Consider the following 60948-nt stretch of genomic DNA (forward strand, 5'->3'; position numbering starts at 1 on the left):
TGGGTGGGAAGGGATGAGTTAACCAGGGAGTTGCAGAAGGAATGGTCTCTGCAGAAGTCGGAAAGGGGTGGAGATGGGAAAATGTGGCTAGTGCTGGGATCCTGTTGTAGATGGCGGAAATTTCAGAGGATTATGTGTTGTATGCGAATGTTGATGGGTTGGAAGGTAAGGACTAGGGGTACTCTGTCTCTGTTGTCACTAGGAGAGGGGGAGCAAGGGGTACTGAGGAGACAGGAATGAGGGCCTCGTTTATGATGGGAGAGGGGAACCCCCATTCCCTAAAGAATGAGGACATCTCAGATGTTCTAGTATGGAACACCTCATCTTGAGCACAAATGTGGTGTAGACGGATGAATTGAGAGTAAAGGATAGAGTCTTTGCAGGAAGCAGGGTGGGAAGAAGAATAGTCAATATAGTTGTGGGAGTCAGTGGGTTTGTAATAGATGTTAGTCAATAGTCTATTTCTTGTGATGGAGTCTGTGAGATCAAGAAAGGGGAGGGAGATGTCTGAGATGATCCAAGTGAATTTGAGTGCAGGATAAAAATTGGTGGTGAAGTTGATGAAGTCCATGAGTTCTGCCTGGATGCAGGGGATAGCACCGATGCAGTCATCAATGCAACGGAGACAGAGTTCGAGGACAGGGCCAGTGCACGCCTTGAGCAAGGATTGTTCAACGTACCCTACAAAGAGACAGGCATAGCTGGGGCCCATGCGGGTGCCCAGAGCTATGTCTTGGACTTGGATTCTTCAGTGAAATTGTCTCTCATTTCGTGACAGGCGCGGCCGCAGCCCGGGGGGAGGGGCAGAGAGAGCTGTCCATCAGAGGCACAGGCACGGGCAGTCACTGCGCACAGGGAAATCACAGAGACATTTCGCTGTAAAATCTGCAACTGGAGAAATGAACTAGAAACTGTAGCTGCGATAGAAAAGTGAACAAAATATAATATGTTTTCCGAGCCAGAAGCAATGAAAAAGATCAACAAAAATTCATGATAGAGATAAAGAACAATGAAAGAGGTGAGAGATGCAGCCAGTCAGAATTGTGTAAACAGTAAACGTGAGATAAAATAAAACTGATCTGATTATGGGGCAGAGTTAATGTAGATGCAAGATGGCGGCGCGTTCAGACGCAGCGGCTTTGCGCTCCCAAGTCCGAGTCAATTCGGAGCAGCTCGGTACCGAATGCGGCTGTGAAAATAAGGTATTTAAAAACCTCAGAACCCCTAGAAACCCCAGTACCCCCAGAAACCATAGTAAGAAACTCACCTCCAGGACGAGAAAATCCAGGACCCAAATTGCAATCCCGACGGGTCGCACATGGAGCCGCACGGAACTGCTCAATATCGGACGTGGCTGCGAGAAACTGGCTTGTGAGTACTACAGCACCCTCACCAAAATCCCGATGGAGCTGGGCAGAACAGCCCTCTGGATCACCACCCCGGAGGGCAGGAGACGGAGCAAGCGCCGGGAGCGAAAGCAGAAACGTGGAAGGCGAGAGGGGGTGCAGGACAGGCTATGGAGGGCTCCACAAAGACCATCGCTCCCAAGCGTCTTTCTCGCAAATGTCCGATCACTCACCAACAAGCTGGATGAGGTAAGGCTCTGGGTCAACACCCAGCGATCCTGCTGTGTGCTGATCTTCACAGAGACCTGGCTCAGCGCGCTGGTTCCCGATGGGGCTGTGGACCTAACCAAACGGTCACTACATCGTGCTGATAGAACAAAGACTCCGATAAGGGCAAGGTCGGCAGGTTCTGTATCTATATCAACAATGACTGGTGCACCAACCACACTACAGTAGCGAGCTACTGTTCCCCAGACCTGGAATACCTAGTGATTAAATGTAGGCCTTTTTACCTGCCTCGGGGGTTTACTGTGGTTATCATCATGGCCATATACATCCCACCACAGGCTAATGCTAACCTAGCACGAGCACAGCTGCACTCGGCCATCAGTAAGCAGCAGGATGCTCACCCCGACGGTGCCTTCTTGTTGCAGGGGACTTTAATCAGGTCGACCTACGAGCCGCACTCCGCAAATTCCACTAGCATGTGCAGTGCCCTGCCAGGGGCTCAAACACGCTGGATAAAGTGTACACCAACATCAAGGACGCTTACAGAGCTCTCCCCTGCCCATCCCTGGGGCAATCCGATCACCTCTCACTGTTTCTTCTGCCTGCATACAAACCCCTCATCCGCAAGACCAAACCTGCAATAAGGACGGTCAAAATATGGCCCAAGGATGCCACCCTACAACTCCAGGTTTGCACAACAGGCAACCAGTAGTACAGAGGTAGACTTGGAGGAGTACACATCCACTGTGCTCTCCTACATCAACTGCTGTGTGGAGACTGTCACAGTGGACAAGCAAATAAAGATGTTCCCAAACCGGAAACCCTGGATGAACAAGGAGGTTCAGAAACTGCTAAGGGCACGCAACAATGCTTTTAAATCCAGGGACACTTCTGCCTAAAGTGCTGCCAGGTCAAACCTGAACAAAGGCATAAAAAAGGCCAAAGACATCCACAGGCAAAGGGTGGAAGACCACTTCAATACCGCGGACACCAGAAGCATGTGGCAGGGTGTCAGGGACATCACTGACTACAAGAGCAGCCCCGCCTGCCTCCACGGTGATATCACACTGGCCAACGAACTAAACACTTTCTTTGCCCGCTTCGAAACTGGCAACACCACCAGGAGTGGAATAACCCCGGCCATGGCGGAGGGACAGGCCTTAACACTGAGCACTCAGGAGGTACAGTGCGCTCTGCGTAGGATCAATCCACGCAAGGCTGCAGGCCCGGATGGAGTCCAGGGAAGGGTACTAAAGGACTATGCTGTACAGCTGGCGGAGGTATTCACGAGAATCTTTAATCTGTCTCTATCTCTGGCAACGGTCCCCAAGTGCCTGAAAACAGCCACCATAGTGCCGGTGCCGAAAAAGTCTAAAGTCACCAACCTGAACGACTACCGCCCGGTTGCCCTAACTCCAATCCCAATGAAGTGCTTCGAAAGGCTGGTCCTCTCCCACATCAAATCCAGCATCCCTGCCTCACTGGACTCTCATCAATTTGCATACAGGGCAAATAGATCGACAGAGGATGCCATCTCTCTGGCTCTTCACACTGTCCTGACTCACCTGGATAGACAGGGCACGTACGTGAGGATGCTCTTCATTGACTATAGCTCTGCATTCAATGCGGTCATCCCCACCAAGCTCCACCACCTAGGCCTCAGCTCGCCGATATGCGATTGGATCCTGAACTTTCTGACGGAGCGACCGCAGGCAGTGAGACTGGGCCCGCACCTGTCCTCCACTATCACCCTGAGCACCGGCACACCACAGGGCTGTGTACTAATCCCCATGCTCTACTCCCTCTTCACTCACGACTGTGTTCCTGCATTCGACACCAACACCATCGTGAAGTTTGCAGACGACATAACAGTGATTGGGCTGATCACCAACGGCAATGAAACAAAATACAGAGCGGAGGTGCAGAACCTGGCGGACTGGTGCGCACGTAACAACTTGTCACTAAACACCTCCAAGACCAAGGAGCTGATTATTGACTTCAGGAGGTCCCATAATGGAGAATACGCCCCAATCTCCATTTACGGGGAAAGTGTGGAGAGAGTGTCCAGCTTTAAGTTTCTGGGCACTCACATTTCAGAGGATCTAACATGGTCCACCAACACCGCTGCGCTGGTGAAGAAGGCACAGCAACGACTGTTCTTCCTGAGAACATTAAAAAAGACTGGTCTGCCCCAACAGCTGCTGACTACCTTCTATCGCTGCACCACAGAGAGCATATTAACGTATGGCATCTCTGTGTGGTACCTCAGCTGCACGGAGGCGGAGAGGAGAGCTCTTCAGCGCGTCGTCCACAGAGCACAGAGGATCATTGGGACACAGCTACCAGCCTTGGAGGGCATTTACCACACACGGTGCCTCAGGAAGGCCGTCAGCATCCATAAAGACTCCTCACACCCTTGTAACGGACTGTTCGAACTACTTCCCTCCGGCAGACGTTACAAGGCCTTCTACGCCCGAACCTCCAGACTCAGAAACAGCTTTATTCCCAGAGCTACAGCGGCTCTGAACCGGCCCTGCTGAGTGCCCCCCATCCCCCCTGGACTTTCTCCCTCAGATGGTCACGTCACAGTTAATTTATTTATTTTATTTTTTTGACATCGGTTGGAAGCTGCATACTAAATCTCGTTGCACTGATGTGCAATGACAATAAAATATATTATTATTATTATTATTATTATTATTATTATTATTATTATTAGATAGTGAGAAATGTCCCTACAGACAAAGTCAAAATCAGGTGAGGAAGGCAAGGGTCAGAAGGCAACTAATGTTGTATTATACTCAGAAGGTGATTGAAGTGTGGAATATAACAACATATGCTGAAAGGGAATCCAGTTTAGACCATTTTGATTAATTTATCAGTTCATTAAAGGCCATCGGGATGAGGGAACATGGGTCCACAAGGGATATTTGGGCTCTCAAGACTCAAGAACGTTTAATTGTCATATGTATCCGCAATGGAAAATGACATTGACACTTGCTGCAGCTACACAGTAGCACGCAGATCATAATTAATAATTAAACATGCATTAAATTAGTAACCACATTACGAGGTAACCAAAATTGTGCAACAACTGAAATCCATAGTGCTGCCAAAAACTTGGTGAACAGGAAATCACTGAGGTTGTGTCATGTTTAAAAGCACTATAATTACTGGAAAGAAGCTGTTCTTGAAACTGGTGACCATGATTTTCAGATTCGTCAACTTTCATTCTGTTGGTAGGAGCAAAATGTGTTCACAACCAGGGTGCAGTGGGTTTTAGCAATATTAGCTGCCTTTTAAAGCATTGCCTTCTACAGATCGCTCAGATGTTGGAGAGATTATACCTGTGATTGACCTGGTAGTGTCTCCCGCGTAGTTTTCTTTGTTCAAGGGCATTTGAGTTGACAAACCAGACCGTGATGCAACTGTACACCTGTAAAAGTTAAATAAAGTATTTGTCAACAAACTGAATTGATCAATCCTTTTAGGAAATAGAGGAAGGAAAAAATAGGTGTATATCATGTGTAGACAGCTGAGATGAAGCAAATCTAGTAACTTAAGTGGAAAAGCAAAAGACCAAAGGAGGACTAGATATCTTTGGCAGAGAAGGTTATAAAAGGGGTGGATTTGTGTATATTAAGAGCTAAAGGTAACTCAGGAGAGATTAGGGTCGCTGAAGGATCAATGTGGATGTCTATATTTAGAGCCATGGAGAATGTTACATGAACTGAGGGATTCAGTGAAGAGAACTATGATGTCTGGTAACATATCAACGTTGAGAGGCATAGATAAGGTAGACAGTCAAAACATTTTTGCAGGTTGCAAATGTCCTGGACCAGCAGGCATAGCTGTAAGATGAGAGGGAGAAAGCATAAAGGACTATGTGGGACAGGTTTTTTACTAAGAATAGTGGGGGTCTTGTTTGCATTGCCTGCGTTGGTGGTGGCAGATACAATAGTGGTGTATAAGAGGCTTTTAGATAGGCACACGGATGTGCAGGGAATAGAGAAGTATGGATCATGCATCGGCAGATGAAATCAAGCATCATGTTTGGCACAAACATTATGGGCTGAAGGACTCGTACTGTTCTACGTTCAATCTGGAAAGAGGTACTGGTGGTCTTATAGTGCAAAAACAAGAGTAAATCCCAGGGGCCTGATCAAGGCTATCTTTGGACATTGTGTGAAACCAGGGAAGAAAATGCAGAGGCTCTGCAGAGATATTTGTATTACTGTTAGGCGTGGCTGAGATACCGGAAGACTAATGTGGTGCCTTTACCTAAGAAAGACTGTTCAGGAAAGGCAGGGAACTACAGACCAGTGAGCCTAATGTTAGTGGTGGGAAAGTCACTGGTGGGGATTATGAGAGGATCCACTTGCACTTGGAAAGGCAAGGACTGAGGAGGAACAGTCATAATGGTTCTCTGCATGAGAAATCATGCCTCAAGAATTTGACTGGGTTTTTCAAAAAAGTGACCATGGAAATTGGCGAGGGAAGGGCAGTAGATGTTGCCACATGGACTTTAGCAAGGCCTTTGACATGGTCATGTATGGTACACAGGTCCAAAAGTTAGACCATAAGGGATCCAGGGTGAGCTATTCAATCGATAGAAAACTGGCTATAGACGTGTTTGTGTCGAGCTGTTTTAGAGTTTGGCCTATGACCAGTGGTGTGCTGCAGGGATCAGTGCTGGGTCCACTGTTGATTATCATCTATGTCCATGATTTGCATGAGTATGCGATTGCCTCGGTTAGTAAGTTGATGAATAATAAATTAGTGGTACAGTCGACAGCGAACAAGGTTATCTAAGATTGCCACAGGATTTAAATCAGCTGGGACAAAGGCCCAAGGAATGGCAGATGGAACTTAACTTGAACAAGTGCATAGTTTTTCATTTTGGCTGAACAGTAAATGTCACCAGACTGTTGGAAGGATGTGGTTTTGCTGGAGAGAGTACAAAGGAAATTCAGCAGGATGTTGCCTGGACTGGAGGACTTTAGCCATGTGGGGAGCTTGGAGAAGCATGGTCTGTGTTTCAAAAACATGAGGGGATAGGTTTGAGGTAAGGCACATGGAGTTTTAAAGGAAATCGAAGGGTTCTTTTTACAAAGGGATTGATTGATATCTGAATCATGCGCCAGAGAAGGTGGTGGAATCGGATACAGTCACCGTGTTTAAGAAACATTTAGACAGATGGATAAATATGTAAGGCATAGAAGATGAAGTCCCAATGCAAGCAAATGGGATAAATATACGTGGGCAAAAAGATCAGCATGAATGCGGTGGGCCAAAGGCTCCATTTATTGGCTGTACGACTCTGTCCATCTGAATATAAAATTATCATATTTAATGGGGAAAAGAAGCAGATTCTCCAAACATATCACCAACTATTTGTCCTGGTACAACACATTGTTACTAAGGTGCCACACCAGCGCCTCTATTCTTCAGAATAACAAAGCATTTTAGCGGCTCTCCAGTGACTATCAATGTCTGCTTATGCACCACTATAGAAATCATTTATCCAGCAGCATCATAGCTTGCTGGTCTGTCCGGTATCGCAAAAAATGTGGAGAGTTGTGGAAACAGCCCAGTCCAACACAAACCAGCCTGCTCCATCAACTTCATCTACACTTCATTCTACCTCAGGAAAGCACCCAACATAATCCAAGGACCACTCACAACCTGGTCATTCTATTTCCTCTCTTCTGCTGTCAGGTAGAAAATATGACAGTTTGAAATCACGTACCAACAGATTCAAGTACAGCTATTTGCCCGCTGTTATCAGACTGTTGACACCTTTCATATGTTTCCAATCTTCCAATCCACCTCGTTGTGGCCCCTTGCACTTTGTTTTCTTTTTGCACTAATGTATTGTATGAGTGAACGATCTCCCAGCATTACATGCAAAATAAACGTTGTCACTGCACATTGCTACATTTGACAATAATAAATCAACTCCAAAAACCAAGCGATGACAACGGCCTGAGGTTCACAGAGATCTTAGGGTCATGTTGCATGATTTGTAATAACTCGCATGCAGACGCAGACAGAATTAGTGAACTTAACAGGTTACCTGATGTAAGGGGGTGAGGTTGCAGAAGGCTGTATGTATAACAGGTAGGTGATTTCAACTTCCGTTACACTGACTGGGTCTGCCATAGATTCAAGACTTTGTGGACGGGGTGGAATTTGTTAAATGCGTCCAGCAACGATTTCTCAAGTAATATGTGGAAGGGCCTGACAGAGAGGAGGCGACACTGGGCCTCCTATTGGTAAATCAGGCAGAGCAAGTGACTGAAGTGTCAGTGGGGAGCCAGTGACCATAATTATATCAATTTTAATAAAAAACAAGTGAATACATTATATTTCAGACATACAGTGAGTTGATACCACAACTGGAGTCTGTGTCGGGTGTTGGACTGTTTAAAAATACTGGGTCGCTCATGTATGAAAGAGGCGAATCCGATTCCAGGGATCAGAGACTCTGAGGAGCGGCGGAGTCAGCGAGTTTAACAGTTACTGAGCTGGGAAACTACACGTAACCCCCGAGAATCCACAGCACGGGTCGATCGTCGAGGTAATTCCACCCTGGGAACTGTGCAACGGGCCACCTGTCTGAGCTGTGAATGTGCAGACGTGAACATTGTGCCAGAGAGTGTGTTGAAGGGGCGGGCGGCTCAGGCTGATGTCAATGTGTTTGTGGGTCCGAACACTTTGCCGGATTTCCCAGCCCCACTGGTGAAAAATGTAAAGCTATCAGTGGCACGCGATCGCCCCACTTCCCAGCTCAGTCCTGAAGTTGGAATTAACCGGATAGTTTACGTTGGTTTCGATATTTCTGACGATAAGCAGCGAGCATGTCAGCGATCGGGGCAGAGAACGCCCTCAGTGCAGCAGTGAAACCGGGCGAAATGGAAAGCGCTGCCTTTAATTCCTATCAAATCTACTGGACAATAAACATTCCGGTCTCAGAGATGTACCGAGACCAGTTTAGGTCTCCGAGCTATCTGATTTTAATTGGAATCGGAGAGTTTTTGAGGACAGAGAAACACAGCGAGGCGAAGGGGCCGTGATCTGAGAGCAGGATGTCTCCGCCCCGTCCGCTCGCTGCCTTTAAGTTGCGCTGTGCCGCCGCCTCTCGATTCATTTCTCACTCAGTCCTGAGTGTCAGAGAGAGTTTGTGCAGAGTCACCGACATGACTGAGACCGCAGCCGCTGAAGCGGCTCCTCAAGCCGTCCCCGCCGCCGAAATCAAGGTTCCCAAGAAGAAGAAAGCGCCCGCCCGGAAGAAGGCAGCCGGTCCGAAGCTGGGCGACCAGATCGACAACATTGTGGCGGATTGCCACGATCGCCGTGGGATGTCTTTCTATGCGATAAAGAAGGGACTGGCCGCCAAGGGTGTGGATGTGGAGAAATGCCGCCACCTGATCAAGACGGGCATCAAGAGGAAATTAGCAAACGGTTCCCTGGTTCAGATCAAGGGCGTGGGCGCCTCTGGTTCTTTCAAGACCGGTCAGGGAGAAGGCGCCGTGAAGTCGGCAAAGAAAACTGTTCCAGCAGCCAAAACATCCAAGAACAAGAAATCAACGTCCAGGAAAACCCCGACCAAGAAATTACTGGCAAAAAAATCTACCACCAAAAGATCATCGAAATCTCCCTACAAGAAAATTGTGGCCAAGAAACCAGCGCTTAAACAAATGGCGGCGAAGAAATCATCGCCCAAGAAGGTGGCGCCGAAAAAACAAAGAAAGGCCGTAGTCAAAAAGGCGAAGGCGGCCAAGAAGCCAGTAAAAGGCCAGGCGAAGACCAAATCGGCGAAACCCAAGAAGGCAGTGACCAAAAAGTGAATTAAAAGCGCACATTGTAAAGACCTGAACCCAACGGCTCTTCTCAGAGCCACCCACATCTCTCAGGAAAGAGCTGATCCAGACTCAAGCGATCCCTGTCCCAAGACAAGCTCAGTGCCAGTGGGGACTCGTTGGTATGTCCCGGCTAAACCTCACTCGGACTGGGCATACGTTTGTCTTCAAGCTGAGTTCAAAGCCGTTTCCTTGTCAGTGAGACAATAACACTGACAAAATCCCCGCCTCAGAGCCCATGCATCAACTCAGTAATATTGCCAAATCATCCGTGTTAAAAGCTGCTGAGCGCAGTGGGGTGGGCGATATCGGCAGAGGGAACGGGCTCCGAGGTTGAACCGGAAGGAGACAATTTAATTTGACAGCGATAATATCACTGACTGACTTTTACCACGGAATATCTGAAAGTTTGGCCGGAGCGCTAAATTTCGGATCGTTTGTGGGCCGTTTGAAAAATGCTTTCAGGGAGGAAGCTGTCTGTCACTTTGTCTCCTCCTCTCCCCGCCTCTCACTCTCTGCGTATCTCGGGCAGGTCGGGGCGCTGCGTATAAAAAGAGATAGCACCAGTTAGATTATCACTGAGCAGCGACTCGAGTGAAGCAGCATCATGTCTGGTCGAGGGAAAGGAGGCAAAGGATTAGGCAAAGGCGGAGCAAAGCGGCACCGCAAAGTGCTTCGCGATAACATCCAGGGCATCACCAAGCCAGCTATCCGCCGCCTGGCTCGGCGTGGTGGGGTCAAGCGGATCTCAGGTCTGATCTACGAGGAGACCCGCGGGGTGCTGAAGGTTTTCCTGGAGCAAGCGCAAGACGATCACTGCCATGGATGTGGTGTACGCTCTGAAACGACAGGGCCGCACTCTCTACGGGTTCGGTGGCTAAATAATTACCCCCTTTATTCCAACACAAAACAAAGGCTCTTTTAAGAGCCACCCACAAACTCACAGAAAGAGCAGTGATTAGGGAATTAGAGTAGTAGCAGATTGAAATGTGTTTTATTAAACTAGTTATTCCACCACTGAACATAACAGTTTTTAGCTTGATCACCGCGGCCATTAGAATGCAAAGCCGACAGTAAAAGATCATACACAAGGCGATGTCAGTTTCCCTTTTGCCTTTCCCTTTTACCTATATACCTCAAGAACAAGGGGTCACAGTTTAAGGATAAGTAGGTATGTTGCAAAGCCTACCTGAAGCGTCGTTGAAGATCTGCCGCTGAGGCTGTGCGCGATTTTGGCGCCGTTTAGAGGGGGCGGGTTTAAAACGCGATTTTCTCTAAGCTGTTCCAATCGAAAATGTTCAGCCTAGTTAATTATTAACGAAAAATCGCTGGAAGACCCCGTCGCAAAAGCTATTATTAGGTTTAAAGGCCTTGAATAATAGTTATAGTAGTTTAAAAATCAATCTTTAAACCCGCGACCGTCATCAACCGCAGGGTCTCATAAAGAAAATAGCAGAAGGTATGCTGTATATTTTTACATTAAAAAGGGCTTCTAAAGATCCTTTTATACAAAATTTAATATTGCGAGTAGCTCAATTTGGGCCCATTATATCGCGCAGTATTTTTCTGGGCATTTGGGGCACAAATCTACCGCAATGTGAACGTTCTAAACCAGCGCGTTCCACAGGATCCCACTAGAAAGCTGATTTAAATGGGCATTTATTTACAGCAATTGAACACTGAATTCCTTCCATTTGGCCTATAAATTAATGTAAATGAGATTTAAAAATCATGTTTTATTGTGAATTATTTGTGAATATTATTTGGACATTTAGGCTATTTAAAAATGTTAATCATTTATTAAGAAATAGATAGATGTTTAGATCTAGTAATTGAAGTCTGAAATTAGCTACAATTAGGTAACTAACTAATTATATGCTTTAATTTCAGGTCATCCAAGTAAGATTATTTTATATTTGTTTCAGAATGCTTCAATCTATGATAACTGAAAATTTCATTCAGTTCTCTTAATTTTTAAGAAAGTTATGGGCTTTTGACTGTTCACGATCACAACTTTTTTGTTATGTCCATAGAAAATCAATAGGGAACAAGATGCTCATTTCCGTGTATGAAAATGGCCATAACTTTTTAAATACTTGAGATATGAAAGTGAATTAGATGTCAAATTAAACTTATTTTTATGCTTTATCTGATGGGATAAATTACAGACTTGATTTTTAAAATCTCAAAATTTTGTAACATTGCTAGGATAAGGGGGAAATCTTTTTGGACCGAGGTGAGGAAAACATTGTTCACACAGAGAGTGGTGAATCTCTGGAATTCTCTGCCACAGAAGGTAGTTGAGGCCAGTTCATTGGCTATATTTAAGAGGGAGTTAGATGTGGCCCTTGTGGCTAAAGGGATCGGGGGTATGGAGAGAAGGCAGGTACAGGATACTGAGTTGGATGATCAGCCATGATCATATTGAATGGCGGTGCAGGCTCGAAGGGCCGAATGGCCTACTCCTGCACCTATTTTCTATGTTTCTATGATTAATGCAGCAACAGGAGGGTCGACTCCAAACCGTTCCCCGGGTAACAGTCGCTTATTTCCAGACACGAGCAGAGCTGAATTCCGTTTGCACAGGCGGGTAATTTGAAATTCAACCCGCAACCAATGATACTGCAGTCCGTGCTCTCTGGTTGGCCGAGCTTCCCCCACGCCACATGCCGGTCACACATCTCTGTATCCCACCCCACCGGCCCCAGACCTTCTGAAACCGCCGCCTGATGCCGACCAAAGATCCTGCTATAAGATCTTTGATGCTGACAAACCTGCAGCCACTCGCAAGAATTGGACACCATGAGTGACATCTCTGCTCCATCCATTCAGAAGCTGTGGGCCGGCCCTTCAGCAATGCTTTAAAAGCGGGTCCCAGAGCCGGCTTCGTCATTCAGTCCCTGTATTTCACACTGTGCTCCCACTGTTGAAGGAGAATGGCCCGGACCAAGCAGACAGCGCGCAAATCGACCGGAGGGAAAGCTCCTCGCAAACAGCTGGCGACCAAAGCGGCGCGGAAGAGCGCTCCAGCCACGGGCGGAGTGAAGAAGCCTCATCGCTACAGGCCCGGCACCGTCGCTCTGAGGGAGATCCGGCGCTACCAGAAATCCACCGAGTTGCTCATCCGCAAACTGCCCTTCCAGCGCCTGGTGCGGGAGATCGCTCAGGACTTCAAGACAGACCTGCGCTTCCAGAGCTCGGCCGTCATGGCCCTGCAGGAGGCCAGCGAGGCTTACCTGGTGGGGCTCTTTGAGGACACCAACCTGTGCGCAATCCACGCCAAGCGAGTCACCATCATGCCCAAAGACATCCAGCTGGCCCGCCGCATCCGCGGGGAGCGCGCCTAAACTCCACCTCTCCACCAACAACAAACGGCTCTTTTAAGAGCCACTAATCCGGCAGAAGAAAGAGCTGTGGCTTTCTAATGTCCTTTTACATCAATGTTCTCTTCTTTCTGCGGGCTTTTATCTGAATTGATGCCGCAGAGACTGCTGCTGAGTGGAGTCTGACTTCAGTGAGTCAAGTGTAACTGGTTTCGATGTAAATGCCAACACGGCTCATAATGGTGTGTACACGACCAGCCCCTGTTCGCTCTGCGCCCCCTTTTCTCACGCGCTCCGGGTTCTAGGACAACAAACGCCTTTATTACGCACTTTCCACGCGCGCCCCTCAGTCGCTGATCAGTCCTTCCACAGACACTGAGTTACACCATCTCCATAATGATGAGGCCGGTTGGAGGGACAAAGGCGGCGACCACATACTCCAACTCCAAGTAACGACCCACACAGCGCTGACGCTGGGCTTGTGGACTCTGGAGTTTAGAAGGATGAGAGGAGTTCTTATTGAAACATATAACATTGTTAAGGGTTTGGAAACGCTGGAGGCAGGAAACATGTTCCCAATGTTGGGGGAGTCCAGAACCAGAGGCCACAGTTTAAGAATAGGGGCCATTTAGAACGGAGACGAGGAAACACTTTTTCTCACAGAGAGTTGTGAGTCTGGAATTCTCTGCCTCAATGGATAGTTCTGTGGAGGCCAGTTCTCTGGATACTTTCAAGAGAGAGCTAGACAGGGCTCTTAAAGATAGCGGAGTTTAAATACTCGTTTAATAGTTCTGCCATTTCCTTGTTTCCCATTTTCAAGTTATCTGACTCTGATTGTAACTGATATTTGTCTTCATTAATCTTTTCCTTTTTCCATATCTAAAGATGCTTTTAGTCCATTTTTATTTCCCCACAAGGTTTCTTTCATGCTCTTATTTTTACCCCTCTTAATTAACCCCTTTATTCCTTGTTGAGTTCTATAATTTCTCCCAGTCCTCCAGTTTGCAGCTTCTTCTGGCCAATTCTCAACTTCTTCCTTGTTTTAACACTATCCTTGAATTCCCTCATAAGCCACAGTTGAGACCCCATCCCAGTTTTATTTTTTTGCCTGATAGTGTTGAACAATTTTTGGAGTTCATCCATGCGGTCTTTAAATCTTTGCCATTGCATCTCCACCGTCAACCCGTTAAGTATAATTTGCAAATCTATCCTAGCCAATTCCCGTCTCATACCTTCAAGGTCTCCTTTCTTTAAGTTCAGGACCATAGTGTGAATTAACCGTGTCACTCTCCATCCTAATGCAGAATTCCACCATATAATGGTCACTGTTGCCCAAGGGGCTTTGCACAACAAGATCACTAACTAATAATTCCTCATTACACAATACCCAGTCCAGGATGCCCTGCCCTCTTGTCGGTTCCTCAACATATTGTTTTAGAAAATCATCCCGTATACATTCCAGGAAATCTCTTCCTCAGCTCAGTACCAATTTGGTTGGCTCAAACTGTATGTAGATTAAAGTCACCCATGATAACTTCAGTACCTTTACTACATGCATCCCTAATTTCCTGTTTGATGCTATCCCCAACCTCTGTACTGCTGTTTGGTGGTCTGTATACAACTCCAACAAGCGCTTTCTGCCCTTGGCTATTTCGCAGTTCTACCCATACCGATTCTACAGCATCCAAGCTAATGTCTCTCCTTGCTAGTGCATTAATCTCCTCTTTAACAACCGATACCACCCCACCTCCTCTTCCTTTCTGTCTTTCCTTCCTGAATATTGAATACCCCTGGATGTTTAGCTTCCAACCTTGGTCACCATGGAGCCATGTCTCCATAATTCCAACTATATCATATCCCTTAACTACTAACTACGCATCCAATTCATCCACCTTATTACGAATGCTCCTCGCATTAATAAACAAAGCTTTCAGGTTTGTTTTTCTTATCTCCCTTCTACATTTTGCTGCTGTCCTCCTTTCAAGGCCCTCTGTCTCCTTGCATTGGTTCCCATCCCCCTGCCCTGTTAGTTTAAACGTGACCTTTACTGTACTTATTCTCGTTAACAGCACTCATACGCTGCACATTGTTGACCCCCCCACTGTTGAGTTTAAACTCACCCGTGTCGCACTAGCAAACCTGCCCGCCAGAATGTTGGTCCATACCTCCATTAAGGTACAACCCATCCCTTTTGTACAGGTCACCCATGCCCCAGAAGATATCTCAGTGGTCTAGAAATCCAAATTCCTGCCCCCTGCACCAACTCCTTCTCCCTGTTTAAGAAAGAACCGCAGATGCTGGTAAAATCGAAGGTAGATACAAAATGCTGGAGACACTCAGTGGGTGAGGCCGCATCTATGGAGAGAAGGAATAAGCGACATTTTGGGTCGAGACCCTTCTTCAGACTGATGTCAGGGGAGGGGGTAGGACAAATAAACAAAGTTGGCAGAGACAATGGGACTAGTGGGAGGACTGGGAAGGAGAGAGAGAGCAAGGGCTACCTGAAGTTCTCTAACTTCAGGTAGCCAACGTTCATACCGCTGGTTTTAAATTACCCAAGCAAAATATGTGCTGGTCCTCCAATTTGCACTGGGCCTCACTCTGACAATGGAGGGGGCCCAGGACAGGAAGGTCAGATTAGGAATGGGAGGGGGAGTTGAAGTGCTGGGCAACCGGGAGATCAGCTTGGTTGAGATGGACTGAGCGGAGGTGTTCAGCGAAATGATCGCCGAGCTGATAGTTGCACCAGGGCTACTCAGTAGTTAATCTAGTGATGCAGGGGGCTGGGATCCACAGTGACTCTGATCAGGTGGGCTATGTAGAAAATGGGACAGTAAAATCCAGTGGGATGAGTAGACAGAGACAGGAGGGGAATCTTGCGAAGGGCCGGTGGGGTTAACTGCATTTACTTGAATGAAAGGAGCCTCACGGGGAAGATGGGTGAGCTGAGAGTTTGTGGATCAGCACATGGGAGAATACCTTTGTTGCAATCACAGAAACATGACTGAATGAAGGGCAGGACTGGCAGCTCCATGTCCCTTTGAGGAGAAGTTAAATTCTCCCCGGGTGAATTCAGAGCCAGGTGCAAAAGGGCAGAAGCTTTGCATTTCTAATCAGGGAGAGCATTACAGCAGTACTGGGGATATCCTGGAGGGATCGACTCATGGGACTGTATGGTTACAATTTAGGAATAAGAAATGGACAATCACTATGATGGGATTATACTATCTGCCTCTCAATAGTCAGCATGCATGAGGAGACCAGACATATAGGCTGAATGAGGAAGGATGTGAAATCAATGTGTTTGTAGTCGTGGGTCATTTTAACTGTTGGGGAGGGAGAACCAGTGATGTTGCAACAGAAAGCAACATCCAGGTCTGTGCTACTAGGACTGGCTCTGTGGCACAGTGGGGATGAATGAGACCAGTCAGGCGGCAGTGATAGGATACTTGATAGTCAGGGGAAAAGAAGGAAATTCTGTGAGGATGGGACAGATGAATGCATGGTGGAAAAATTGGAGCAGGAAGTCAGATTATTGGATTATAGCATTTAAGTAGGAACTGCAGATGCTAGAATTGGATTATAGGGATCTTTTCTGCGGCAGCAGTGACCTGCACAAGAGGGACGGGTTACACCTGAACTGGAGGGTGACCAATATTCCGTTGTACAGATCCAGTGGGGGCGAGTACAGTACAGATCCAGAATCAACAAATGTACCCCCTGGGGGTAAATTTACCCCAGGTTGGGAACCCTTGCTGTGGACTCTTTCCAACAAGTCAATGTGATGAGGGTCCCACCCTCTCCCACCTATTCAGTGACTTCCTGACCCCACCATCTTCTGGGTAACATTTATCTTCTCCCTCTTCTTCCGCCCCCCCCCCCCCCCCCCCCCCCCCGCAAGAGAGTTTATTGTCATGTGTCCCAGATAGGACAATTAAATTCTTGCTCAAACTTCTTTCGAGCATGAAGGAGAGTTACATAATAATAATAATACATTTTATATTTAATGGGCGCCTTTCATACAAAATCTCAAGGACACCTTACATAGTAAAACATATAATCAGAATAAAATAAGTAATAAAGACATCACAGAGACACAAATTAAAAACAGAATTCATTCCAAAAACAGAAAATCAAAAACACAGTGTGAAGAGAGAGCAGCGGCAACCAATTCGTGCCAGCGTCCACTCTCTCTTCACGGCAGCCATCTTGGACACAGACTTACAGGATTACATTAGACAAAAAAATCATCCCCCCACAATGGATACCACTGTGGAGGAAGGCACAATGTCCAGTCCCCATCCCCAGTTCACCCCAAAGTCAGGCCTATTGAGGCCACCGCAATTGCCTCTACGGAGGCCCGATGTTCCTGGCCGTTCTCACCGGGTGGTCTTGCCCCGGCGTCGGGAGAGTCCTCGCGGCGGCTGGGCCACCTGGAACGGCCGCTTCCTAGCTTGAGACCGCGGCTTCCGGAGCCGACAAGGACGCACCGAGTTGGAGCTCCTAGGCTACCGATGTTAAAGCCGGCGCCGCCCTCTCCGCTCCGCATAGACCTGCTAGGACCATGTGTCGACCATGCTGCGAGATTGAGTCGAGTGCAAACTCTTCTAAACTCGCAAATTAGGTCCCCGCAGTGGGACAGGCCCTTTAGCTGATCCAGTGCTGGACTCGGTGTTTTACTGACCACCTATCGAGGCCCACCTGGCCCACCACCCGCTCAAGTACGCCGCCCGCACACCTCCCACAGCTGGACTCCCTCTCTCTCTCTCCCCCCCCCCCCACCACCTCTCCTCTCCCCCACCTCTCTCTCTCCCCCCCCCACCTCTCCCCTCCCCAGCTCTCTCTCTCCCCCACCCCTCTGTCTCCCCCACCCCTCTCTCTCCCCACCCCTCTGTCTCCCCCACCCCTCTGTCTCCCCTACCCCTCTCTCCCCCACCCCCCTCTGTCTCACCCCCCTCTGTCCCACCCCGCTCTGTCCCACCCCGCTCTGTCCCACCACGCTCTGTCCCACCTCGCTCTGTCCCACCTCGCTCTGTCCCACCTCGCTCTGTCCCACCTCTCTCTCCCCCCCCTCCTGTCTCTCTCTCCCCCCTCCTGTCTCTCTCTCCCCCCTCATCTCTCTCTCTCCCCCCTCTCTCTCTCTCTCCCCCCTCCTGTCTCTCTCTCCCCTCCTGTCTCTCTCTCCCCCCTCCTGTCTCTCTCTCCCCTCCTGTCTCTCTCTCCCCTCCTGTCTCTCTCTCCCCTCCTGTCTCTCTCTCCCCCTCCTGTCTCTCTCTCCCCCCTCATCTCTCTCTCTCCCCCCTCTCTCTCTCTCTCCCTCCCCCCTCCCCTCTCTCTCTCTCTCTCCCTCCCCCTCCCCTCTCTCTCTCTCTCCCCCCCTCTCTCTCTCCCCCCTCTCTCACTCCCCTCTCTCTCACTCCCCTCTCTCTATCCCCTATCTCTCTATCCCCTCTGTCTCTCTCTCTCTCCCCTCTCTCTCTCTCCCCACTCTCCCCCACCTCCCTCTCCCCCACCTCCCTCTCTAGACGCGCCTGCGAGTTGGGGGCTATGCGTGTGTAGATGGTGCGGTTATGGGGTAATAGGAGCAAATTAATATCATTAATATATTAACAAGGGGGGTAGTTAGCGCGTGTGCAGGGGTAGTTAGTGTGTGGGAGTGGTTAATGTGTATGACGCCCCCCCCCCCCCCCCCCCCCACAACTGCACATTGGGGGAACAGACCCAACGGGTCTGCACTTGGTCTAGTTCTCCTTAATTCTATCACAACCAAAGAAGAAGCTGCTAAAGCTATTGCCAACCTCTCAGATGATCAGAAGCTCATATAGAATCACTTTAAACTGGGTCCAACATACAAATATTGGGCCTTCTATAAGAATGGGTGCTGGCGACGATTTAACCCTGACTGGTTACGAGCATACCCCTGGCATGTATATAGCGATCATGTGGATGGCGTCTTTTGCCTACATAGAAACATAGAAAATAGGTGCAGGAGTAGGCCATTCGGCCCTTCGAGCCTGCACCGCCATTCAATATGATCATAGCTGATCATCCAACTCAGTATCCCGTACCTGCCTTCTCTCCATACCCCCTGCTCCCCCTAGCCACAAGGGCCACATCTAACTCCCTCTTAAATATAGCCAATGAACTGGCCTCAACTACCCTCTGTGGCAGAGAGTTCCAGAGATTCACCACTCTCTGTGTGAAAAATGCTTTTCTCATCTCGGCCCTAAAGGATTTCCCCTCTATCCTTAAGCTATGACCCCCTTGTCCTGGACTTCCCCAACATCGGGAACAATCTTCCTGCATCTAGCCTGTCCAACCCCTTAAGAATTTTGTACGTTTCTATAAGACCCCCCCTCAATCTCCTAAATTCTAGCGAGTACAAACCGAGTCTATCCAGTCTTTTTTCATATGAAAGTCCTAACATCCCAGGAATCAGTCTGGTGAACCTTCTCTGCACTCCCTCTATGGCAATAATGTCCTTCCTCAGATTTGGAGACCAAAACTGTACGCAATACTCAAGGTGTGGTCTCACCAACACCCTTTACAACTGTAGTAGAACCTCCCTGCTCCTATACTCAAATCCTTTTGCTATGAATGCTAACATACCATTCGCTTTCTTCACTGCCTGCTGCACCTGCATGCCTACTTTCAATGACTGGTGTACCATGACACCCAGGTCTCGCTGCATCTCCCCTTTTCTTAATTAGCCACCATTTAGATAAGTCTGCTTTCCTGTTTTTGCTACCAAAGTGGATAACCTCACATTTATCCACATTATACTGCATCTGCCATGCATTTGCCCACTCACTCAGCCTATCCAAGTCACCTTGCAGCCTCCTAGCATCCTCCTCACAGCTAACACTGCCCCCCAACAACAGGAAATCACTTGTCGTTAAGTCAAGGTAAGTTAAGTCTATTTGTCACATACACATACAAGATGTGCAGTAAAATGAAAGTGGCAATGCCTGCGGATTGTGCAAAACAACGGAACAGGTGCTCCTGAATGTATTCAAAAGGGAACTGCAGATGCTGGAATATCGAAGGTACACACAATTGCTTGGGAAACTCAGCGGGTGCAGCAGCATCTATGGAGCGAAGGAAATAGGCGACGTTTCGGGCCGAAACCCTTCTTCAGATGAAGGGTTTCGGCCCGAAACGTCGCCTATTTCCTTCGCTCCATAGATGCTGCTGCACCCGCTGAGTTTCCCCAGCAATTGTGTGCTCCTGAATGTATATTGACATTTACCACTACTTCTACTAATGCAAGGGCATTCGTTGGCCTTGCCCTGTAAACCAACTCTGGTTCCGCAAATCCTGTCATGCCACCCCCCTTTTTGAAAAGCTTTGTACGGGCCTGATATATATAGGAGGCGTCTGAAAGGACAGTCGGGGTCCCTGGACATGCGCTGTGGTGAAATGATTCTGAAACGATTTACCCGTCTTCATTTGCTCCCACGGTATTTGACAGTTTTAGCTTCTGGGACCTATCAGTGATGCTGAAGTGTTCGCCAACACTCTACACTATCTCCTCAATTAATCGAATCAACTATGATAAATGAAAATCTGAAGAATGCTCCCACCCGAAAACATCGTCTGTCCGTGGTGTCCGGTAGATTTGCTGTTTTACAGCGCCAGAGATATGGGATCGATCCTGACTACGGATCTTTGTACGTTCTCCCCGTGACCTACTATTTTCTGTGTGCTTAAGCAAAGCAAGAATTTCATTGTCCTATACAGGGACACATGACAATAAACTAACTAACTAACTAACTAACTGACCTGTGTGGGTTTTCTGTGGGTGCTCGGGTTACCTATCACATTGAAGACGTTCAGGTTGGTAGGTTAATTGGCTTGGTACAATTGTAAATTGTCCCCAGTGTGTAGGATAGTGCTCGTGTAGGGGGATCGCTGGTCGGCGAGTATTCGGTGGGCAGAAGGGCCTGTTTCCGCGCTGTGTCTCTAAAACTAAAGGATGACAAACGACAGCTTTCTGGGACCGGACAGGACACGAACAGTGAGTGAGAGCGGCTTCTGATTGGCGGAGCGAGCGATTATGATTAGATATCCAATCAGAGCGTTTACAGGAGAAGTGTCATTAAACATCTCACCGACCGTCCAATGACGATCCGCTCCTGCTCCATCCCTCATTAGCATAGGATGACGTCACTGCCTATTTAATCCGCGCTCCGAGCGGTTTCTGGTCACTTCTGTGTAAAGATCGTGTTTTGTTTTTGTGTTTGAAATCCACCGAGGAAATGCCTGATCCGCCGAAAACCAAAGATGCTGTAGGATCTTTGCCGAAAACCAAAGATGCTGTAGGATCTTTGCCGAAAACAGCCGCCAAGAAGGGCGCAAAGAAAGCTTTGCCGAAATCCGCAGGCAAAGGGGGCAAGAAGCGCAGGAGGTCGAGGAAGGAGAGTTACTCCATCTACATCTACAAAGTGATGAAGCAGGTTCACCCGGACACCGGCATCTCCTCCAAGGCCATGGGCATCATGAACTCGTTCGTGAACGATATTTTCGAGCGTATCGCGGGCGAGGCTTCCCGCCTGGCGCATTATAACAAGCGGGCGACCATCAGCTCCCGAGAGATTCAGACCGCCGTGCGCCTGCTTCTTCCCGGGGAGCTGGCCAAACACGCCGTGTCGGAAGGGACAAAGGCGGTGACCAAGTACACCAGTTCCAAATAAAGATCCACACATTGTTGAGAAAACACCCAAAACCCAACGGCTCTTTTTAGAGCCACCCACATTTTCGCGGAAAGTGTTGTACTAATGTTTCGACATTGAATCGCAGCAGAATTGTTTCAGGATATTTCTGTTTGGCCAATTTATTTCGCATTCTGTTTAGTGACTAAATTAAATTCCAATATACGCGGGATATTCCCGGTATCCATGTTGCGTTCCTGTCCATCAAACAGACGTAAAACTCCTTTCCCTTCACGTCAGCTTGTCCCAGTCATCATAAATTGTGCCCACGGCCAGTCGACTAGTGCTGCCGTTACTGTTTTATTTATTGGGGGTTATGAACTCCTGTCTTCATCTCTGTAACTTCTGAATTGCATTTCTACTCGGCAATTCGTCCAGTTTTTCCAAGGAGGAACGTTTCACACTTTCGCCCAAACTCCGACTTTTATAAACATGAACATATAAACAAGACTATAATCCGACACCGTTTACATAGTGTTCAAAAAGGAACTGCAGATGCTGGAATATCGAAGGTACACAAAATTGCTGGGGAAACTCAGCGGGTGCAGCAGCATCTATGAAGCGAAGGAAATAGGCGACGTTTCGGGCCGAAACCCTTCTTTCGGCCCGAAACGTCGCCTATTTCCTTCGCTCCATAGATGCTGCTGCACCCGCTGAGTTTCCCCAGCAATTTTGTGTACCGTTTACATAGTGACCGATCGCTAATTGATGCCGATGGTCGATTTTTTTGTAATCGGTTACCGGCCCAAATAAATCGTAAATTAAATGTGTTGTGCTGTATTGCCCGGGGTTCAAGGTGGTCAACAACAAGAGTATTTAATTGTCATATGTACCGTGAACGGAACAATGAAATTCTTACTCGCAGCAGTATAATTAACATCTTAACGCAATGCGCTTACATAAAAAATGATAATCAAAAAAGCAATGATTATGTGATGTAGCAAATTGTATTGACATACAGATTTATAGTTTGGCGGCTATTTCAAAGTTCGAGTTTTGGAGGGACTGGCAGTTATTTTCAGCGCTTTTCTGTTGTGGGTTTTGATTGGTAGATAAAACAGTTCTGTGATTGGGTCATTCTTCACACCAATGAGATTATGTCCTTTTTCACCAATCACCAGCGGTTCTCTGGATTCCTCAAACAGGTATAAGAAAGGCGAGTCTGTGAACATTTTCTCATTCTGCGTGTACAAAACATCAGGAGATGTCTGGACGAGGAAAAACCAGCGGCAAAGCTCGGGCCAAGGCCAAGTCTCGCTCGTCCCGGGCTGGACTGCAGTTCCCGGTCGGTCGTGTTCATAGGCACTTGAGGAAAGGCAACTATGCTCAGCGGGTGGGTGCAGGAGCCCCTGTCTATCTGGCTGCTGTGCTCGAGTACCTGACGGCTGAAATCCTCGAGCTGGCCGGCAACGCGGCCCGGGACAACAAGAAGAGCCGCATCATCCCCAGACATCTGCAGCTGGCCGTCCGCAACGACGAGGAACTCAACAAGCTGCTGGGAGGGGTGACCATCGCTCAGGGCGGTGTGTTGCCCAATATCCAGGCCGTGCTGTTGCCCAAGAAAACCGGCGCAGCGGGCAAGTAAGCGAGAGAAACTCAACATAGTGACCCAAAGGCTCTTTTCAGAGCCACTCACCATGTCTGTGGAAGGGCTGATCATCGATTATATTTAGTGCGGGACAAGTGTTCCTTGTCGTTGTCGAAAACCGACTGCACATTGAGTTGTCTACACGGTGGCGGAGTGGTAGACCAACTGCCTTACAGCGCCAGAGACCCTGGTTCGATCCAGACTACGGGCGCTTCCCTGTACACAATTTGTACGTTCTCCCCGTTTCCTCCCACATTCAAAAGACGTCCAGGGTTGTAGGTTAATTGGTTTGATATAAATGTTTAAAAATATGTTTTTCAAACACTTATCATTTGTAGGATAGTGTAACACTTATCATTTGTAGGATAGTGTTCATGTGTGAGGATCGCTAGTCGGTGCGGACTGGCTGGTCGGAAGGGTCAGTTTCCGCGTTGTACCTCAAAACTAAACATGAAACCGGTTGGCTGATGCGGAAAGATACATTAGGCAGTATTCCTCAGAACATTGGCAGCGACCTACAGTAAGAGATCCTCCACGAAGCCAACTCCGTTTAGAAACATAGAAAATAGGTGCAGGAGTAGGCCATTCGGCCCTTCGAGCCTGCACCGCCATTGAATATGATCATGGCTAATCATCCAACTCAGTATCCTGTACCTGCCTTCTCTCCATACCCCCTGATCCCTTTAGCCACAAGGGCCACATCTATCTCCCTCTTAAATATAGCCAATGAACTGGCCTTAACTACCTTCTGTGGCAGAGAATTCCACAGATTCACCACTCTGTGTGGAAAAAAAATTGTCATCTCGGTCCTAAAAGACTTCCCCATATCGTTAAATGGTGACCCCCTTGTTCTGGACTTTCACAACATTGAGAACAATCTTCTTGCATCTAGCCTGTCCAACCACTTAAGAATTTTGTAAGTTTCTATAAGATCCCCCCTCAATCTTCTAAATTTCAGCGAGTACAAGCCGAGTCTATCCAGTCTTTCCCCATATGAAAGTCCTGCCATCCCAGGAATTAGTGTGGTGAGCTTTCTCTGTTCTCCCTCTATGGCAAGAATGTCTTTCCTCAGATTAGGAGACCAAAACTATACGCAATACTCCAGGTGTGGTCTCACCAAGGCACCAAGCGGTAGGGGTGACCTATACAAAAGGGACTGCTACACCTTAACTGGAGAGGTACCAATGTTCTGGCAGGCAGGTATGCTAGTGCTACACGTGTGGGCTTATACTAAATAGCGAGGGGAGGGGGGAAGGCTGAAGGGAAAGTAGTCGACAAATTGGTAGTATACAGATGAAGTTAAAGGGGAAGTGAGTACAGGAAAAGTTACAAAAGACTCCCAAATTAATGGAAGGAAAGTTCGAGAAGGGTTAAGAGAGTAAGGTCAGGGATAATAGTGACCGGTGTGAGAGGGGAGGTGAATACCGAAGTTAAATTGTTGAATATGAATGCGCGAAGTATAAGAAATAAAGTGGATGAGTTTTGAGGCTCAATTAGAAATTGGCAAGTGGGGATTACAGAGGCATAGCTGCAGGACGTACAGGGCAGGGAACTGAATATTCAGGGGTATACGTCCTATCGAAAAGACAGACAGGTGGGCAGAGGGGGTGGGGCAACTCTGTTGGTGAGGAATGAAATTCAGTCGCTTGCGAGGGGTGACATAGAATCAGGAGATGTAGAATCAGTATGGATATAACTGAGGAATTGTAAGGGTAAAAAGTCCCTGATGGGAGTTATCTACAGGCCCCCAAACAGTAAGCTGGATATAGGGTGCAAGCTGAATCAAGTGTTAAAATTGGCATGGAGCAAAGGTAATGCTACGGTGGTTATGGGTGATTTCAACATGCAGGGAGACTGGGAAAATCGGGTTCGTCCTGGACTCCAAGAAAGGGATTTTGTGGAGTACCTCCGAGACGGATTCTTAGAGCAGCTTGTACTAGAGCCTACCTGGGAGAAGGCAATTCTGGATTTAGTGTTGTGTAATGAACCGGATTTGATTGGGGAACACAAGGTAAAGTAGCCATTAGGAGGTAGTGACCGTAATATGATAAGTTTTAATCTACAATTTGAGAGGGAGAACGGAAAATCGGAAGTGTCAGTATTACAGTTGAGCAAAGGGAGCCATGGAGGCAAGAGGGACAAATTGGCCAAAGTAGACTGGAAAGAGACCCTAGCAGGGATGACAGTGGAACAACGATGGCAGGTATTTCTGGGAACAATTCAGAAGGATCAGTTCATTCCAGAGAGGAAGAAAGATTCTGAGGGGAATAAGAGGTGACCGTGGCTGACAAAGTAAGTCAAGGACAGTATAAATATAAAAGAGAAGAAGTACAATGTAGCAAAGATGAGCGGGAAGCAAGAGTATTGGGTAATGTTTAAAGAGCAACAGAGGATAACTAAAAAGGCAATACGGGGAGAAAGGATGAGGCACGAAGGTAAGCTCGCCAGGAATATATAGGAGGATAGTAAAAGCTTCTTTCGGTATGTGAGGAGGAAAGAATTAGTTAAGACAACTGGGTCCCTTGCAGACAGAAACAGGTGAATTTATACTGGAGAACAGGGAAATGGCAGATGAGTTGAACATGGTACTTCACTAAGGAAGACACAAACAATCTCCCAGATGTACTGGTGGCCAGAGGACCCAGGGTGATGGACGGAATGAGGGAAATTCACATTAGGCAGCAAATGGTGTTGACTATGGGACTGGACTATTAGGCAGGACTGATGGTACTGAAGGCTGATAAATCCCCACGGCCTGATGGTCTGCATCCCATGGTACTTAAGTAAGTGGCTCTGGAAACCGTGGACGCATTGGTGATCATTTTCAAATGTTCTATAGATTCAGGATCAGTTCCTGTGGATTGGAGGGTAGCTAATGTTATCCCACTTTTGACGAAAGGAGGAAGAGAGAAAACAGGGAATTATAGACCAGTTAACCTGACATCGATGGTGGGGAAGAAGCTGGAGTAAATTATAAATTATGACATAGAGGCACATTTGGATAGCAGTAACAGGACCACAGCTATTTACAATATACATTAATGATTTAGTAGATGAAGGGATTAAAAGTAACATTAGCAAATTAGCAGATGACACAAAGCTGGGTGGCAGTGTTAACTGAGAGGAGGATGCAGGTTGGGTGAGTGGGCGGATGCATGGCAGATGCAGTTTAATGTGGATAAATGTGAGGTTATCCACTTTGGTGGCAAGAACCCCACGAAGGCAGGTTATTATCTGAATTATCTCAAGTTAGGAAAAGGGGAAGTACACCGAGATCTGGGTGTCCTTATTCAGCAGTCACTGAAAGTAAGCATGCAGGTACAGCAGGCAGTGAAGAAAGCTAATTGATTGATTCTTGATTGATTCACCTGGAATTCATAACAAGAGGGGGTGAGTATGGGAGCAAAGAGGTCCTTCTACAGTTGTACAGGGCCCTAGTGAGACCACACCTGGAGTATTGGTGCAGTTTTGGTCCCCAAATTTGAGGAAGGACATTCTTGGGAGAGCAGCGTAGGTTCACGAGGTAAATTCCCGGGATGGCGGGACTGTCATATGTTGAACGAATGGAAGGACTGGGTTTGTATACACTGGAATTCAGAAGGATGAGAGGGTATCTTATTGAAACCTATCAGGTTATTAAGGAATTGTACACGCTAGAGGCAGGAAACGTGTTCCCGATATTGGTGGAGTCCAGAATCAGGGGCCACAGTTTAAAAATAAGGGGTAGGCCATTTAAAACAGAGATGAGGAAAAACCTTTTCAGCCAGAGAGTTGTGAATCTGTAATTCTCTACCTCAGAAGGCAGTGGAGGCCAATTCTCTGGATGCTTTCAAGAGAGAGTGAGATAGAACTCTTAAAGATAGCGGAGTCAAGGGATATGGGGAGAAAGCAGGGAAGGGGTACTGATTGTGGATGATCAGGCATGATCACAGTCAATGTGGTGGCTCAAAGGGCCGAATGGCCTAGTCCTGCAACTATTGGCTATTGTGGGAGGGCAACGCTGGATCTAGTATTGGGAAATAGGGAAAACTGGGAAGGGCAAGTTAATGAAGTGTGTGTGAAGTAACCTGTTGGGACCAGTGACCACAGTTAGATTATGTATAAGATAGTTATGGATAGGGATGGAGAGGGTCCAAGTATTAAAATGCTCAACTGGGGTAAGCCCAACTTTGAGGGTCTGAGAGAAGGTCTCGCTCAAGTTGACTGGAGCAGGTTGTTAGAGGGGAAAGGAAGATCGGCCAAGTGGGATGTTTTTAAAAGTGTACTGAAGAAAGCTCAGGATGTTTACGTCCCCGTTAGAGTGAAGGGCAAAGCAGACAAGTGTAACGAAGCTTGGCTGACGAGGGAAATTGAGACGTTAGTAAAAAACACGAAGGATGCATGGTACAGGTATAGGCAGCTGGGATCAAGTGGATCCCTGGAGGAGTTTTGGGAACTAAGGAGTAAACTAAAAAAATAAATCAGAAATGCAAAAAGGGGCCAGGAGATGGCTCTGGTGGTTAGCATTAAGGACAATCCCAAAATATTTTATCAATACATAAGGGGGGAAAGGGCAACTAGAGGGAGAGTGAGACGTTGGGAATAAAAGTGGTCACCTCTGTGTGGAACCACAGGAAATGGGCAAGGTCCTAAAAGAGTATTTCTTCTCTGTATTTACCGAGGAGAAAGACAGTAGGACGGAGGAAATTGGAGCAGGCACTGGAAATGTCTAGAACAGTCAGGGTTACTGTCGAAGAAGTACCGAAGATACTGTCGTATTTGAAGGTAGGCAAATCTCCAGGGCCTGATCTGATCTATCCGAGGACATTGAGGGAAACTAGAGAGGAAATTACTGGAGCCCTGGTTGAAATTTATGAGTCGTCCTTCAATACAGGACAGGTGTCGTAAGACCGGAGTGTGGAAAAATATTGTGTCTCTTTTCAAGAAAAGGCTGCAGGGAAAATGCTGGGAACTATAGGCCGGTGAGCTGAACATCTGTAGTTGCTTAGTTACTGGAGAGTATTCTGAGGGATAGGATATACAGCCATTTGGATGGGCAGGGGCTGGTTAGGGATAGTAGGCATGGTTTGTACCTGGGAGGTTATGTCTCTCAAATCTGATTGAAATTTTTGAAGACATGACCAAAAAGTTTGATGAGGGCAGAGCAGTAGATGTTGTGTACATGGACGTCAGTAAGACGTTCGACAAGGTTCCATATGATAGGTTGCTCTGGAAGGTTAGATCGCATGTGATCCAAGGAGAGATAGCTGAATGGATAGCAAATTGGCTCATTGGGAGGAAGCAGAGGGTAATAGTGGAAGGTTGCTTCTCAGACTGGTTGCCTGTGGCGAGTGATGTACCTCAGAATATGGTGCTGGGCCCGTTGTTGTTTGTCATCTATGTCAAGGATTTGGATGAGAACATACACGGCAAGATTAGCAAGTTTGCTGATGATACAAAAGTTATTGGTTTCGAAGTTAGTGAAGATGGTTGTGAACGATTGCAACAGGATCTGGATCGATTGGCCAGGAATGATGGATGGAATTTAATACAGAGAATTGTGAGGTGTTGCATTTTGGGAAGTCGAACAAGGGCAGGACCTACACAGTAAACGGTAGGCCTCTGGGTGGTGTTGTAGTGCAGAGTGTTCTAGTAGTACAGGTGCATGATTCCTTGAAGGTCGAGTGGCAGGTAGATAAAGTGGTCAAAAAGGCTTTTTGCACTCTGGCCTTCATCAGTCAAAGTATGGAGTTGGGTGGTCATTTTGCAGTTGTATAAGACGTAGGTGAGACTGCAATAAGAGTATTGTGTTCAGTTCTGGGCACCATGTTATTGGAAAGATAATGTCAAGCTTGAAAGGGTTCAGAAAAGATTTACGAGGATGTTGCCCGGACTAGAGGGTGTGAGCTTTAGGGAGCGGTTGGGTGGGCTGGGCCTCTATTCCATGGATCGCAGGAGGATGAGAGGAAATCCTATATAGCGCTATACAAAATCATGAGAGGAATAGATCGGGTAGATGTACAGAGTCTTTCGCCCAGAGTACGGGAATCGAGGACCAGAGGACGTGGGTTCAAGGTGAAGGGGAAGATATTTAATGGGAATCCAAGAGGTAATTTTTTTCACACAGTGTATGTATGGAGAAAGCTGCTAGAGTAGGTAGTTGAGATTGGGACTATCCCTTCATTTAAGAAACAGTTAGACAGATACATGGATAGGACAGCTTTGGAGGGATATGGACCAAGCGCAGGCAAGTGGGACTACTGTAGCTGGGACATTTTTGGCCGGTGTCGGCGAATTGGGCCAAAGGGCCTGTTTCCACAATGTATCATTCCATGACTATAATATTCCCTGCTCCCTCCCCACAGACCAATTCATAACACTCTGAAAATAAAAAAACGAAATGCAAAATCCAGAAATCTGAACTAAAAATAGAAAACCATAAAAAGATTCAGTGGGTCAGGCAGCATATTATGGAATCATTGTTAGTCAGTGTGGAAATAGGCCTTTCATCCCAACGTTCATGCTGACCAAGGGACTACTTGAGCGAGTCGCATTTGTGTACCCTTGGCCATTTCCTAACGATCTAGCTGTCCAAACGTGCTTCTGTTTTTCCCAACAAGGACATTTCTACATTCAGAGCGACAGAAGGCTGCAGCCCAGAAAGGGGAACTTTGCCCTCCATGTCCATGTCCATCTCTTTTCCTCATCTATATTAATCCCATCTGCCTTCTTTAGGACTGTGGCCTATAGGACCTTCCTATTTAACTGTCTAATTGCCTCAAACACGGTGATGGCACCTGATTCCACCATCTCCTCTGGCAACATGATTCAAGTGTCAACCATCAAAACACAAGTCTGCTCTCTTGTTTTTAATACACATGGAAGGGGGAATAAATTTTGATGATCTCATCTATCAGTAGATATTACAGCCCTATATACTTTCATCTGTTTAATAATCAATCTCCTTCACTGCAGGGAAAACAAAACAAGAATCTGAAATGTTTTCTCACAACTGAATGTCTCCAGTCCAGGCAAGATGCTGGTGAATCACCTCTGCACTCACTCCAACCCAACCACATTCTTCCCATAGTGTGGTGACTAGAACGGTACACAATACTGCAGATGTGGATGAACCAGTGTTAAGTGAAGTTGCAATATAACATACCATTACTTATATTCCTGCCCTAACCTCGGAAGGGAAGCATGCCACAGACCTTCTTCACCAGCCTATCTACTCAATGCAACTTTCATGGAACTGTGTACTTTACTCCATAGGTATGTTGATGCATCGAGGATAAAATATGCCAGACCTCTGCCCACTTACCTAACCTAGATACACTCCATTGTATCCTTAAGTCCCCTTCATGATGTACTTTACAACTTCTCTTTGCATCATCAATGTTCAGTAACCAAATATTCAGTCTTCAGAGGAGTTAGTGACATTACTTGTAAGAAGTTTGGGCCCAGTCCCTGATTGCTGTGACACACCACTAATGTCAGTGGCCAACCAGACAAGGATCAATTTACCGTATGTTCATTCTCTATCAGACAATCTTCGGTTCACTCCAGGTTGTCATCTCCCAAATTTTCCATAAAACCTTTGATCTGAATCTAACCAAATGCCTAATGTATATCAAAAATGCTGGAGAAATTCAGCGGGTGAGGCAGCATCTATGGAGAGAAGGAATGGGCGACGTCTCGGGTCGAGACCCTTCTTCAGACTAATGAAGTACATGACTTCATCAGTCTTCTTCAGACTGCCAGTACATGATCTATCATCTCTGTTTGCTTCGTTGTCACCTTTTCCTAGCTAACAATGATCTATTCTACAACTGCATGCACTTCTTTCTTGAACTGCATCTCACATCTTACCCTTCTTTATCTCTGTGTCTCCCTCTCTCCTGATTCCCAGTCTGAAGAAGTATCTCGACCTGAATCATCACCCATTCCTCTATCCAGAAATGCTGCCTGTCCCACTGAGTTACTTTGGCATTTTGTGTCCATCTTCTGTTCACTTCCCTGAATTTCCCAGATGACATCACTTTGTAGCGGCACCTAGTGGTGAAGCTGTGTATTCACAACCCTCGTCATTGGTCGGGACGGTCACGTGACCGGGGGTACGTTCGCCATGAAACAACCAGTCACTATGTTCTCCACTGTAAACCTGTAGAAGTTAAATCACGTATTTGTTGGCATTCTGGATTTCCCCAATCTTAGAAGTAGAAACATTGATTCACTTTATTTATGAGCTTAGGATCTTTGGTCTGGACTCTGCTAGTAGTGCAATGTCATCGGCAACATCTCGGTCTGTGGGGCGTCTTCCTGTTGCAAAATACCGGGGGCGGAGCTGGAAGATGAGAGACGTCCCTCCTTCTGTCTGTCACTCTGATTCTGCCTTTTCCCCTCCTACCTCTTTCTCTGCATTTTCCCGGCAGGTCGGGGCGCTGCGTATAAAAGAAGACAGCAACAGTCAGCTTGTCACCAAAGATCTTATAGCGCCCCCACCCCCCCCCCCGGTCACAAATCTCTGTATCCCCCCCCCCCCCCCCCGGCCTCAGACCTTCTGAAACAACCGCCTGGTGCTGATAAACCTGCAGCCACTCGCAGGGATGGGACACCGTGAGTGACATCTCTGCTCCATCCATTCAGAGGCTGTGGGCCGGCCCTTCACCAACGCTACAAAAGCGGGTCCCAGAGCCGGCTCCGTCATTCAGTCCCTGTATTTCACACTGTGCTCCCACTGTTGAAGGAGAATGGCCCGGACCAAGCAGACAGCGCGTAAATCGACCGGAGGGAAAGCTCCTCGCAAACAGCTGGCGACCAAAGCGGCGCGGAAGAGCGCTCCAGCCACGGGCGGAGTGAAGAAGCCTCATCGCTACAGACCCGGCACCGTGGCTCTGAGGGAGATCCGGCGCTACCAGAAATCCACCGAGTTGCTCATCCGCAAACTGCCCTTCCAGCGCCTGGTGCGGGAGATCGCTCAGGACTTCAAGACAGACCTGCGCTTCCAGAGCTCGGCCGTCATGGCCCTGCAGGAGGCCAGCGAGGCTTACCTGGTGGGGCTCTTTGAGGACACCAACCTGTGCGCAATCCACGCCAAACGAGTCACCATCATGCCCAAAGACATCCAGCTGGCCCGCCGCATCCGCGGGGAGCGCGCCTAAACTCCACCTCTCCACCAACAACAAACGGCTCTTTTAAGAGCCACTAATCCAGCAGAAGAAAGAGCTGTGGCTTTCTAATGTCCTTTTACATCAATGTTCTCTTCTTTCTGCGGGCTTTTATCTGAATTGATGCCGCAGAGACTGCTGCTGAGTGGAGTCTGACTTCAGTGAGTCAAGTGTAACTGGTTTCGATGTAAATGCCAACACGGCTCATAATGGTGTGTACACGACCAGCCCCTGTTCGCTCTGCGCCCCCTTTTCTCACGCGCTCCGGGTTCAAGGACAACAAACGCCTTTATTACGCACTTTCCACGCGCGCCCCTCAGTCGCTGATCAGTCCTTCCACAGACACTGAGTTACACCATCTCCATAATGATGAGGCCGGTTGGAGGGACAAAGGCGGCGACCACATACTCCAACTCCAAGTAACGACCCACACAGCGCTGACGCTGCTAACGGAAATCTTAATGGCTCTGCTCACGCACGGTCTCACTGAAAGTGTTGTGTTGATATTTGGACACCGCATTGATGCAACTGGTTCGATATTTCATTCGCAGGCGATAGTTCTCATTCTGTTTAATTTGATCAAATTAACCGTCCAAACCACGGTATAATCCAAGACGGCGCTCTGCATTCCTGCCCACTGCATTGAAACCGAAGCTTCACCCAACTTCCCCGTTAGTTTGTCTCAATCTTCATACACTTCTCTCGGTGCTCCGTCCCTTCAGATTGAATTAATTTAAACAAGATGCCTGTGCGTTGTTGCTGCTGCTGTTTTAATTGTGAAGTGACTGACTTTTAGTGACTGCAGTATGTTGTTTTGAACGAGTGAGTCCGGTTTTCTATCCGAGAAACACACGTTAAGAGTACACATTGCTGCGACGGCTCCGAGAGTCATTAGACTATTGAGCTTTATGCAATGAGCGATCTCTAACACGTTCTGTGGATCGCGTTTGTCCCGATAGGTGAGCGGTTTAAAATAGTAAGAACGCATTCCTAGGAATCTCTCACCTTGGAACTAATTCACACTGGATGTGCATTGTAGGTAGTTCAACATAGAATAACTGGGGATGCGGGATACATTATCACACACAGATGTGTCGTTATTTTTTTTCTAAGTCTAAGGTATTGTTGAAAATATATTTTCTTTTTGTGCGGGCTTTTCAAATTTCACTTATTTTGTAGACTGTTATTTTCAGTATTATGTTTACATATTCTGTTGTGCTGCAGCAAGCAAGAATTTCATTGTCCTATCTGGGACACATGACAATAAAACTCTCTTGACTCGTGACAATAGATGCAAGAGAAGGCCATTGGCCTTTTCGAGCCAGCACCGCCATTCAATGTGATCATGGCTGATCATCCCCAATCAGTACTCCGTTCCTGCCTTCTCCCCATATCCCCATGACTCCGCTATCTTTAATAGCTCTATCCAGCTCTCTCCTGAATGTATCCAGAGACGCTGTTGGTGTCTGGTCATTGGAGAAAGAGGCAGCTGTACGATTGGCCTAGTTCATATTCCAAATCAGAAGAAGCGCTGCGCCACCAATGGTAAGCGTCCCATCGCATTCCTCCAGAAGTTACAAGAAGGGCAAGTACAGGAGGATTTCCTCATTCTTTGTGCCCTTTATCCCCGAACAGCTCCGTCACAGAGGACTCTGGGATTTACGGACTGTTCCCAGGGACACATTCAGAGACTGACATCGAGTGCTGCTGGATGGTCATCAACTCGGTGAAAGACGCTGTTGTTCACCACCCAGCAGAGCGAGATGTCCGTCAGGGAATGTTGCCGACTTGCCCGCTGCAGACTGAAGGTGTACGTGCTGAGGGACTCACTGAAGCTCGATGCAGCCAACGCCAAGGCTCTGTGGGGGAGGACCACAGTCTAGGGTCCTTCCGCTGCTGGACATGGGGGGCACGATATGGTGGAGACACATCTCAAAATAATGGAAGGTATCCCACGCCAGGGGGCCACATGAGTGGCACGGGTGGGGGACAAGTTTGAGAAATGTATAGACTGTATTGAACAATTTGTATAGGGAGGTTTCACGGCAGTCGGGTCACGACCCATGACCCTTACTGTTGCTACACTACTCCAAATGGATTACACGCGATGAACTGCAGGTAGGCACTTACCATTGTTTCCAGCGTAGCGGGCCCGTTAAAACCCGCTGAAATTGTCAATTTTTGCGCTGTAAATAATTATGGAAATCGGGATAAGCGTGTGAGACATTTAGCCTACTTCACAATTCCAAAAGTGAGGAGAAATGACAGTAGATAGAAGCGAGAGCTGAAGGGACAACAACAGCCAGAGTGCTTGGCGAACATTGGCCGTTTGCTCACTGCATTTCATCAACTAAGGCATTATTTGTGTTTTTTCTTGATTCCTTTGGCATCTAAAAAGTTTCAGAAGTGATAAATCTGGCTGTAAATTTTTTAAATCGCACATGGTTCCCAAGTGGGTTTTTACATACAAAAAAAACGCATCTGAAGAAAATTTTACAGCCAGATTTATCACTTCTGAGAATTTTTAGATACCAAAGGAATCAAGAAAAAACACAAATACTGCCTTACTTGATGAAATGCAGTGAGCAAACGTGATAATTCCCAATATTTTCAATGTTTACCAAGCAGTTTAGCTGCTGCAGTCCCTTCAGTTTTCGCTTCTCTATACCTTCATTTCGCTTCACGTTTGGAATTCTAAAGTTGGGTACATGTCTCTCACACTTACCCCGACTCCCACAAAATTTTTCAGCGCAAAAATTCAACATTTTGGCGGTTTTTAACAGATAGGAAGTACGCGTTTCTAGCATTAATAACATATACCGGAAGTGACGGATGTCTTCCAGTTGGATTTAGCGGCTCCGTGCGTCGAGCCCTATGACCCGGTGACCTTACGTGCAACCCCCCTATAGCCTCCGAAAATGTCGGATGAATTTTTTTGACATGAGTTTAGACACCACTCCGCAACAGTACAACCGATCACCAATGTAACAAAATGTTCATTTACTGGAACATATTGACTGTTGCAGGATGAAATATAATTAGTTGAAAATCTCATTGGCCCCATTTAACCTTTAATAAATTATAATTAGTCACATCTCGTGGTCACTGCTCCCTCTGTGAGGTTGTGGGCGGCTCTCAGAAGAGCCTTTGTTTTGTGTTGGAATAAAGGAGGTAGTTATTTAGCCACCGAACCCGTAGAGAGTGCGGCCCTGTCGTTTCAGAGCGTACACCACATCCATGGCAGTGACCGTCTTGCGCTTGGCGTGCTCGGTGTAGGTGACCGCGTCCCTGATCACATTCTCCAGGAAAACCTTCAACACCCCGCGGGTCTCCTCGTAGATCAGACCCGAGATCCGCTTGAGTCGTACGGCGGATAGCTGGCTTGGTGATGCCCGGGCACAAACAATCTCCCTGATGTACTAATGGTAAGAGGATCTAGGTTGACGGAGGAACTGAAGGAAATTCACATTAGACTGGAAATGGTGTTGGGTAGACTGAAGGCAGATAAATCCTGATGGTCTGCATCCCAGGGCTTGATGGTCTGCATCCCAGAGCTTGATGGTCTGCATCCCAGGGCCTGATGGTCTGCATCCCAGGGTACTTAAGGAAGTGGCTCTAGAAATTGTAGACGTATTTTCCAATGTTCTGTAGATTCAGGATAAGTTCCTGTGGATTGGAGGGGAGCTAATGTTATCCCTTATTTTAAGGAGGGCGAGAGAGAGAAAACAGGGAATTATAGACCAGTTAGCCAGACATCGGTGGTGAGGAAGATGCCAGAGTCAAATATAAAAGATGAAATAGCGGCACAATTGGATAAGAGTTGCACGATCAATCCGAGTCAGCATGGATTTACGATGGGGAAATCATGCTTGACTAATCTTCTGGAATTTTTTGAGGATGTAACTAGGAAAATGGACAAGGGAGAGTCAGTGATGTAGTGTAACTGGACTTTCAGAAAGCATTTGATAAGGTCCCACATAGGAGATTAGTGGGCAAAATGAGAGCACATGATATTGGGGTAGGGTACAGGCATGGATAGAAAATTGGTTGGCAGACGGGAAACAAAGAGTAGGGATTGAGGGGTCCCTTTCAGAACGGTAGGCAGTGACTAGTGGGGTACCGCAAGGCTCTGTGCTGGGACTGCGGCTATTTAAAATATACATTAATGATTTAGATGAGGGATTAAAAGCAAAATTAGCAAATTTGCAGATGACACAAAGCTGGTTGGCAGTGTGAACTGTGAAGAGATGTAGAGTGACTTGGACAGATTGGGTGAGTGGGCAGATGCAGTTTAATGTGGATAAATGTGAGGTTATCCACTTTGGTGGCAAAAACGGGAAGGCAGATTTTATCTAAATGGAGTCAAGTTGGGAAAAGGGGATGTACAACAGGATCTGGGGGGTCCTTGTTCATGTCAATAAAAGTAAGCATGCAGGTACAGCAGGCTGAAGAAAGCTAATGGCATGTTGGCCTTCGTATCAAGAGGAGTTGAGTATAGGAACAAAGAGGTCCTTGCAGCGCAGGTTCACAAAGTTAATTCCCGGGATGGCGGGATTGTCGTATGTTGATAGAATGGAGTGTCTGGCTTGTATACTCTGGAATTTAGGATGAGAGGGAATCTTATTCAAACCTATAAGATTATTAATGGTTTGGACACGCTAAAGGCATGAAATATGTTCCCGATGTTGGGGGAGTCCAGAACCAGTGGACACAGTTTAAGAATAAGGGGTTTGACAGGCTAGATGCAGGAAGATTGTTCCCGATGTTGGGGAAGTCCAGAACAAGAGGTCACAGTTTAAGGATAAGGGGGAAATCTTTTAGGACCGAGATGAGGAAAACATTTTTCACAGAGAGTGGTGAATCTCTGGAATTCTCTGCCACAGAAGGTAGTTGAGGCCAGTTCATTGGCTATATTTAAGAGGGTTAGATGTGGCCCTTGTGGCTAAAGGGATCAGGGCGTATGGAGAGAAGGCAAGTACAGGATACTGAGTTGGATGATCAGCCATGATCATATTGAATGGCGGTGCAGGCTCGAAGGGCCGAATAGCCTACTCCTGCACCTATTTTCTATGTGTTAATAAGGGGCAAGCCATTTGGAACGGAGATGAGGAAAAACTTTTTCATACAGAGAGTTTTGAGTCTGTGGAATTCTCTGACTCAGAGAGTGGTGGAGGCTGGCTCTCTCGATGCTTTCAACAGAGAGCTAGACAGAGCTCTTAAAGATAACGGAGTCAAGGGTATGGGGAGAAGGCAGGAATGCGGTACTGATTGTGGATAATCAGCCATGAACATTAAAAGGCGGTACTGGCTCGAGGGGCCAAATGGCCTACGCCTGCACCTGTTGTCTATGTCTATTGCCCTGGATGTTATCGCAAAGCAATTTCCGGTGCCGCTTTGCCCTGTCCTTTGCCTCCTTTTCCGCTGCTAGACAAGATGCTGCTTTACTCGAGTCGATGCTCAGTGACAATCTAACTGTTGCTGTCTCCTTTTAAACGCAGCACCCCGACCTGCCAGGGAAATGCAGAGAAAGAGGCGAGGAGGGGAAAAGGGAGAATCAGAGTGACAGATAGAAAGAGGGACGCCTCTCATTTTCTAGCTCTGCCCTCGGTTTTCTGCAACTGCCCATTCTCAACCATCAATCAACAATAGAATTTAAATTTAGCTCCCCCGCTAATCCCTGTGTTGAATTGGTTTAAATAAGGATCTGCAGATGCTGGTTCAGACACAAGATAAGATGTTGGTTCACACAAAGTGCTGGAGTAACCAGCATCTCAGGATAAAAGGGATAGGTGATGTTTTTGCTCGGGACGCTTCTTCAGCCTGAAATTGTGTAGGGGGAGTGGGGAAATTGAGGGTGGGGTGGGGAGGGCATGGAAAGTTGGAGGTGAGAATAGACCGGGTCAAATCAGGGCCGGCAACAATTTACCTTTCCGTCTGGACATTGGAGGAACAGCACCTGATGTTTAGCTTGTGAAGCGGTATGAACAGTGATTCTCTGTGTTTAAATGACTTCTACCAACACTCTCCTCCCTCTCCCTCTGCCCTCATCACCCATTAGTTGTTTAACCAGATCCACAGTTTACCCCATTGTATCCCTCTTGGGATAGCACCATCCTTGGCCACAAGTTTGCAATAAGATCTAGAGCAGTTGGGAAGGTGGGACAAGGAATGACAGATGGAATTTAACTCTGACAAATAAGAGATGTTGTATTTGGTCTATGAAGGATCAGGGGTAGGATTTTTTAAAGTGCATCAAGCAGAATCTTTTTCAGTACATGAATAGTCTCACTAGGGATGGGGCAATGCTGGACCCAATCCCAGGCAATGAGGCTGGGCAAGTGGATAAAGTGTCAGTGTGCAATCACTTTTGGGATAGTGAGAGCAACTCAAAGCTTCAAAGTTGTTACGGAAAAATGAGAAGTATTGTCTGGAACTTAAGTGTCTGAATTGGAGAAAGGACCATTTCATGATCATTACAAAGAACCTGGCAAATGTGGATGGGGAGATGTGACTTGCAGGGAAATGTACATGTACAGGGAAGTTGGAGTTATTTCAGAGTTCATGTCCAATTTGCTCCATTAGGGCAGAAAGTCCAGGGATTCCTGAATCTCGAGGGATGTTGAGGGATTGATTAAATAAATTAAGAAAAGCAGTATAGAGAGATGTGGTTCACATGGACATCAAACAGCCCTGCTGAATTTGAATCAAGGTCTGGACTTGGTTTCATCCATTTGAATGTGCGCAGTATGATTGCTAAAATGGATATGATTCGTATCTGGGCTCATTCAACTGATGCTGATGTTATTGTCATATCTGAAACTTGACTAAACAAAGCAGTTTTAAACAAGGATATCAACATTGACGGCTACAATGAGTATAGGACTAACCGAACCAAGAAGGGCGGAGGGGTCGCAGTCTATGTCCATATAACCATATAACAATTACAGCACGGAAACAGGACATCTCGACCCTTCTAATCCGTGCCGAACACGTATTCTCCCCTAGTCCCATATACCTGCGCTCAGACCATAACCCTCCATTCCTTTCCCGTCCATATAACTATCCAAATTATTTTTAAATTATAAAAACGAACCTGCCTCCACCACCTTCACTGGAAGCTCATTCCACACAGCCACCACTCTCTGAGTAAAGAAGTTCCCCCTCATGTTACCCCTAAACTTCTGTCCCTTAATTCTCAAGTCATGTCCCCTTGTTTGAACCTTCCCTACTCTCAGTGGGAAAAGCTTATCCACGTCAACTCTGTCTATCCCTCTCATCATTTTAAAGACCTCTATCAAGTCCCCCCTTAACCTTCTGCGCTCCAAAGAATAAAGCCCTAACTTGTTCAACCTTTCTCTGTAACTTAGTTGCTAAAACCCAGGCAACATTCTAGTAAATCTCCTCTGTACTCTCTCTATTTTGTTGACATCCTTCCTATAATTAGGCGACCAAAATTGTACCCCATACTCCAGAATTGGCCTCACCAATGCCTTGTACAATTTTAACATTACATCCCAACTTCTATACTCAATGCTCTGATTTATAAAGGCCAGCACACCAAAAGCTTTCTTTACCACCCTATCTACATGAGATTCCACTTTCAGGGAACTGTGCACAGTTATTCCCAGATCCCTCTGTTCACCTGCATTCTTCAATTCCCTACCATTTACCATGTACGTCCTGCCAAGATGTAGCACCTCACACTTATCAGCATTAAACTCCATCTGCCATCTTTCAGTCCACTCCATTCCAACTGGCATAAATCTCTCTGTAGACTTTGAAAATCTACTTCATTATCCACAACCCCACCTATCTTAGTATCATCTGCATACTTACTAATCCAATTTACCACACCATCATCCAGATCATTGATGTACATGACAAACAACAGTGGACCCAACACAGATCCCTGTGGCACCCCACTAGTCACTGGCCTCCAACCTGACAAACAACCATCCACCATTACTCTCTGGCATCTCCCATTCAGCCACTGTTGAATCCATCTTGCTACTCCACCATTAATACCCAACCATTGAACCTTCTTAACCAACCTTCCATGAGGAACCTTGTCAAAGGCCTTACTGAAGTCCATATATACAACATCCACTGCCTTACCCTCATTAATTTCCCGAGTAAGCTCTTCAAAAAATTCAAGAAGATTAGTCAAACATGACCTTCCAGGCACAAATCCATGTTGACTGTTCCTAATCAGACACTGTTTATCCAGATGCTTATATATATTATCTCTAAGTATCCTTTCCATTAATTTGCCCACCACTGACGTCAAACTAACAGGTCTATAATTGCTAGGTTTACTCTTAGACCCCTTTTTAAACAATGGAACAACATGCGCAGTGCGCCAATCCTCCGGCACTATTCCCGTTTCTAATGACATATGAAATATTTCTGTCATAGCCCCTGCTATTTCTACACTAACTTCCCTCAATGTCCTAGGGAATATCCTGTCCGGACCTGGAGACTTATCCACTTTTATATTTCTCAAAAGTGTCAGTACTTCCTCTTCTTTGAATCTCATAGTTTCCATAGCTACTCTACTTGTTTCCCTTACCTCACATAATTCAATATCCTTCTCCTTGGTGAATACCGAAGAAAAGAAATTGTTCAATATCTCCCCCATCTCTTTTGGCTCTGCAGATAGCTGTCCACTCTGACTCTCTAATGGACCAATTTTATCCCTCGTTATCCTTTTGCTATTAATATAGCTGTAGAAACCCTTTGGGTTTACTTTCACCTTACTTGCCAAAGCAACCTCATATCTTCTTTTAGCTTTTCTAATTTCTTTCTTAAGATTCTTTTTACATTCTTTATACTCCTCAAGCACCTCATTTACTCCATGCTGCCTATAATTATTGTAGATCTCCCTCTTTTTCCGAACCAAGTGTCCAATTTCCCTTGAAAACCATGGCTCTTTCCGATTTTTACTATTTCCTTTCAACCGAACAGGGACATAAAGATTCTGTACTCTTAAAATTTCACCTTTAAATGTACTCCATTTCTCTTCCACATCTTTCCCATAAATCAAAAAGTCCCAATTTACTCCTTTTAAATCCTTTCGCATCTCCTCAAAGTTAGCCTTTCTCCAATCAAAAATCTCAACCCTAGGTCCAGTTCTGACCCTCTCCATAATTATATTGAAACTAATGGTATTGTGATCACCGGTCCCGAACTGTTCCCCAACGCATACCTCTGCCACATGACCCGTCTCATTTCCTAACAGGAGGTCCAGCACCGCCCCTTCTCTAGTAGGTACTTCTATGTATTGCTGCAAAAAACTATCCTGCACACATTTTACAAACTCCAACCCATCCAGCCCATTTACAGAATGTGTTTCCCAGTCTATGTGTGGAAAATTGAAATCACCCACGATCACTACCTTGTGCTTACTACTAATATCTGCAATCTCCTTACATATTTGCTCTTCCAATTCTCGCTCCCCATTTGGCGGTCTATAATACACCCCTATAAGTGTTGCTACCCCTTTCCCATTTCTCAGTTCCACCCAAATAGCCTCCCTAGACGAGCCCTCTAATCTATCCTGCCAAAGCACTGCTGTAATATCTTCCCTGATAAGTAATGCAACACCTCCACCTCTTGCCCCATCTAAGTTTCATGTGAAGATCCGTCTCTCTACATCAGTGAGTAAGCAATTTGAACTTCTGGCTCTTGACATGGAAATCTCAAAAACTCTCCACATCACTGTCGTCGGTTGCTATAGGCCACCTTCAGCTATCAGCTGCACCTTACCATCTTTAATGGAGCTTTTATCCGGGTTGAACTTTAATGAAATTGTCCTTATTGGTGACCTAAACTGGAACTGGCTGCTACCAGCATCAGATGATTTTAAAGCATTTTGTGATTCGTTTAATTTCTTTCAGATTGTTGACAGTCCTACTAGACCTAATCTGAAATGTCCGGAAAAATCTTCTTTAATTGATCTTATCTTAACTAATGTTCCTCATAAATATTCTGCTGCTTCTGTTTTTGCAAATGACATCAGTGACCACTGTGTCATTGCAACAGTAAGAAATAGAAAAGTTCCTAAAACGGGACATCATAAAGCGGGACATGAAACATTTTGTGGAGCAAGCATTTTTTCATGACCTGTTTCTCTTTGGCTGGGAGAAAATTAATGTAATTCCTGATGTTGAAAATGCCTGGAAATTCTTTTATGATGGGTTTTATTGAAATTGTTAACAAGCACGCTCCTATTAGGAAGTATAGAATAAGGGGCTGGGATAATGCATGGTTCACGTCAGAGTTATCCATTTTACTCCATGAGCGCAATGTGGCATGGTCTAAAGCCAGGAGTACTGGTCTTGGATCAGACTGGTTGCTCTTTAGGCAGCTGCGAAATGCAAGCACAGTTGCAATTAGAAAAGCCAAAGCTGATCATTTCCTTACTGAAACTTCAAATAACCTAAACAATCCGTTGAAATTCTGGAAAACCATTAAATCAATAACTGGAAATAAAAATGTTATTGAGCTACCTCCATGCAATGCCAAAGACTCTACCCAAATTTATGAAAAGGCTGACATGCTTGGTTGTTTTAATGAGCATTTCATTGCCTCTGGTTCACTTTTCAACTCTCAAAACACAGCTCAAGGCTCCTCTGCTTGCTCTGATAGTAGTTGTTTTTTTGAGGGACAAGCCTTTACTTTTGACGCTGTTACACTTTCAGAGGTGCATAAAGCCCTGAGATGTTTAGACACAAAGAAATCGGCAGGTCCAGACAACCTTGAGCCTTACTTCCTAAAGTTAGCCGCTGATTTTATTGCATTGCCTCTGACTTATCTTTTTAATCTATCCCTGGAGACAAACGAAATTCCCCTTATTTGGAAATCTGCCTTTGTTCTCCCACTGTTAAAAGGGGGGGACCCCATTGTGCTAAACAACTATAGGCCCATCTCCAAACTCTGTTTTAATTAAGGTGCTGGAATCCATTGTAAACCAACAACTGAAGGACTTTTTATCAACTAACAGTATTTTATCTGAATTTCAATCTGGTTTTAGGAAAAAATATAGTACGTCAACAGCTGCTTTAAAAGTAGTAAATAATTTTATTGAATTTTTAGACAATAAGCAACACTGTGCAGCCCTTTTTGTTGACCTATCAAAGGCTTTCGATACTGTGGATCATGCCTTATTGTTACAAAGACTATGCAGCATCGGTTTGTCTGATCAAGCTGTCTGTTGGTTTAAAAACTATCTATCAGGCAGATCCCAGTGTGTGCGAGCAGAAGGTATTACTTCTAGCTCTCTTAATGTGTCCAAGGGTGTGCTACAGGGATCGGTTCTAGGACCTTTATTATTTACTATTTATATTAATAGTCTAGATCATAAAGCTCCGAACGCAAATTTTCACTTTTATGCTGACGACACAGTGATATATTGCTCTGCGTCTACCCCAAATCAGGCTCTCTGTCAGCTCCAAACTGCTTTTAACACTGTGCAACGTAACCTGTGTGATTTAAAACTTGTTTTAAATGCTGACAAGACAAAGCTCATGCTGTTCACTAAAGCTAAATCAAAGCCCTCGGACCTCCCTCCTATCACCACTTTGCAGGGCTCTGTGGTTGAATCTGTGTCTCAATATAAATATCTGGGAATTATAATTGACGATTCTCTCTCTTTTAAACCTCATATCCAGCAACTTGTGAAAAAACAAAAGATAAAATTAGGTTTTTACTTTAGAAACAAATCTTGTTTTTCTTTTGAAGCCAAAAAAAGACTTGTTGCTGCAACGTTTATGTCTGTGTTGGACTATGGTGATGTTTTATATATGAATGCATCTTCAAAATGCCTACAGTCTTTGGACACGGTCTACCACGGAGCACTGAGATTTGTTACTAATTTTAAAACCCTCACGCACCACTGCACTTTGTATGCTCAAGTTGGATGGTTTGCCCTGTCCACCCGCAGACTCCATCATTGGCATATCCTTATTTATAAGACTATCCTCGGTGTTCTTCCTTCATACCTGCAGAAGTATGTAATTCGAAAAAGCACAGGAACTTATCAGCTCCGCTCTGAGGACTTGTTCTTACTAACTGTACCTAAAGTCCGTACTGAACTGGGGAAAAGGGCATTTAGTTATGCTGCTCCCTTCGCATGGAACCAGCTGCAGAATGAAGTGAAACTTAAGGAGCTGGTTTCTATAAACAGATTTAAATCCCTTCTTAATGATGTTGAAGCGGGCTCTTCTGTCTGTACATGCTTTGTTTGATGATGTTCTGACTGTGACTCTATTTATATGTTCTCTGTTGTTTTTAAATTATTGTCTGTAACTGTGGAACTGTGCTGCTGCCTGTCTTGGCCAGGACTCTCTTGTAAAAGAGATTTTTAATCTCAATGAGACTTCTCCTGGTTAAATAAAGGTTAAATAAATAAATAAATAAAAACAACCTTTGGCAAGGTCCCACGCAGAGACTTCATGAATAGAGAGAGGGAGCTGGGGGGAGAAGGTGGTAGTTGTGAAATAAATTCAGGAGGGAAAGAGGAATCAAGAAAATTAGTGGCAGCTCAGATCAAGGAAAATCTCAGGAAGATTGCTAAATAGATTAAGAGCAAAAGTGTTACCAGGGAAAGAATCAGGCCTGTTTGTTCTCTTATAATTCATTGTGGCTGGAGATTTTAAGTGTTAATTGAATTTCTCGAGATCACTCACATATCTTAACAGGCCGAAAGGTGGATAATTCCCCAGGACTGATGAAAACTATACCAGGCTGCTTTATTGGGCATGGAGATGATTACGGGGATATTTATATCTTTACTGGCCACAGCTGAGATGCTGAGTGACTGGAAGACAACAAATGACGCACCTTTATTCAGGAAGGGCAACAGGGATAAGCCAGACAATAACAAGATAGTTAGTCTAGGGGCACTTGTGTGGGATTTCTTAGAAAACGCTTTGAGTGACGGGAATAATCTGCTTTTGGAAAGGCAGGGATTGTTCAGATAACACTGATTTGTTGGTGGGAGATCCAATCTGACGAATGTAATTGAGATTTATGAAAAAGTAACTAAATATATTGATAATGGCTCTTTGGTAGATGTGGTTCACATGGACCTCAGACAGGCCTACACAGAAGGCCGGTCCAAAACATTAGACCCATGGTATTCAAAGTAATGTGGCCATAAGTATCCAAAAGTAGCTTGGTGATAAGAGATGGATGGTGATGTTAGAAGGTTACCTTTCTGATTGAAATCCTGTCAGCAGTGGTGTACCACAGGGATCAGTGCTGGGTCTCTTGCTATTTGCCATCTTATTTAACAATTCAGATGCGAATACAGGAGGTATGGTTGACAGGTTTACAGATAACACAAGAACTGCTGTGAGGAGTGCAGTCTTGGACTATAGAATGATATGGATCAGCTGGTAAATTGACAAATGGAACAAAGTCCTGATTATTGTGAGGTGAAGCATTTTGCAGGGTTAAACAAGAGTCAGATGTACCATGGGCTGAGGAGATATTGTGGAACAGAGAGATGTTGATGGACATGCAAAATACTCCTGAACGTGGCGGCACAGTTAGGATGGGTGGTGAAGAAGGCCAGTGGGATATTTGTCTTTATTGGTCAGAGCACACGTCTTACAAGAACCTTTTAAAACTTTGGTGAGGACACAGCTGGAACAATGTGGACTTCTCTGGTGCCATATTGTAGGAAGGACAAGATTACACTGGAGAGGAGATTCACCAGGATGTATCCTGAGGGGCAATCATTCAGTTATATGGAGAGACTGGATAGGCTGTGCTTGATTTCCTTGGAGCAGTGGAGACTGACCAGGTTAAGACGTATAAGATTGTGTGTGGTCATTGTATACTCCTACGTGGTTTAACTTTCAAAATGCATCACTACACACTTGTCCAAATTAAGTTACATTGCCATTCCCATGCCCGCTTTCCCAGTTGATCAGTATTCAGTTGTAAACTTAGATACCCCTCTTCACTCTCCACTCTACCACTAACTGTGGAGTAATCTGTAAACTTTATGCCACTTATTTATGTAAATATACATGACACGCAACAGCAACTAACACTGATCCCTGCAGCATCTAAAAAGAGAAGAACATAGAACATCGCAGGAACAGGCCCAAATGAATCCGACTATGGGTGCTGTCTATACGGAGTTTGTCCGTTCTCCACATGACCGTGTGGGTTTTCTGCGGGATTTCGGTTTCCTCCCACTCTCCAAAGACGTACAGGTATGTAGGTTATTGGCTTGTCTTGGTGTAAGTATAAATTGTCCCTCGTGTGTGTAGGATAGTGTTAATGTGCGGGGATTGCTGGTCGGTGCAGACTCGGTGGGCTGAAGGGCCTGTTTCCACTCTGTATCTATAAACTAAACTAAACAAACACAATGCCAAGTTTAATTAATCCCCTCTGCCTGCATGTGATTCATATCCCTCTATATCCATGTGTCTATCCAAAGCCTCTCAAATGCCACTATTCTATCTGCCAGCACATTCCAGACAACACATTCCAGGCATCCTGCCCCCCCGTGTAAATCAGTGGTCACACACATCTCTTTTAAACTTTGTGTCTCAAACCCAAAAGCTAAGCCATCTCGTTTTTGACAATTTCAGCCAGAGAAAAAGGATCAGACTATCCACACGATATATGCCCTCCTAATTCTATCTACTTCTACCTCAGGCTCCAGTGAAAACAATCCAATTTTATGCAACCTTGCCTTATAGCAAATGCCGTCTAATCCAGGCAACATTCTGTTAAACATATTCTGCACTCTCTCCAACATTCCTGTAATGGACAATACACCAAGGCTGCAACTTGGCTTCCTGACCCTTTTACGCAATACACCGACTGACAAAGTACATTTTACTTCGGAGTCACGTGAGTGACTACGTGAAGAAGACCCCGTCCGTGCGCATGGGCGTCATATTGTCGTTCACATGGCAGATGCACCGGTCTGACAAGCATGTCGCCTGCTTGCCAGCGGTAAGTTAAACTAAGAAGGTAAGGTTTTTATTTCAGACCTTTTCTTAGATTTCGTGCAGGAACCTCTGTTATAGAGGTTTCCTGCCGGTACATTGCGAGGCTGACGAGGGAACCAGTATAGCTGGTAAGTCGGGTCTGCAATTGTTAATGTTTTAAGAAATTGCTGATTTGCAGTGCCAGAGACCCGGGTAATTACGGGTACTTTTTAAATTAAAACGTTATTCTCAGAGGAGTGGATTCCTCTGGAGGCTCCGTTTAAAGAACGGATAGACCTGTTGCCGTGAGGGTTCCCCTCCGGTAATAGAGATAGATGGTGGGGTTCCCCGAGATAGTGGGGTAAAACCGTTTAGACGGCTAACCCTAATACCGGCAGGGTTTCCCTCCGGTAATAGAGATAGATGTGGGGTTCCCCGATATGGCGAGGTAAAACCCATTAGATGGTCAGCCCCAGTACCGGCAGGGTTACCCTCCGGTAAAATATACAGATGCTGGGGTTCCTAGGGTAGGGAAATCCAGTAGCAATATGGTTTCCAGACTACAGTGGTCCCCAGGATATGGGTTCAAAACTAAACCTCAAAGGTCAGCATTCGTGCTGGGAGGGTTCCCCTCCAGTAAGTTATAAAAATCTTTTGAAGTTGGTTAGGAGAATAATAATGGAGAAGATACTCCATCTAGACACACTAGGAAGTGTGTCAGCGTGGCTGCACCTTTGGAACAGGGCTGCTTATTTGAATGCCTAGTCTATGGCAGCGTGGGCCTATGTGAGAGCCCGCACCAGCAGCGCCTTGGAACAGAGCTGCTTCATGCCTAGTATGGCAGCATGGGCCTATGGGAGAGCCCGCGCCGGCAGCACCTTGGAACAGGGCTGTTTGACGCCTAGTATATGGCAGCGTGGGTCTATGGTACAGCCCGCACCAGCAGCGCCTTGGAACAGGGCTGCTTGAAGCTTAGTCTATGGCAGCGTGGGCCTATGGGAGAGCTAGTGCCAGCAGCACCTTGAGATAGGGCTGTTTGATGTATAGTCTATGGCAGCGCAGGCCTATAGGAGTGCCCACGCCAGCAGCACCTTGAGATAGGGCTGCTTAAAAATGCATGCATAGTCTATGGCAGCGCAGGCCTATGGGAGAGCCAGCGCCAGCAGCATCTTTGGACAGGGCTGTTTCATTGTTGATGCCTAGGCTAAAGACAGCGTTGGCCTATAGGAGAGCCAGCACCAGCAGTGCCTTATAACAGGGCTGCTTTAAATGCATGCTTATTCTATGGTGGTATAGGCTTATGTTAGAGCCAGCACCAGCAGCTGTTTTATGTTTCCCTCTAGGGGAAGGAGCAAGGGTTTATGGAAAAGCCCGTGCCAGTAGCACCTTGTAATAGGGCTACTTAATGTGTCTCTTTTATAGAGCAGGGAGCATGCCGGGTCAGTACAAATCTGATGCAGAGTTTGAGGTTGAGCTATGGAGCATATCCAAGGGACAGGGCATGTGTCTAAAGTACCATGCCTGGCACAAAGGTTGTCATCCAACACATGCAGTGAACACCGCTCAGGCATTAAAGACAGCCGCTAAATCTACTATTCAGGTAAAACCCATTTAACAGAGAAAACCAGGAGGACAAAGCACAAGCTGTTGGACCAGTCAAGGTCAACAACGGGCAAAACCTCATTTGCATCAGCAGTAAGCGCTTCACTGAAGCTGGAGGCAGCATTAATGCAGCCAGAAGCTCCATATATTCTGCAACTAAAGAACTTACAAGTTGGTAAGATTTATACTTGATTGCACAATTCACGAATGATTAAAATATAATCATCTCCTTAGATGCATCTAACCATGTAAAGAAGGTTGGAATTGGGCCAGAATTGTGTTTAAGGCAGGCTCATTATTATGGCCAGGATTGCCTTCAAAACAGGCCTGGTAAAATGGCCAGAGTTGTTTGCAACGCAGGTCGGGGCTAGAGACCGTCTCGAAAATTGGGCCAGATGTAAGGAGTGGCCTGGTCATTATGAAAAATGGCTAATTAACAACTGATTTTATAAGGTGTTCCCATTTACAGGGATCGTTTGGAGTCTCAAACTATTTAAGAGGTTGGGCTCTTCTATACAGTTAAATTCAGTTGTTACTAAATAGACTGGTTGGCCATTGGATTTTAGCTTTAGCTTTAGCTATTAATTGGCCGATGACGCAGCTCTGGGAAACATATTACAGTTATAGAAATCTGTAATAGCCCTGTGGTTAGTATCAGCCGCTAGTCATTAGACTAATTGGCAATATATAGCTGTGATTCAGCTGTGCAAGTGGGAAAATTGACATCATGTTAAATGGCAAATTCTAAAAGTGCCATGTAAATCATGGTTAATATACTGACACTATTACTACTGCTGCTGCTGATAAATTCATTTCACTTGCACCTATGTGCAACGTGAGGAATAAAACTGTATTATATTGCATTGTATTGTATTGTACTAGCTGAAGCTACCAAAGCCACTATGATGTACAAACAGTATGAAGCATTATTCTAGCAGTTGGTCAGAAAATATTACAGTAATATGGCCTAACGTAGGATATTGCAAAGGTCATCTCCAGTTTGGATGTGGAGGAGATTTGCATGATTATCAATTCTTGAGCTATTTGTATAACTATTTATAGATCCTACATGCATTCGATGGGAAGAGTGATTGAGCAAATAAGCTTATTCTGCGTCTTCAATTTCAGGTTGATACACTATGATGGTGGCATATGTTGGTCACATGGGTGCAATCAAGTAAAAATAAAATAACCTGTAGTGGTTTAACTAATTTTGTTTGCCACAGGTGTATTATCAAGTACAGATCATGACAACACAGAATGGGTATTGGATCACACAGTATTGATGATTTGGGTTCAATGGAACACCGTATACTGATATGTTGCTGTCATGCTTATTTACAGGTTGGGGGAAAAAAAAAAAAAATATGCGGCATAAGAATGGCAAAAAATACATTCTCCCTACAAGGAGGAGGAATGGTTTATTTTCTTCCATTTTGCCTGGCCAGTCGGGTCTTCAAGTAAAGTCATCAAGATCCCGCTTTAGATTTCCTACTGTCTGATTGGTCTATGCAGCTTAAATTCCCAATTGTCGGGGATAATAAGACAACCTTATAAGAGGCTATGGCTAGGGAAATCAGCCGTTGCATGTTAAAATCAATTTATGCTCTGCAGTATCTGAATTAGACTGCCCTACGGCTGGAGTTGGCACACTTACCCAAGTATGGGTTCACTCCAAAGTGCTGATAGTGGCGGCTGTCAATCTACTCAACAACGTACCTCGGTGACTGCCAATCACGCCCCCCCCCCCCGGACACTTATTATTATTTATTCAAATAATTTGCTATGTCGCTCTTCCAGGGAGATGCTAAATGCATTTCGTTGTCTCTGTACTGTACACTGACAATGACAATTAAAATTGAATCTGAATCTGATATAGCACCAAAAAGCAGTACATTTCTTTGCAGGAAATGGGAAGTGTTGTTTAATGCTAATGTTCCATTTAAAATGGTACAGACTATGGACGTTTTGGAGTTTATTGTTAATTGGTCTTTTGACAATAATTTAAGTGATAAGGCCATTAATTGTGTCAATGTGTTTCCCATCATATTTACTGTAGCAAATGGGACTTACTCTGTTGGTTCAACTCGGATATCAAGTTTGTAAAGATATCTTTAACAAAAAGTTCCCAGGACAACAACAAGACAGTAAGGGACAAAGATCTTATAGCGGAGCAAGATAGGCTACTCCTGCGAAATGTAATGGACTGACGTGTAGTATGCTATGGAGGGGATCATGGGCATTTTTCCACGCCCATTTTAGTAACCTGAGCCTACCTGACCCGACCCGACTCGCAGTGTAATCAATGTTGTGGGGCTCGAAGTCATTCGAGCGCATTATTCTTGCTCACCTCAAAACCAGCACTTCCTCCAACTTGGACCCACACCAATTCGCATACAGAGCCAATAGGTCAGTGGAAGACACAGTCAATCTGGCCATTCATCACACTCTGCAACACCTGGAAACCGCCAACACGTACGCCCGCATCCTGTTCATGGACTTCAGTTCGGCATTTAACTCCATCAACCCGGTTAAACTCTTCCATAAATTAACGGACATGAACATCGACCCCTGCATCTGTCACTGGATCTACAGCTTCCTTTGGAACAGACAACAGAGGGTGAAGATACATAACACAATATCTCACCCCCTGCACCTCAGCACAGGAGCCCCTCAGGGCTGCGTCTTGTCACCCTGGTTATTCTCACTCTACACAAACCAATTCACATCCCAGCATAGTTCAGTTAAAATTTATAAATACGCAGATGACACAACCATCATAGGTCTCATCTCGAACAATAATGAAACAGAATACCGCACTCAAACACACAAAGCAGTCACTTGGTGCACAGATAATAACCTCTTACTCAACACATCAAAAACTCACGAACTCATCATTGATCTCAGACGTAAGGCACAACCCAAGACCCCCCTAATCATCTCAGGCGAACCCATATCCACCACTGACTCATTCAAATTTCTTGGCACTCACATAAGCAATAACCTCAAATGGAAAATCAATTCAAATCACATCTACAAAAAAGCCAACCAAAGACTCTTCTTCCTCCGCCAGCTCAAGAAGTTTAGAGTAAGGAAACACCTCCTAATCAAATTCTACACAGCCATCATCCAAAGCATGCTCACTTCATCAATTACAGTCTGGTTCAGCAGTTTAGACACTCACTCCCGTAATAAATTACAACGCATAGTTAACAAAGCAACCAAAATCATCAGCACTCCCCTTCCATCAATAGAATCACTCCATCACAAACGGTCTGTGTCAAGGGTGAAGAAAATCATCTCTGATCCCTCCCACCCAGCTCACCACATCTTCCACCTGCTGCCATCAGGAAGGCGCTACAGCTCACTGCCCGCCAAGACATCTCGATTTAAAAACAGTTTTTACCCACACGCAATCCGAATTCTGAACACACTATGATAACAGCACATATCCTCCCCATGCATGTACTGTATATTGTATGATGTTGTGTTTTATGTTATGTTTGACGGGAATCAGCCTACCTTGTAACATCCTGTACTGAACCTGAATTCCACCAGCTTGACTGTGTGGTCATTAAATAATCTAATCTAACAGTTTGTGTGGGTTAGATTCATAAATCTGTCAGTTCATACTTCTTGTCAACAATAACATTTGATTCTGGTAATTGTCTCTTTTAATGTTTTTTCAATCATTTCTTTTTAAATGGTTCACAAGCAGTGTTTGAGTTGATTTTGTAGTATCCGGAACCGACCCGACTCGCAGGGTGATTGACATTGCGGAACATTTTGTGCGTGATATAGGGTTAGATTCAAAATTCTGTTAGTTCATAATTCTGTTAATTCTTGTTAAAGAATAAAATGTTTATAAACACACATACATGAAAATTATATAAATGTATATAATCATATAACACACACAATTATATTTCTTCTGATCCAATAATGAACTTTATTTCAGACTAGACAAGGGACATTAAATAAGAAACATTGTAAATAAGAAACATTGTAAACCTCCCCGCAACTTCACACACACTAGGCCTTATCCCCCCCCGGCACTCCCTCGCCTGCCCCCTCACTACAATGTCTCCCCCCCTCCTATGCCCCTCTCCCTCTCCCGTTGCCCCGGGCCCCACACTCCCTCTCCCCGCACTCTCTCTCCCCGCTGCCCCGCACTCTCTCTCCCCGCTGCACCGGGCCACGCACTCTCTCTCCCCGCTGCCCCGCACTCCTTCTCCCCGCTGCCCCGGGCCCCGCACTCTATCTCCCCGCTGCCCCGGGCCCCGCACTCCTTCTCCTCGCTGCCCCGGGCCCCGCACTCTCTCTCCCCACTGCCCCAGGCCCCGCACTCCTTCTCCCCGCCAAAGATCATAGAGGAGCAAGATAGACCACTCCTCGAAAAACGCGTAGTATCACGTGTGTGATTGTCGACGCCATTTTATTGAGCATTTTTTTGGGCTTCCCCCATACTGTCATGGCGTCCTCATGTAAATCTTCACCTCATTGCTCCGCTATCAATTGTTCTAATCGTAAATCTAAACGACCAGACCTGTCATTCTTTAGGTTCCCCGATAAAAAAGAAAAGTAAGAAAATATTATTATTATTTTTTGTCGATATTCTGTGGTGAAAATGTTATTTTCTGTTCTCCCATCAATGGCCATTGGGAAACTAGGTTTGTCGGTACATTAGAAAGTTAGTAGACTTATTTTTAATAGATCTTTACTTACCACTATAATAAAGACAATTTTAACACTCCTGTACGTTTTTGGTTTTGTTCTTTGGGTGCAATGGTGGGCCGGGGGGTTCGGCGGTGGCGGCCGCAATCAAAGGTACGAGAGGAGCTCTGCTCTATAATCTTTGGTCGGAATGGGACGGCTGCACGTTATAATGTGCTATCGTTCCACTCCCTCTCCCCCTTCTCCCTCTCTCCCCTTCTCCCTCTCCCCCCTTTTCCCCTTCTCCCTCTCCCCCTTCTCCCTCTCCCCCCTTTTCCCCTTCTCCCTCTCCCCCCTTCTCCCCCCTTTTCCCCTTCTCCCTCTCCCCCCTTTTCCCCTTCTCCCTCTCCCCCCTTCTCCCTCTCCCCCCTTTTCCCCTTCTCCCTCTCCCCCTTCTCCCTCTCTTCTCTCGATCTCTCTCTCCCCTCTCGATCTCTCTCTCCCTCTCCCTCTCTTCTCTCGATCTCTCTCTCTCTCCCTATCTTCTCTCGATCTCCTTCCCTTCCCTCTCTCCCTCCCTTCCCTCTCTCCCTCCCTTACCTCTTCGTGAGAGTTGGCAGCTCTGCTATGCCTTGGGTCCAAAAGAGGATAGAAAGAAAATACTTAATGGTCTTTGTAAGAAGATTTTAATAAGCTCTTCTACATTTTAGGTAAATTGACATATTAGAGGCAAAAAGCATCTTCAATATACAGGTCTCTCCACACAACTGAAAACAATTGCATTTAAGTGATATATCATCCATTGTTCAGGCATGTAGTTATGATCATCTTTTTTCTTATTAGTTAATCCTAAATGATATCTCCTGTAATTTCAGATTTCAACAGTGGGTCCAGAATACTCGTCGACAAGATCTCCTGCACCGAACTGCAGAGTATTTGTCAAATAACTGCCGTCTTATGTATATTGTGTGAAATTGTGATTTGTTAACTGCACAAAACTAATGCAAATGGCGATATATTTATTATTGTATCTACGTTGGACATTTTGCTCTTTGGTGTCAGAACGCGGGGTGGGAGATTGCAACCTTCACGTGGTCCGCCCTGTTTCGACAAATCCAATCAACCCGGTGTGCACAGTCAAATAAGATCAAATAGAACAAGTTGTCCTACAACTTTAGGCTGTGCACACCATACGCAAGAAGAAGAAGAAGAAGAAGTGTCAGAACGCAGTCTGAAGAAGGCTTCCGACCTGCAACGTCACCTATTCCTTTTCTCCAGAGATGCTGCCTGACCCACTGAGTTACTCCAGCATTTTGTGTCTATCTCTGTTTAGATTGGACTCGTGGGTGGAGATTGCTGCTGGTCTGGTGATCTAGAACGAGGGCCAAAGTCTCAGAATATGGGTCATGATATTTAGTAATGAGACAAGGAGCAGTTTCTTCACTCAAGTGCTGGGAATCTTGGAATTCTTGATCGCGTGAGATGGTGGAAGTCGAGTCCTTGAAAGGAGAGATATTTTTTTCAAATACGAAAAGGATGAAGGATAATGGAGAGTATGTGGGAATAAGGTGTTGAGGTGCAGGATCAACAATAATCTTACTGATGGTGGTGTGAACTTAGATGGCTTATCCTTGCTTTTATTTCTTACAGAGATACAGCGCGGAAACAGGCCCTTTGGCCCACCGCGTCCGCTTTGACCAGCGATCCCCGCACACTAACACCATCCTACACACACTAGGGACAATTTACACTTATACCAAGCCTACAAACCTGTATGTCTTTGGAGTGTGGGAAGAAACCGAAGATCTCGAAGAACACCCATTCAGTCACGGGGAGAATGTACGAACTCTGTACAGACAGCACCCACTGTAAGGCAGCAACTTTACCGCTGCACCACCATGCCGCCCTTAATCCACTAGGGCACTAGGTTACAATAAACTTCCTACATATTCCAGGAATGCATCTCATAAAATGGGAGAGGTTTAAATGCATTGTAAAATCTGCTCTCAGTTTCCTAGATCGGTATTGCTCTAATGGCCTCTTTGTATCATTTTCTTTGATTTAAACCATTCATTGTTCTGCATTTAGATTTTATTTTTTCCCCTGTGGATCACAAGGCACTGTTTGTTTCAGGGGTGACTCTAATCTCCAGCGTAATTTGACAAGACAGCCAAGAGGGCAAACACAGTCAGTTCAGATCTGCTGCCTGTATCGCATGAGAGAACAAGAATGAGACCAGCTTGTTTTTTGCAGATCATTAACCCCTGACTGATGTTATCAATGCCGATGGTGACTCAAGGAGACTCAACCAGGTGGTGGTTTACAAAGGTCCATGCCCATTGTTCCTCATGGCATACCACCAGCCTCAACAGATCACCTAGTCATAGAGTCTCACAGCTTAGAAGCAGGCCCTTCAGCTCAACTTGCCCACGCTGGCCAACATGTCCCATCTACACTAGTCCCACATGCCTGCATTTGGCCCATACCCCTCTAAACCTGTCCTAACCATCAAATAACCTAACAGAACTGTCATATGAGGAAAGATTTAAAAGACTAGGCTTGTATTCACTGGAGTTTAGAAGGATGAGGGGGATCTTATCATATTGTCTACAGTGTACTATGTTTACAGATTCTGTTGTGCTGCTGAAAGTAAGAATTTAATTGTTCTATCTGGGACAAGCTAGATGCAGGAAATTGTTCTACATGACAATAAAACACTCTTGTTAGATGCAAGGGGATCTTATAGAAACATATAAATGAATAAAAGGACTGAACAAGCTAGATACAGGAAAAATGTTCCCAATGTTGGGCGAGTCCAGAACCAGGGGCCACAGTCTTAGAACAAAGGGGAGGCCATTTAAGACTGAGGTGAGAGAAAAACTTTTTCACCCAGAGAGTTGTGAATTTATGGAATTCCCTGCCACAGAGAGCAGTGGAGGCCAAATCACTGGGTGGATTTAAGAGAGAGTTAGATAGATCTCTAGGGGCTAGTGGAATCAAGGGATATGGGGAGAAGGCAGGCACGGGTTATCGATTGGGGCTGATCAGCCATGATCACAATGAATGGCGGTGCTGGCTCGAAGGGCCAAATGGCCTCCTCCTGCACCTATTTTCTATGTTTCTAGAACACTCATCCAGCAATCCTCGAGCCCACCAGCTCATCTCGTAGTCAATTCATCAGCTTTTCCATTAGAACTTCCATCAGTTCTTCCAAAAGAATGACAATCAGACAATCTCGATTACCCTCAGCCCATCAAGCAGCCCCTTAATTCACCCAGAAGTCTGAACTATTGAATGCTCACTGCATCTCTTTCCATGTCGGCAAGTTAATATCCAGCTGCATGAACCATGTGAAAAGGGAATAAATAGATGCATGTGGTGCAGTGATTTGTGCAGCACTATAGGCCTGGAGACCAAGAGGAGTTCACCATTGAACGGAGTTTGAACGGGGGGCTTGAGGCCCCCGACCGAGGAAGAACAAAAGGAAGGGACTTGAACTTTATTTTGCCTTCCATCACAGTGAGGAATGTGTAGGAGTCACTGTGGTGAATGTCCGTATTAAAATGTGTTTTTGAGTGCTGTTGCTTTTAATTGTATGACTGACCTGGCCAATGAAATTCCTCGTATGTTGCAAAACATGGCAAATAAAATCTGATTATGATTCTGAAAAGCCTTTCCCTTCCATACTCTTTCCTCTCTGATCTTTTTGCAGTTGCCTGCCTTTCTGTACTTGTTGCAAGAGATTGTCGCGGCATCCAGCATCCTCGGAGAATGTAGAATTAAAGGCAGGCAATGCCAGTTTTAAAGATGGTTATTTGCCTCAAGATTGGATTATTGTATCTCCAGAACCTCCCCAGAGGCTCTGGGAGACACAAGGTTCAAGAGGGAACACAAAAAGCCTAATTAGGAAGAATATTAAGCGTAAGATTTTCAATTAAAATACTGTAATTGATGGAACCTTGCCTTTAAATTGGTTCTTGGATGAAACCCTGATGGTTCTCACATTGTCTCTTTAAATTTACTCTCCTTTTCACACTTGCATTAAAACACACAGCCACCGCCATTCACAGTGATACTGCCCGGCAGTCTCATAATTACAGTCAACACAGCCACCTTGACAGCCACACAAAATGATGTAATTGAAAATTGTTTTCCTTGTTTAAGAAGTTCAATTTACAATTATTTGAAATTGTGGGGGTTGGTACAAAATACTGCTGACCCACAAATGTGTTGCTATGAGACATTCACATTTAAAACATCCATGTCTCAAAAAAAGCAAGAAGGTGCCCATGTTATTTGACCAACATATCAGATGAATTTAAATATGTAGGTATGTATGCATTAGTTTTGCTCCTAATTCCCTTTCAAAATCATTAATATATATGGTAAACAGTTGCGGCCCCAACACCAAGCCTTGTGGCAAAAAAATCCAGAAGATTAGTCAAACATGATTTCCCTTTCATAAATCCATGTTGACTTGGACTAATTCTTTTACTGCTATCCAAATGCCCCATTATTACATCTTTAATAATTGACTCCAGCATCTTTCACACCACCAAAGTCGGGCTAACTGGTCTGTAATTCCCCGTTTTCTCTCACGCTCCTTTCTTGAAAAGTGGGATAGCAATAGCTATCCTCCAATCCACTGATCGTAAATCTATTGATCGTTGGAAAATGATCATGTGTATAAATGTATATGTATGTGTATATATGCATGTATGTGTATATATGCATGTATATGTATATGTGTGTATATATGTATGTATATATATGTTTATATATGTGTGTATGTATGCATATAAATTACGCAAAGGAGGGGGCTGTTCCTGCTACAAGATACTCGAGGATCTTTGCTTTGGATCAAAGATTATAGAGGAGCTCTATAATCTTTGCTTTGGATCACATCGGGTGGCATACCGGAAGTCGCGTGTCGCTTAAAGAAATGGCGGCCGTGACGTTCCGTCACGTACTACACGTCAGTCCATTGGATTTCGGAGGAGTGGTCTATCTTGCTCCTCTATGATCTTTGCTCCCCGCTGCGGATCCAATCTTTGGCCGGAAGCAAGAGGGCGGAGCAAAATGGCGGAACAAGATGGCGGGGGCAGGTTGCTAAAATGAGTCATAAAATCGCCCATGAATCCGCCCATGAGCGGACAACACGTTTGCGTGAGAGTAACCCATCTTGCTCCGCTATAGGATCTTTGGTAAGGGATACTGAAACTGTTAACACTGTTTCATAAGAGAGCTCCAGTTACATGCTTAGTCTGGCCGGCTCTCATAAGGTAGTTATCCTACTGGCACAGGGAGCGCAACTGGTGCTGTTGCTACATATTGCGAAGGTACAGGATGATTACATCTGTAAATAAAATATAATATTTTATGTTTATAATTACTTCAGCACAGCAGAAGGGGTGTCAAGTCTGAAAATAGTTCAAGGCATACCCAGGGACCTTTGGCTATATGAGGGCACACATATACAACTATATGTTAAGGTTACCAAGAGTTTTAAGGCTCTGAACTTGCTATGCTTGTTATAAAAATAAAAAAAAGAGAAAAACCGTATCCGGTCAGATGATGTCCAGGGATAAAACGGGTTCATCTATGCAGGAGTAGATACTGATTTCAGATCTCACTGCACCAGGGCTGCTGCAACATCAGCAGCAAGGGTTGTTTACGTTCCGTTGGATCACATCCTAACAGCTGGAGCATGGTAAAAAATGAATAGGTTCGTTTTTTCCAAACATTTATAATAACCCAATGCCAGACCAAAGGTATTTGGCAACTCTATTTACATACTTTATTTATAGAACCACCCGGAGGTGTTGCTATGATTATTACTTCATTAACAGCATTAGCATGTTTTAAATTAATGTCATGACTGTATGCATTATGAAGGTTTTCCCTCATTGTCATAAAGCAGTTGTGGTTGTGTAGACTCGTTTCTCACGGCATGAAAATCACAGAGCTTTGAAATCTTCACGTAGTCACTAACGTGACTCCGAAGTAAAATTGTAAGATTAAACGAGCTTACCAGTTTGAAGTTTGATCTTTATTTTATGAGGAGGTACGATGAGGGACTACGTGAAGAAGACCCCGTCCGTGCGCATGCGCATCAATCTTCAAAGCAGCGGTGTGAAATCACAGACAATAATTACCGAAGCATAATAGTAAGATACGTGAGACAAACATAACTTCCAGCTGATCTTTATGAGGGTGGGAGCGGAGGGCACGTAGTCCCTCATCGTAAGATGATGTAATTATCTCATTAACTGCCATCTTTACCACACTATTTACTTGTGATCCCACTTTTAAGTTGCTGTAGTAGACCCCAAAATCCCCCTACACGTCAATGCTGTTGAGAATCCGGACATTAACTATATACTTTCCCCTTACATTAGACCTTCCAAAGTGCAACTCCTTTCATTTGCTCCAATCAAACACCATCTCCCATTTCTCATTCCATTTCTGAGGCTGATCTGTATCCTGTTGTACACTTTCACAACCTTCTTCACTGACCGTAACTTCACCAATTTTGGGGTTGTCAACGAACTTACAAACCAACAGTTCACATTTACGCGCTGTGCTGGATGAACTCAACACGTATATGCTGCATTTATGGAGGGAATGTTTCAGGTTGGGATTGGAGCAAGGGAATTAAGTTATTTACACTCAAGAAAAGACCAAGTAATAATTCCTGCAGCACACCACTGGTCAGAGTCCTCCAATCTGAAAAGGGAAGGGACATGACATTGACACAGGTGGAGGAGAGCATAGATTTCAGAGGGCCAGAAGAGTGGAGGAGGTTACAGAAAGGGTGAGGGCAAAGAAGGGATTTGAACACGAGGATGGCATTGTTAAACCTGAAGCAGGGACTGGTGGAGTAAGGTACAAACACACACTCACTGTTCACTCACCGACAATCAAGAAGAGAAGGCCCCGATGTCTATGGTGGAGGAGCGCTCATGTCCACAAGATTCCACTAGTCAGGTCCCAGGTCCACATGGGATGGCACGTTCGATGCAATCGTCATCTTGTTCATCCCTACGGGTCAGTCTACAAACCACAAGAGAAGCCGTGAGATCACATCTTATTCTTCTAAACTTTAGCAGTACAGACCAACCCCAGTTCAGTCCTTAACCTCAGCTTCCATTTTTTAGATGGGAAGAAAATAAAATCTGTAGATGCTGGAAGCCCAAGATAAACATAACAGGAGATTGTTGGTCATTTGAAGCCCTCAGGTTCTCCAAACGATGCTGTCCCTCCTCGACTATTTAAAGAGGTTTTCCCCACTGTAGGACCATCTGTTATTGCAGTCATTAATAGCAATCTGTCCTCAGGTGTTGTCCCTGAAAATTTTAAACATGCAGTAGTACAACCCCTGATTAAAAAACCTGCTCTTGACTCTGCAGTTCTTGGTAATTTCAGGCCTATCTCCAAACTGCCCTTTCTATCAAAAATCCTGGAGAAGATCGTGCACAGTCAATTAATGGCCTTTCTGGAAGAACATAATATTTTAGAAGTTTTCCAATCCGGTT

General features: G+C 45.5%; 4 protein-coding genes and 1 pseudogene across 5 annotated transcripts; 4 read left to right on the forward strand and 1 right to left on the reverse strand.

Moving 5' to 3' along the window:
* Nucleotides 1-9923: 9923 nt before the first annotated feature.
* Nucleotides 9924-10341, forward strand: LOC116968594 (annotated as a pseudogene).
* A 10640-nt stretch (nt 10342-20981) lies between these two features.
* LOC116968502 (histone H2B-like) lies at nt 20982-21511 on the forward strand. Of its 2 annotated transcripts, XM_033015271.1 has the most exons (2): nt 20982-21042; nt 21073-21511. In XM_033015271.1, exons 1-2 carry the CDS (start codon nt 21018-21020, stop codon nt 21450-21452), a joined length of 405 nt encoding a protein of 134 aa, XP_032871162.1. In that variant the 5' UTR covers nt 20982-21017; the 3' UTR covers nt 21453-21511. The 2 variants fall into 2 exon arrangements, with proteins under 2 accessions (XP_032871162.1, XP_032871161.1); XM_033015270.1 differs by having other exon boundaries at nt 20982-21511.
* Nucleotides 21512-22647: 1136 nt separating this feature from the next.
* On the forward strand, nt 22648-23275 carry LOC116968567 (histone H2AX-like). The gene has a single exon (XM_033015337.1). It carries the CDS (start codon nt 22675-22677, stop codon nt 23053-23055), a length of 381 nt encoding a protein of 126 aa, XP_032871228.1. The 5' UTR covers nt 22648-22674; the 3' UTR covers nt 23056-23275.
* Nucleotides 23276-31632: 8357 nt separating this feature from the next.
* On the forward strand, nt 31633-32251 carry LOC116968522 (histone H3). Its single transcript, XM_033015289.1, has one exon. It carries the CDS (start codon nt 31791-31793, stop codon nt 32199-32201), a length of 411 nt encoding a protein of 136 aa, XP_032871180.1. The 5' UTR covers nt 31633-31790; the 3' UTR covers nt 32202-32251.
* Nucleotides 32252-35361: 3110 nt separating this feature from the next.
* On the reverse strand, nt 35362-47988 carry LOC116968410 (histone H4-like). Its single transcript, XM_033015186.1, has 2 exons — nt 47959-47988; nt 35362-35626 (listed from the first exon to the last, which is right to left on the reverse strand). Exons 1-2 carry the CDS (start codon nt 47986-47988, stop codon nt 35387-35389), a joined length of 270 nt encoding a protein of 89 aa, XP_032871077.1. The 3' UTR covers nt 35362-35386.
* Nucleotides 47989-60948: the final 12960 nt, after the last annotated feature.

Source organism: Amblyraja radiata, chromosome 45, assembly GCF_010909765.2.
Source record: "Amblyraja radiata isolate CabotCenter1 chromosome 45, sAmbRad1.1.pri, whole genome shotgun sequence".
Taxonomy (NCBI): Eukaryota; Metazoa; Chordata; class Chondrichthyes; order Rajiformes; family Rajidae; genus Amblyraja; species Amblyraja radiata.

Coding starts and splice junctions, on each gene's coding strand:
- LOC116968522 (XM_033015289.1), top strand. CDS start 31,791: ATGGCCCGGACCAAGCAGACAGCGCGTAAATCGACCGGAGGGAAAGCT.
- LOC116968502 (XM_033015270.1), top strand. CDS start 21,018: ATGCCTGATCCGCCGAAAACCAAAGATGCTGTAGGATCTTTGCCGAAA.
- LOC116968567 (XM_033015337.1), top strand. CDS start 22,675: ATGTCTGGACGAGGAAAAACCAGCGGCAAAGCTCGGGCCAAGGCCAAG.
- LOC116968410 (XM_033015186.1), bottom strand. CDS start 47,988: ATGAAGCAGCTCTGTTCCAAGGCGCTGCTG. Junction 35,627..47,958: donor TCTGTTCCAAGGCGCTGCTG/GTGCGGGCTCTC, acceptor TCTTACCATTAG/TACATCAGGGAGATTGTTTG.